At 41.4% G+C, this 72,089-nt stretch overlaps 1 long non-coding RNA gene across 2 annotated transcripts; it reads left to right on the forward strand.

Moving 5' to 3' along the window:
* Nucleotides 1–42,990: 42,990 nt before the first annotated feature.
* LOC110881871 lies at nucleotides 42,991–51,175 on the forward strand. Of its 2 annotated transcripts, XR_002559917.1 has the most exons (4): nucleotides 42,991–43,123; nucleotides 43,628–43,693; nucleotides 50,246–50,311; nucleotides 50,965–51,175. It is a non-coding gene; the product is annotated as an uncharacterized LOC110881871 (long non-coding RNA). The 2 variants fall into 2 exon arrangements; XR_002559918.1 differs by lacking the exons at nucleotides 42,991–43,123; nucleotides 43,628–43,693 and adding an exon at nucleotides 49,660–49,741.
* The last annotated feature ends 20,914 nt before the right edge of the window (nucleotides 51,176–72,089 follow it).

Below are 72,089 nucleotides of genomic sequence, written 5' to 3' on the forward strand. Positions count from 1 at the left end.
TTTCAATCGTTCAAAATCGTTCAATCGTTCTCGTTTAAATTGTTCTCGTTTTAATTGTGAAAACTACTTTTGGTCGTCTCGTGGAATACATTCAAACCTTCGTAACTCGTCCATCGTTCAACTCGTATTAACAAACCACCAAAGGGCAAGTTAACGGGATTTGTCAAATCCTATGGTACCATAACCCCCATACATAACCATGGGTGCAATCCGATAACGGGATTTGTCAAATCCTATGGTACCATAACCTAATGCTGGTCGGCTTGATCAATGTTAATGAATGTTATTCGTTATGTAAATACGTCCAACAAGTTCGTTCACATTATCGAAATCGTTATTGTTTAATATAAACCATAGTATTCGTTTTTGAAATCATCGTTAAAAATATCGAAATCTTTTAACACATATGAATCACCACAAACAATTGAAAACAGTAAAATAGGGGAACTACGTACTCACATCGAAGTGCAAAGTATCCTTGATCAAAGTGAACTAACAAAGCTCGAGTAAACCAAGGAAATCAAATAGTACCTAGTAATCGAATCGCTAGTTAATAAATAAACATCTAAATCGGAAGATCAGGTAGAATGAGGTTTCGTAAAGCAAATGAGTATTGGGACTCATGTGATATGGTTTAACAAAGCCTACATTCTAAATCGGAACCTATCCTAAGTGCTTACGACCCGTTACGACCCATTAAGGTAGCTTATACTACTTTAACGCGTCGTTCGCGCAAAAGCGCGTTCAAGACGCATAACTAGTCCTATGACAAGGATTATATGCCTTAATATGTTGCATAACTAGTTTAAGTGACAAAATTTAAGTTACATATGCTTAAATACCAATTATGCATGAAAAGGGTATTTTGGTCCTTTTACCTGAGGCATATAAACTACCTATCATACAACTAATTAAACTAAGTGACTGTGACAACTCGAATTTCCAAGATTTCTATTTCGCATTTATTGCACGTTCATTGTTTGTGTAGTTAATTATTTGTGCGATTAGTTGCTATGAAATTGTATACGTTTTAATACAATGCAGTGTATTGTGTGATTTGTGTATGGTTGTTTGTTAATTTAGAAAGACTTGTCAAATAGGTGAACTTGGTGGTGGAACTGTGAAATTGATGTGAGATGGTGTACTATTGTAAAATATAACAATTAAGGGTGTGTAGAGTTATTAGTGAAACTTATATGATACTTAACCCTAATTCTTCACTAAACCTCACACAAGAAACAAGGCACGTACTTTCATTCTTTGGTTTTCTCTGGCAACCATCACATCATCATTGACAAGCTATTCATCACTTTCGATTCTACATTTTTCTCTAGAATCGACACAAGGTAAATGCTTATTGTTTAATTGATTGTTGATTGTATCAATTCTTGATTATGTGTTCATGAAAACCCAAGTATTCATATGATGTTCTGTAATTGTTAATGTAATCCTGATTATTGAGATTTTGATGAATGATTAGTGATATGACGATAAGATTGTTCACATAATGATTGCTTGTAATCATCGATTGAATGTTTATGAATTCTGCATATATGTAATTAGGGTTTTAATCTTAGAAACGTAACTGTTCAAATGCACGATGATGTTAACTAGTCCAACTTTTGTGAAGTTATCATGTCCGAATTTCATGAATGTAGTATAGTCCGACCTCTTTATGCATAATATAGTCCGAGGATTGTGATGATTATCTAGTCCGAGGTTCCCTTACATTATGTGGTCCGAACTTTAAGTCCACATAAGGTCCGAATTCTTTATGAATGAATGTGGTCCGATCTTTAATCACTTGAAGGGGTCCGAGTATTATATGAGAAGGTGAGGTCCGACTTTTACTAGTGGGGTGTGTCCGAGTTTTTGGCCCCAAACCCCCTGTCCGAATTCTTAACCCCTCTCACTTTAGTCCGAGTTTCATGGGGGTGTGTTAAGGTCCGAATTTTGGTGCATTGCCACCCCCATGTCCGAGTTCTTGTTATAGAAGTTGGGAGGTCCGACTTTTATGGATAAAAGGGGTGGTCCGACCTTTATAGCATTGTCCGAGTTTATAAGAGGGCAAGCTTACTTGTCCGAGTTTCTCATGGCATGAAGCTTGTCCGACTTTTAAGTCCACACTTATTATGGTTATGTCTTTTGTCCGAGTTTTGTGACTAGATAAAGGGATCCGACTTTATTGTAGTTGATGTCCGACCTCTATATGATGTTTCAAGGTCCGAAGTTGATTATCATGCTTAGCCGACCTTTTTACTTGTGATAGTGTCCGAGCTCTCATGCCTTGATGCTTTGTTTAAGTGTTATGCTTTGATGATAGTCAGAATTGCATATGTTATGTATAATCAGAGCCTTACAAAGTGATGTATGAAGCAAATTACTTGTAAACACCAGTATATAGAACCTACTGTATGCTCTGTATGTTCTGTGCATTACAATATGCTACCGTATGTTACCGTATATGATTGTGTGATGCTGTAGATAGGAGCAATATTTATCATATCATCTTGTACACAGTGAACACACATAGCACAATTGCTTGAGTATCGAAGACTAGCAAACCCTAATTGAATTTATATACTTACGTCAAGTATGTGCAATGTATCCTAGGTCGTGTGTAACGGACTTAGACATTTAGTTAACTCTAGAAGCAATAACATACCGAGCAAACCAAGGTGAGTTCACACTCTTACTAAGGCATGGGATTCCCAAGGGCTTGGGAATGGGATTGAAGGAATGAAATTGACTAGATACGTGCGTACACTGTTACTAGACTACCATACCATCGTCCTCGGTTGTGCAGGACACATACGTAAAACCTACGTATACCTATGCTACTCACTGTCCTCAGGTTGCGAAGGACACTCACGTAAAACCTACGTGAACTTATACTCACTACTGCCTCGGTTGTGTCAGGCAATTACGTAAAATGTGACAACCCGACTTCTTGAGGTTAGTATTATCCTATTTTCCAACTCCCGTGTTGTATTTACATATCCTAGATCCTTGTGTTAGTGGGTATATGTGCAAACTTGTACTTGTTAATGAGTAACGTATTGGAATACTTAAGTTAGACTAAGACATCTTTGAACCCAAGATCCTTCGACCGAAGGATCCTGGAACCGAAAGATCCAACCTTCGAAGGATCCAACCTTCGAGGGATCACGAAGCATAGGACCTAACTTTCGATAACTTTCGATCCGAAACTCTATCTTTCGGAGATCTTTCGATGTAAGAAAGATCCTTCGATACGAGACTTCATCTTTCGAAGATCCTTCGAGCCAAGGCCCAGTCTTTCGACTAAAGGCCTTAACCTTCGGCCCAGGCCCAAAACCTTACGTATATTAAACGGCAGTTACGTAGTAATGCACAGAACCAATCGAAATCCCAAACCCTAGAAACCTATGGGCGACGGCAGAAGTCAGGAACTCTCTGTGTGATCATCATCATCGTATCATCTGTCATTCGGTTAGTGTTTTATGTTACTTTTGAGATTGTGCGTCTATGTGAAACCCTTGTGTTGTATGTCGTGATAATTGTGTAATTAGATTCAATGATTCGAAACTATTAACCTCTGTGATACCAATACAAGTATGTGTTAACCGATTGTTAGTGGCGTTTGTGCGTTCCGTAACATGGTTGGGGTTATCTGAATGGGTTAGAAGTCGTATAGCGATCACATGATAAAGGCGGTTAACTGTTATTTCTTAATTGTTTGTTTGGTTATGCATGAATTGGGGAAATCCTTGTGAAATCGTATGAACTGAATGTTAGCAGTTAGATCGCATGATTAGGGTTCTGTAACCGAAAAATGTTGAAACCGTTTTGTTAATTGATAATTGTAACCGAAGGATAACTGTAGTAGTCGAAGGATAACAGGCATAGTCGAAAGATGAACCGTGAGTTCGAAACATATCTGTTGTGCTCGAAAGATAGCTGTGTTTGTCGAAACATAACTGTGTTTGTTGAAAGATAACCGTGGTTGTCGAAAGATAGTTCATGTGTCGAATGATATCTGATATGTCGAATGATGATATGTCGAATGATAATCTGTGTGTCGAAAGATAGCTAGGTGAATCGAAACATAACTGTGAATGGTTAGACCGAAAGATGACTTATGTGTATTGTGAATCGAAAGATGATTAAATGTGAAAGAATATGTGATGTGCTTGTATGCAACTGACTGCTAAATGTGAATATCATAGGGTTTGGTAAATCACCGTGGTTAAACGAATAATTAATTCTACCGAGCAATCCCAGGTGAGTTCACTACATTCGAGCATGCGTCCCAGTGGTTGGGGACAGTCAGGGGGTATCCCATGGGAGGGGATGAGTCTTTGGGTAAAAACGGGTATATTGGTTAATGATCTCACCTATCATCTTTTGTAAGTCCCTCATCGGGTATTAGTTAGTAGCGCTACTTAGGTTTGGCACCCTCACCCCGTGCCTGTAGAGGACGGAGGTGAACTAATGACCCAGTCTGGCCCAGTACTAGATAGGAGTACGTGGGAAGGGCAGTCCGTGAGCCGTCCGTGTTTGGAAATGAGATATTAACAATATTACTTGCATTGGGTATTAAACTGTTTTACATACACCGGGTAACAAACGTTTTCTAAAACTGTGAACTCGCCAGCTTTGTCTGATACGTGTGTTACATGCTCGCAGGTCCATAGGTACTATGAAAGCAGGAACTTGCTGGCTGGAGGGCGTGAGTGGTCATGGTTGCTTGCTGGATTTATTATCAGACTTTTTATACTATGTTCGTTTGGGATAACACTTATATTACGTTACATTAATGCTTCCGCTAAACTTATGGTTTTTGAATAATGTATGTTGGGATTTTACTATCTCTAAACAACGAAGTTTTATTTCAAACTTGTGATTCAATGTAATTGGTGGCTCATTGCTAGTCGGCACACGCCTAACAGGGACACTCCCTAGGTGGTAATTTTGGGGGTGTGACAGTTTGGTATCAGAGCCACTGGTTATAGTGAATTGGTTTTAAAAATGTTTTATAAAACCAGACTATAACTGAACTGATACGACATACTGATACGACATGGACCATGACACTCAACTCCAGGCAGCGAGGTTCGTCTCTTGTTTACTATTGTATAGCATAGTTAGTACATACTCATGATTGGTATCACACTCGAACGCACATATGATGTTACAATACGAATTACTATGCTACCTGTCTATACTACGTGTTTTAAAGAGTAGGACTCTTCTTGTGTTTACATGCTCTATGTTGTGATATCGACGGTCGTACTATATGAATTAGGGGAAACCTTCTAACATGAGTAGGGAGGAACTGAGACAAGCATGCAAATCAGGTTATTATTATGGGTGCACACATAATAACAACGTGAGGTGCATGTGAGTCCCAGTAAATCTCGACTAGTGTGAAAAAGGGATCCCGCGTTGTTAGTCAATGTTGTAATAGAACCTCTAAAACTGTGAATACTATAGCAATACTTGACATCCGCCTGCGATGGTCTGTTAATTTGTCACTTCTTTCCATACTTATAGAATCATGAACGGACGTGGTGGAGGTCGTCGTGGTGGACGCGGTGGACGTGGTGGAGGCCGCGGTGGTGAACAAGGTGAAATCCATATGACTCAAGCTGAGCTACAGGCGTTACTCAACGCCCAGGTGGCTGCAGCCTTGGCAGCTTATCAGGCTGGTATGACATGTACCAGACATTCCTTCCTTTGAATCGTGAACTTGAGTCTTACTTGTTGGTTTATTTTCTCTCATTAATAGGTCAGCCGGCGCCACAAAACCAGCCTCACCCACCGGTCTGCACCTTTAAAACTTTCATGGATTGCAAGCCACAGACCTTCAGTGGCACTGAAGGGGCTGTGGGACTTATACGCTGGTTCGAAAAGGCGGAGTCAGTGTTTGCGATATGTAACTGCCCAGCTGGGGATAGGGTAAAGTTTGCTGCAGGTACGCTTCTGGATGGTGCCTTGACCTGGTGGAATGCCCAGGTCCAACTGCTAGGTATTGAGGCGGCGAACGCCACTACGTGGGATGATTTTAAAGAACTGATGAGAGAGGAATACTGTCCTCGAGATGAAATAGCGAAGTTAGAGAATGAGTACTATCATCTGACAATGGTGGGGTCTGAAATCGAGGCGTATGTGAAGCGGTCGTATGAGTTAGCTGATTTGTGTCCGAACTTGTCCCGACCCATGCCCCGAAGAATCGAGTTGTTTATTAAGGGGTTACCTCCACGGGTGAAGGGTTTAGTTACAGCAGCGAACCTCAATAACCTAACCCAGATTGTTAGATTGGCACATAAAATCGTTGACCAGGAGGTGGAGAGTGACTCATTGCCACCTCGTATTTCTAGCACTACCACAGCTGCCACTACTTCCACTGCATCTGCTGCAGATGGCAAACGTAAGTGGAACGATACGGACAAGGGGTCCAACTCTACACTGTCACACCCCCAAAATCCACACGCGGAGTATCACCGCTTGGGAGCGTGACTGACCAGGATCAAGCCACCAATCATATTGAACATGTAAATAATATTAAGTAAAATAAATGTAATCCATTCATCCAATACGATAGGTGTTCAAAACATAACCGTAGTTTCAAAGTGTAGCGGAAGCATAGTAAATAAACCAACAATAGTTAATAGTTTTAAATGTCATAATAGTTCAACGTAGAAACCACGATCCTTGCCCACAACGACCCGCTTCTCCAGTGCAAGCTCCCAGTACCTAACGATCTGCAAGGCATGTAACAGAATGATCAACAAACTAGTTGAGCGAGTTCACAGTAAGTAAATGCGTAACAGTAAGTAACGGGTGGCTCTACAGGGCCAATAGTAAGTTATACAAGTGGGGGCTTCCCATGTTATGTGACCACTAGACTATTCGAATTATCCCTGTTCTTCGTCCGAGAACAGAAGCGCGTATAGCGTAATTGAAAATATGACCACGTAGGTGTTATCCCAACCTACGGAAGAAGTAAGTAATGCGTACACGTAGGTTTTACGTGCGTATCCTTTGTATCGAGGATAGTAATGGCATATGACCACGTAGGTGTTATCCAACCTACGGAAGAAGTATGTAATGCGTACACGTAGGTTTTACGTGCGTATCCTTTGTATCGAGGATAGTAATGGCATATGACCACGTAGGTGTTATCCAACCTACGGAAGAAGTATGTAATGCGTACACGTAGGTTTTACGTGCGTATCCTTTGTATCGAGGATAGTAATGGCATATGACCACGTAGGTGTTATCCAACCTACGGAACCACGTAGGTGTTATCCCAACCTACGGAACCGTCCTGACATCCGAGGACTATGATAGGTGATAGTCTAGGAAAAGCTTTTGTACGTTATTAGTCAATTGAAACCTTTAACCCATTCCCACAACCCGGGAATCCCATGCCTTAGTAGGAGTGTGAACTCACCTTGGTTTGCTCGGTATGTTATTGCTTCTAGGGTTTATAAATCTCTAAGTCCGTTACACACGACCTAGGATATATTGCACATAATTCGTTCCATTAGGGTTTACAAATCCTCGATATTCAAACAACGGTGCTTTGTGTGTTTATTGTGTACACAACGATATTTCATATACTGTTCACACATGCAGAATCATACTGTTGCACGCAATTGTTCACATAGAATCATACGTCATACAGGCAGGACATAATATATCATGCAGTTACTCGTTTCAATTGAACAATTATACAGCATCAAACAATTACACAATATCAGACAAGTGTGTGTGTGGGGGGGGGTTCCCCTGTTTGAAACTCGGATATCACATGACATAGCATACAACCTTGAACATAAAATCAACATACAAATTCGGACATGTGTGATCATATTAAACTCGGACATGGATGATCATGTTAAACTCGGCCCATAGATAGTCCATTAAACTCGGACAACTTATAATTCATTAAACTCGGACAATATATAGTCCATTAACTCATTGTATTGCTTAAACTCGGACTCAATACACCATATAAGAAACTCGGACACCCAATCATCATTTAAAGTCGGACATACTTGATTATTTATAAACTCGGTCCATCAAACAACCTAATAAACTCGGCCCAACCACTTTAAACTCGGGCCAATTGTCTTACCATTAAACTCGGACCCCCTTTACACAAGATTAAACTCGGACCCCCTTTACATGTGATTAAACTCGGACCAAATGGTCCAATTATACTCGGACATTACATAAGATTATACTCAGACTTTAAATCAACAATTAAACTCGGACAAGTGATTAACATTTAAACTCGGGCAACAATCATTTCATTATACTCGGCCCAAGTAAACTCATTATATTCGGACAAGGGTTGAGATTAAACTCAGGCATTACATTAAACTCAGGCAACATATTAACATAAACTCAGAACAAACTATCAGTAATTCATACGAGACATTCACGTTCCATACGATTTCATCAGTTACGTATATCATTCAAGCAAACCCTAAATCAAATCATATGACGGCAAACAAGTTTATTCGATCGATTGTTAAACCACAACAATTATCACCATGATACCTATCAAGCATGCATCTAATCATCATTGTAATTTCAACTATCCATGATTAAATCACAGAATATTACATGAGAAGCTAGGGTTTTTCCATGAACACAAGAATCAAGAAATCAATAAACAATCAACAATTAATCACAACAATGATTAAACAATTACCTTGTGATGATCCTAAAGAGAGTAATCAAGAGTGATGATTTTCTTGTGCCAAATGATTTGGTGATGATTGCTAGAGAGCCAAAGAAATGAGAGTACGTGCTTTGGTTTTGGTGAAAGTGATTAGAGAAAAGGGGATTAGGGTTAAGTATAATCAACTTCACTAATGGCTCTCTACACCCCTAACTAATATAATTTACAAATGCACACCATCTCATATTTGACAAGTTTACTGTTTCATAGTTCCACCACCAAGTTTACACATTTGACAAGTTTCACAAATAACCAACAACTATACACAATCAAACAACCAAAACATATATAATTTCATGGCAATCAATACATGATCGTGCAATAAATACGAAATAGAAATCTTGGAAATTTGAGTTGTCACATTATCCCCAACTTAAAAGAAATTTCGTCCCGAAATTTGGTACGCACTCACTGAGGAAGCTAGGTAAGTTACATCGTTCACTGGTTTTCCTGGGGTGTCACATCATCCCCCCGTTGATTTGGAATTTCGTCCCGAAATTCAGTAGTAGTAGCTTCAGCCTCAGTAGTGGTTGCATTGGTTTCGAATAACTGGGGTACTTTTCTGTCATCTGGTCTTCGCGTTCCCAGGTGTACTCTGGGCCACGTTTGGAGTTCCAACGAACTCGGACAAGAGGGATTCTCTTGTGTTTGAGGACCTTAACATCCCGGTCCGTGATTTCAACTGGTTCCTCGACGAACTGCAACCGCTCGTCGATAGTGAGTTCCTTAAAAGGAATTATGAGGGTCTCATCTGACAGGCACTTCTTCAGATTCGACACGTGGAATACGTTGTGAACTGCACCGAGTTCAGCTGGTAGGTTTAGTCTGTAGGCTACTTGGCCTATTCTTTCAGTGATTTCGAACGGTCCAACCTACCGTGGATTGAGTTTGCCTCGTTTACCAAAACGAACCACACCCTTCCAGGGTGAGACTTTGAGTAGCACTCGATCCCCAACTGGGAATTCGAGCGGTTTTCTGCGTTTGTTTGCGTAAGCTTTCTGACGGTCACGAGCCGCCGCCATGCATTGTCGTATCTGTGCAATCTTTTCCGTAGCGTCGACTACCATTTCTGGTTCTGTAATCTGACTATCCCCCACCTCTGCCCAACAGAGAGGTGACCGGCATTTACGTCCGCACAATGCCTCGAATGGAGCGGCTTGGATGCAGATGTGGTAACTGTTATTGTACGAAAACTCCACCAATGGGAGGTGCTTTTCCCAGCCGTTGCCGAAATCGATAACGCATGCCCTAAGCATGTCTTCAAGTGTTTGAATCGTTCGCTCAGACTGCCCATCCGTCTGAGGGTGATATGCTGTGCTCATGTCTAACCGTGAGCCGAAGGATTTGTGCATCGCTTGCCAAAGCTCTGACGTGAATCGTGCATCGCGATCCGAAATGATAGAGGTTGGCACTCCGTGCCTCGAAACAACTTCTTTCAAGTAAATGTCTGCTAAGGTAGAAAACTTATCCGTTTCTTTGATAGCCAAGAAATGAGCAGACTTTGTGAGTCGATCAACGATCACCCAAATAGTGTCATTCCCACGCTGGGATCTAGGTAAGCCCGTAACGAAATCCATGGAAATTTCTTCCCATTTCCACTGCGGTATCTTGGGCTGCTGAAGTAGACCAGCTGGTTTCTGATATTCAACCTTGACTCTCGCACAGGTTAAGCATTTTCCAACATAGGTGGCGATGTGGGCTTTCATACTTGGCCACCAGTATGTTGTGCTGATGTCGTGGTACATTTTATCCGACCCTGGATGTACCGAATAGCGAGACTTGTGAGCTTCATCCATTACAAGTTCGCGTAAACCGCCATAAAGTGGGACCCAAATACGCCCCGTTACATAGTAGGCGCCGTCTTCCCTTTGTTCCATGCGTTGCCTTGAGCCGCGTAAGGCTTCAGCTTTAACGTTTTCGGGTTTCAGTGCTTCTAACTGAGCAGCTCGTATCTGTGCAGGAAGACTGGACTGAATAGTAAGCTGTAGCGCTCGCACGCGCTTAGGTAGAGTGTCTTTCCGACTGAGGGCATCAGCCACAACATTGGCCTTGCCTGGATGATACTTGATGGCGCATTCATAGTCGTTTAGAAGTTCAACCCATCTCCGTTGACGCATATTCAAATCCTTTTGCTTAAGAATATGCTCGAGACTCCTGTGATCGGTGTAAATCGTGCACCTGGTACCGTACAGGTAGTGTCGCCATATCTTAAGCGCGAAAACAACAGCTCCCAGCTCTAAATCGTGCGTCGTATAATTCCGTTCATGAACCTTGAGTTGCCGAGAGGCGTATGCAATAACTTTATCCCGCTGCATCAATACGCAACCAAGCCCCTGTATCGATGCGTCACAATAAACCACGAAGTCATCCGTGCCCTCTGGCAATGAGAGAATAGGTGCGCTGCAAAGCCTATCCTTTAAGTACTGAAAAGCGGTCTCTTGCGTATTACCCCATCTGTAAACGACACCTTTCTGTGTTAGCATAGTAAGTGGTTGCGCGATCTTTGAGAAGTCTTTAATAAATCGCCTGTAGTAACCCGCCAAACCCAAGAATTGGCGTATTTCTGTCGGTGTACGTGGTGCTGGCCAGTTTCTGATCGAATCAACCTTGGATGGATCGACATGAATCCCATCCTTGTTTACCACATGGCCTAAGAAGTGGACTTCACGAAGCCAGAAGTCGCATTTTGAAAACTTTGCGTACAGTTGCTCCTTTCGAAGAAGTTCCAAGATAAGACGTAAGTGCTGCTCGTGCTCCTCCTGACTCTTGGAGTAAATCAAAATGTCGTCGATGAAGACGATAACAAACTTATCAAGATACGGTTTGCACACCCTGTTCATAAGATCCATGAAGACTGCAGGCGCGTTCGTAAGCCCGAATGGCATGACAAGAAACTCGTAATGACCGTAGCGAGTTCTGAAAGCGGTTTTGGAGACGTCCTCATCCCGGACTCTCAGCTGATGATATCCTGACCTTAAATCAATCTTGGAATAGTAACACGACCCTTGCAACTGGTCGAATAGGTCATCTATGCGCGGAAGAGGATAACGGTTCTTCACCGTCACCTTATTGAGTTCGCGGTAGTCGATGCACATCCTGAACGTACCGTCTTTCTTCTTCACAAATAACACTGGAGCTCCCCAAGGCGAAGAGCTTGGACGAATAAAGCCCTTTTCCAAGAGCTCTTGTAGCTGCTTCGACAGTTCTTCCAGTTCGGTTGGAGCTAAACGATACGGTGCGCGGGCTATAGGTGCTGCTCCAGGAGCTAACTCAATCTGAAACTCGACTTGACGATGAGGCGGTAAACCGGGTAAGTCTTCAGGAAACACTTGAGGAAAATCACGCACAACTGGTATATCCTCCAGCTTCTTTTCCTTTGCTGATGCGTCAGTGACAAGTGCCAGAATGGCAGTATGTCCCTTTCGTAAACATTTCTGCGCCTTTAAGAATGAGATGATGCCAACCACAGCACCACTCTTGTCACCTTGTACTTCGAGAGGTTCTTGACTGGAGCGAGGAATACGAATAACTTTTTCTTTGCATAAGATCTCCGCGTGATGTTGGGATAACCAATCCATACCGATGACGACGTCGAAACTACCCAAAACTATGGGTATGAGATCAATCGAGAAAGTCTGACCCGCTAGAACAATACTACAACCCTTGACTACATGCGCGGCCTCTACACTCTTACCATTTGCTAGTTCTACGACGTGTTTGGTGTCTAGGGGTGTTGGTGTACGTTTTAATAATTTACTCATTTTCAATGACATATAGCTTGTATCAGCACCCGAATCAAATAAGACAGTAACATAAATATCGTCGAGAAGAAACTTACCCATAACCACATTGGGATCATTCACTGCATCTCCTCGACCCAACACAAAAGCACGACCACGAGCTTCATTGCCGTTGTTGTTGTTATTGTTCCCGTTGCCCTGATTGTTGTTGTGATTGTTGTTGTTCTGGTTCCTGTTCAACTGAGGGCAATGCCTTTTGAAGTGACCCTCTGCACCGCACTGAAAACACCCTTTGTTACCCTGCTGCTGATTCTACTGTGCCTGGGGTTGCTGCTGATTCTGGTTTGCAGGACGAGCGCTTCTACAATCTTTAGCCTCGTGACCCATCTTGAGGCATCTTTGACAACGAACCTTATTACACTGGCCACTGTGATGTTTGTTGCAGGTGTTACACTTTGGAAGGTTTCCTCGATACCCTCCCTGTCTGTGGCTGCCTGAGGAGTGCTGGCTTGGACTCTGGTAACTGTCTGTCTTTCGCTGTTGAGCTTGCGACTGCACTGAAGCTGATCCCTTGCTAGAATCCCCATCCCATTTTCTCTTACTTTCACTGGGAGTAGCAAGTGTAGTAGAAGCAGTAGCGGTAGCAGTAGCACTGATGCGCTTAGGCAGTTTATTCTGATCCACTGCCTGATCGGTGATGCGATGAGCGAGACGCTGGATTTCCTGGATGTTGTTGAGGTTAGCCGAGGTAACGTGGCTCTGTATTTCTGGTGCCAAACCTTTGAGATACAACTCAATACGCTTGTATGGAGGGTCCACCATAGTTGGACATAACACAGCCAACTCATTTGATCTCTTGGTGTAAGCTTCAATTTCCGAACCAACCATTTTCAAGTTATACAACTCGTCCTCCAACTTGTGAATGTCTTCTCTAGTGCAGTATTCCCTCTTGATCAGTTCTTTGAAATCATTCCAGGGTGTGGCGTTAGCAGCTGCCAACCCTAAGATCTGCACTTGTGCGTTCCACCAAGTGAGCGCAATCCCTTCAAGTGTGCCAGTGGCGAACTTCACCCTGCGAGCCTCAGGGCATTCACACATTTCGAAAACCGACTCGAGCTTTTCAAACCAGTGGAGGAGTCCAACTGCTCCCTCCGTGCCACTGAACGAACTAGGACGACATTCCATGAAATTCTTGAAGGTGCACCCAGGTTGTGGCTGAGCGGGTTGACCTATTGTGTACGAATAGGACAAAGTTAAGTACGAGAATTAATGTAGGATCTAAAGATCCTAGTGTCTATACTGCAGGGTACACTACCTGCTTGTGCAGCTGCAACTGCCGCAGCAACGAGAGCCTCTAGCTGGGCTTGAGTCATGGTAATTCGTGCGGCCATTGATCTTCACATCAAAGGCAACATAAGTGAGAAAGGTTCGCGAATAGTGCGATGACAGAAGAGTGTAAGCACATAAGTATTCTCATGCAATGTCAAGTTGTGAGCAAGGTAATGTAAGCATACTACGAGCAAAGTTCTATGCAAATTCTAGCATGTAGGCAATAAACATAAACCTTATTACCTAAGAAGTTGAGTCTTGCACGTGGAGCGAAGCGTCGTTGTGGATCGTGAGAGCACTGTTCTGGTTATAGTCTGGTTTTAATAAAAACGTTTTCCCCATATTAAAACCAAGTTCTCTATAACCAATGGCTCTGATACCAATCTGTCACACCCCCAAAATCCACACGCGGAGTATCACCGCTTGGGAGCGTGACTGACCAGGATCAAGCCACCAATCATATTGAACATGTAAATAATATTAAGTAAAATAAATGTAATCCATTCATCCAATACGATAGGTGTTCAAAACATAACCGTAGTTTCAAAGTGTAGCGGAAGCATAGTAAATAAACCAACAATAGTTAATAGTTTTAAATGTCATAATAGTTCAACGTAGAAACCACGATCCTTGCCCACAACGACCCGCTTCTCCAGTGCAAGCTCCCAGTACCTAACGATCTGCAAGGCATGTAACAGAATGATCAACAAACTAGTTGAGCGAGTTCACAGTAAGTAAATGCGTAACAGTAAGTAACGGGTGGCTCTACAGGGCCAATAGTAAGTTATACAAGTGGGGGCTTCCCATGTTATGTGACCACTAGACTATTCGAATTATCCCTGTTCTTCGTCCGAGAACAGAAGCGCGTATAGCGTAATTGAAAATATGACCACGTAGGTGTTATCCCAACCTACGGAAGAAGTAAGTAATGCGTACACGTAGGTTTTACGTGCGTATCCTTTGTATCGAGGATAGTAATGGCATATGACCACGTAGGTGTTATCCAACCTACGGAAGAAGTATGTAATGCGTACACGTAGGTTTTACGTGCGTATCCTTTGTATCGAGGATAGTAATGGCATATGACCACGTAGGTGTTATCCAACCTACGGAAGAAGTATGTAATGCGTACACGTAGGTTTTACGTGCGTATCCTTTGTATCGAGGATAGTAATGGCATATGACCACGTAGGTGTTATCCAACCTACGGAACCACGTAGGTGTTATCCCAACCTACGGAACCGTCCTGACATCCGAGGACTATGATAGGTGATAGTCTAGGAAAAGCTTTTGTACGTTATTAGTCAATTGAAACCTTTAACCCATTCCCACAACCCGGGAATCCCATGCCTTAGTAGGAGTGTGAACTCACCTTGGTTTGCTCGGTATGTTATTGCTTCTAGGGTTTATAAATCTCTAAGTCCGTTACACACGACCTAGGATATATTGCACATAATTCGTTCCATTAGGGTTTACAAATCCTCGATATTCAAACAACGGTGCTTTGTGTGTTTATTGTGTACACAACGATATTTCATATACTGTTCACACATGCAGAATCATACTGTTGCACGCAATTGTTCACATAGAATCATACGTCATACAGGCAGGACATAATATATCATGCAGTTACTCGTTTCAATTGAACAATTATACAGCATCAAACAATTACACAATATCAGACAAGTGTGTGTGTGGGGGGGGGGGTTCCCCTGTTTGAAACTCGGATATCACATGACATAGCATACAACCTTGAACATAAAATCAACATACAAATTCGGACATGTGTGATCATATTAAACTCGGACATGGATGATCATGTTAAACTCGGCCCATAGATAGTCCATTAAACTCGGACAACTTATAATTCATTAAACTCGGACAATATATAGTCCATTAACTCATTGTATTGCTTAAACTCGGACTCAATACACCATATAAGAAACTCGGACACCCAATCATCATTTAAAGTCGGACATACTTGATTATTTATAAACTCGGTCCATCAAACAACCTAATAAACTCGGCCCAACCACTTTAAACTCGGGCCAATTGTCTTACCATTAAACTCGGACCCCCTTTACACAAGATTAAACTCGGACCCCCTTTACATGTGATTAAACTCGGACCAAATGGTCCAATTATACTCGGACATTACATAAGATTATACTCAGACTTTAAATCAACAATTAAACTCGGACAAGTGATTAACATTTAAACTCGGGCAACAATCATTTCATTATACTCGGCCCAAGTAAACTCATTATATTCGGACAAGGGTTGAGATTAAACTCAGGCATTACATTAAACTCAGGCAACATATTAACATAAACTCAGAACAAACTATCAGTAATTCATACGAGACATTCACGTTCCATACGATTTCATCAGTTACGTATATCATTCAAGCAAACCCTAAATCAAATCATATGACGGCAAACAAGTTTATTCGATCGATTGTTAAACCACAACAATTATCACCATGATACCTATCAAGCATGCATCTAATCATCATTGTAATTTCAACTATCCATGATTAAATCACAGAATATTACATGAGAAGCTAGGGTTTTTCCATGAACACAAGAATCAAGAAATCAATAAACAATCAACAATTAATCACAACAATGATTAAACAATTACCTTGTGATGATCCTAAAGAGAGTAATCAAGAGTGATGATTTTCTTGTGCCAAATGATTTGGTGATGATTGCTAGAGAGCCAAAGAAATGAGAGTACGTGCTTTGGTTTTGGTGAAAGTGATTAGAGAAAAGGGGATTAGGGTTAAGTATAATCAACTTCACTAATGGCTCTCTACACCCCTAACTAATATAATTTACAAATGCACACCATCTCATATTTGACAAGTTTACTGTTTCATAGTTCCACCACCAAGTTTACACATTTGACAAGTTTCACAAATAACCAACAACTATACACAATCAAACAACCAAAACATATATAATTTCATGGCAATCAATACATGATCGTGCAATAAATACGAAATAGAAATCTTGGAAATTTGAGTTGTCACATACACAGCCTCAGAAGAAGACGGATACTGGCAGCACCCGCAGTTTCAGCCAGACAGCATCAGTAAATCAGAACTCGAGTAACAGATCAGGGCAGGGATCATATGCGGGGAAGCTACCCTTGTGCAGCAAGTGTGATCTTCATCACAAGGGGCAGTGTACTCGAGTTTGTTATCGGTGTAATCGACCGGGGCACAAGGCCAGGGATTGTAGGACCACACTTCCAGCTCAGCAGCAGCCAGCGCAGCAGGCGGGTAGGCAACAGCCTCAGCAAACTCAAGGTAATCAGAAAGGGTGTTATCAGTGTGGGGCCGAGGGGCACTTCAAGCGAGACTGCCCTCAGCTGAGACAGAACACAGGGGGTGGTAACGGGAATAACAATGCAGGGAACAACGGGGGTAATGTTGCGCGTGGGCGCGGGTTTGTGCTGGGAGCTGGGGAAGCGCGGAACGACGGCAACGTGGTTACTGGTACGTTTTCGGTAAACGGTGTTATTGCTTCTATTTTATTTGATTCTGGTGCCGACTGGAGTTACGTGTCTTTAGAGTTTAGCTCCCAATTAGGGTTAAGTCCTACACTTCTTGTAATGAAACACTTAGTAGAAATCGCAAATGGTAAAACAATCGAAGCTACACATGTTCTATTTGGGTGTAAAATCGATCTCCTGGGTCAAGTCTTCGACATTGACTTGATTCCTATTACTCTTGGAAGCTTCGACGTGATTGTTGGTATGGACTGGTTGTCCAAGTATCAAGCGGAGATTCTCTGTAAGGAGAAGATCATACGTGTTCCCCTTCCCAGTGGGGAATTTTTATCAGTTCAGGGTCATCGCAGCGGGACCCCAGTTAGTATTGTTTCGGCAATGAAGGCTCAGAAGTATTTGCGTAAGGGCTATCCTGCTATATTAGCTCTTGTTACCGATTCATCGTCTGATGAAAGGAAGATCGAGGATCTTCCAGTTGTTCGGGAATATCCTGATGTATTTCCTGAGGAACTCCCTGGGTTACCTCCACATCGTCAGGTGGAATTCCAGATTGATCTTGCCCCAGCGGCAGCCCCAGTTGCTCGTGCTCCTTATCGTCTAGCGCCGGGAGAACTGCAGGAACTATCGAACCAACTCCAAGAGCTGTTGGATAGGGGTTTCATCCGACCTAGCTCTTCCCCCTGGGGAGCCCCAGTCTTGTTTGTGAAAAAGAAGGACGGGTCCTTACGAATGTGTATAGATTATCGCGAGCTCAACAAAATGACGATCAAAAACCGATATCCTTTGCCTCGTATTGACGACCTGTTTGACCAATTACAAGGGTCGAGCTTTTACTCTAAGATCGACTTAAGGTCTGGTTACCATCAAGTGCGAGTCAGAGAGGAAGACGTTCCCAAAACCGCGTTTCGGACTCGATACGGTCACTATGAGTTCTTGGTTATGCCATTCGGGTTAACCAACGCACCAGCAGTTTTATGGACCTCATGAACCGCGTGTGCAAGCCATACCTTGATGACTTCGTTATCGTTTTTATTGACGATATTCTAATTTACTCCAAGAACAAGGAGGATCATGAGCGGCACCTACGCCTTATTCTAGAACTCCTGAGGAGGGAGCAGTTGTACGCAAAGTTTTCTAAGTGTGATTTTTGGATACGGGAGGTACATTTTCTGGGGCATATAGTCAATGAGGTAGGCATACATGTGGATCCTGCCAAGATTGATGCCATTAGAAATTGGGCGGCACCAAAGAATCCTTCGGAGGTGCGGCAATTTCTCGGCCTAGCAGGGTATTATCGTCGTTTCATTCAGAACTTCTCAAAGATTGCACAGCCACTAACCTCGTTAACACAGAAGAAAGTAGTTTACTCTTGGGGGACGAAACAGGAGGAGGCTTTTCAGCTTTTGAAACAAAGGTTATGCAGCGCACCCATCTTATCTCTACCGGAAGGTACTGAGGATTTTGTAGTTTATTGTGATGCTTCGATTCAGGGTCTCGGTTGCGTGTTGATGCAACGCGAGAAAGTGATAGCTTACGCTTCTCGACAGTTGAAGGTTCACGAGAGGAACTACACGACACATGACTTGGAGTTAGGAGCAGTAGTGTTTGCGCTAAAGATCTGGAGGCACTATCTATACGGTACTAAATGCACTATCTACACTGGCCACAAGAGCCTTCAGCATATTTTCGACCAAAGAGAATTGAATATGCGACAGCGTCGTTGGGTGGAATTGTTCAATGATTACGAGTGTGCCATCAAATATCACCCAGGTAAAGCTAACGTTGTGGCGGATGCACTTAGCCGCAAGGAAGCAAAACCTAAACGCGTTCACGCATTGCAGCTCACTATCCATTCCAGCCTTCCTGATAGGATTCGTACGGCCCAGGCTGAGGCGTTGAAGGAAGAGAACATTAAAACTGAGGGTTTGCGCGGTATGGAAAAACAGCTTGAACAGGGGTCTGACGGCATCTACTACATCATGGGAAGAGTATGGGTTCCTCTGTTTGGTGAACTTAGAGAACTTGTAATGGATGAAGCACACAAGTCACGATATTCTATTCACCCGGGATCGGACAAGATGTATCACGATCTTAAGGTTATGTATTGGTGGCCGAATATGAAAGCTCTCATCGCCACGTACGTGAGTAAATGCTTAACTTGTGCTAGAGTTAAAGCGGAACACCAGAAGCCTTCGGGTCTACTACAGCAGCCAGAAATACCTAAGTGGAAGTGGGAACAGATCGCTATGGATTTCGTTACTGGATTACCAAGAACTCAGGCTGGAAACGACACCATATGGGTGATTGTTGATCGACTCACGAAATCGGCACATTTTCTAGCAATCAAGGAAACAGATAAGTTTTCGCAGCTTGCAGCAGTGTATCTTAAGGAGGTCGTTGCTCGGCACGGAGTGCCAACTTCTATCATCTCGGATCGAGATCCGCGCTTTACTTCTGAATTATGGCAGTCTATGCACAAACTGTTCGGTTCAAAACTTGATATGAGCACCGCTTACCACCCACAGACGGATGGTCAGAGTGAGCGCACTATTCAGACACTTGAAGACATGCTGCGGGCATGTGTGATCGATTTTGGGAAGGGATGGGAGAGACACCTGCCGTTAATAGAATTCTCCTACAACAACAGCTACCACACAAGTATTCAGGCAGCTCCGTTCGAAGCATTGTATGGGCGGAAATGTCGTTCTCCTCTCTGTTGGACAGAAGTAGGTGACAGTCAACTCACAGGTCCTGAACTCATTCTGGAAACTTCGCAAAATATAGCTCGGATAAGGGATCGTATGGCAGCAGCGCGTGATCGTCAGAAAAGTTATGCTAACAAGCGCAGAAAGCCTTTAGAGTTCGAAGCTAATGATCGGGTTATGTTGAAAGTTTCACCGTGGAAGGGCGTTGTACGCTTTGGGAAGCGTGGCAAGCTTAATCCACGTTACATTGGGCCATTCAAAATTATTGAGCGGATCGGTAAAGTCGCTTACAGACTCGAGTTACCTGCGGAATTGGGTAATGTTCACAACGTCTTTCACGTTTCGCAACTAAAGAAGTGTCTGGTTGATGAGACACTGGTTGTGCCATTTCAAGAGCTCAAGTTGGATGACAAGCTGCAGTTTGTTGAAGAGCCTATTGAAATCATGGATCGGGAGGTCAAGGTGCGTAAACACAGTCGAATTCCGATTGTTAGAGTTCGTTGGAATTCAAGGCGTGGACCGGAGTTCACGCGGGAACGCGAGGATCAGATGAAACTAAAGTACCCTCACCTCTTTCCCAAAGACAAGGCAGAGTCAAGCAAAACTAGTGAATCTCGGGACGAGATTCCCCTTCAAGTTGGGGATGATGTAACACCTGGGGAAAATCCGCATCAATCCTGACAACAATCTTGAATTGTCACTTCACCCTCTCGTACCTACTTGCTAAATTTCGGGACGAAATTTCTTTCAAGTTGGGGATGATGTGACAACCCGACTTCTTGAGGTTAGTATTATCCTATTTTCCAACTCCCGTGTTGTATTTACATATCCTAGATCCTTGTGTTAGTGGGTATATGTGCAAACTTGTACTTGTTAATGAGTAACGTATTGGAATACTTAAGTTAGACTAAGACATCTTTCAACCCAAGATCCTTCGACCGAAGGATCCTGGAACCGAAAGATCCAACCTTCGAAGGATCCAACCTTCGAGGGATCACGAAGCATAGGACCTAACTTTCGATAACTTTCGATCCGAAACTCTATCTTTCGGAGATCTTTCGATGTAAGAAAGATCCTTCGATACGAGACTTCATCTTTCGAAGATCCTTCGAGCCAAGGCCCAGTCTTTCGACTAAAGGCCTTAACCTTCGGCCCAGGCCCAAAACCTTACGTATATTAAACGGCAGTTACGTAGTAATGCACAGAACCAATCGAAATCCCAAACCCTAGAAACCTGTGGGCGACGGCAGAAGTCAGGAACTCTCTGTGTGATCATCATCATCGTATCATCTGTCATTCGGTTAGTGTTTTATGTTACTTTTGAGATTGTGCGTCTATGTGAAACCCTTGTGTTGTACGTCGTGATAATTGTGTAATTAGATTCAATGATTCGAAACTATTAACCTCTGTGATACCAATACAAGTATGTGTTAACCGATTGTTAGTGGCGTTTGTGTGTTCCGTAACATGGTTGGGGTTATCTGAATGGGTTAGAAGTCGTATAGCGATCACATGATAAAGGCGGTTAACTGTTATTTCTTAATTGTTTGTTTGGTTATGCATGAATTGGGGAAATCCTTGTGAAATCGTATGAACTGAATGTTAGCAGTTAGATCGCATGATTAGGGTTCTGTAACCGAAAAATGTTGAAACCGTTTTGTTAATTGATAATTGTAACCGAAGGATAACTGTAGTAGTCGAAGGATAACAGGCATAGTCGAAAGATGAACCGTGAGTTCGAAACATATCTGTTGTGCTCGAAAGATAGCTGTGTTTGTCGAAACATAACTGTGTTTGTTGAAAGATAACCGTGGTTGTCGAAAGATAGTTCATGTGTCGAATGATATCTGATATGTCGAATGATGATATGTCGAATGATAATCTGTGTGTCGAAAGATAGCTAGGTGAATCGAAACATAACTGTGAATGGTTAGACCGAAAGATGACTTATGTGTATTGTGAATCGAAAGATGATTAAATGTGAAAGAATATGTGATGTGCTTGTATGCAACTGACTGCTAAATGTGAATATCATAGGGTTTGGTAAATCACCGTGGTTAAACGAATAATTAATTCTACCGAGCAATCCCAGGTGAGTTCACTACATTCGAGCATGCGTCCCAGTGGTTGGGGACAGTCAGGGGGTATCCCATGGGAGGGGATGAGTCTTTGGGTAAAAACGGGTATATTGGTTAATGATCTCACCTATCATCTTTTGTAAGTCCCTCATCGGGTATTAGTTAGTAGCGCTACTTAGGTTTGGCACCCTCACCCCGTGCCTGTAGAGGACGGAGGTGAACTAATGACCCAGTCTGGCCCAGTACTAGATAGGAGTACGTGGGAAGGGCAGTCCGTGAGCCGTCCGTGTTTGGAAATGAGATATTAACAATATTACTTGCATTGGGTATTAAACTGTTTTACATACACCGGGTAACAAACGTTTTCTAAAACTGTGAACTCGCCAGCTTTGTCTGATACGTGTGTTACATGCTCGCAGGTCCATAGGTACTATGAAAGCAGGAACTTGCTGGCTGGAGGGCGTGAGTGGTCATGGTTGCTTGCTGGATTTATTATCAGACTTTTTATACTATGTTCGTTTGGGATAACACTTATATTACGTTACATTAATGCTTCCGCTAAACTTATGGTTTTTGAATAATGTATGTTGGGATTTTACTATCTCTAAACAACGAAGTTTTATTTCAAACTTGTGATTCAATGTAATTGGTGGCTCATTGCTAGTCGGCACACGCCTAACAGGGACACTCCCTAGGTGGTAATTTTGGGGGTGTGACATAAAACCTACGTAAACCCCCGCGTACCCCTATCCTCGGTTGTGAAGGATTACTTACGTAAAACCTACGTAAACCCCCGCGTACCCCTATCCTCGGTTGTGAAGGATTACTTACGTAAAACCTACGTAAACTAGTACGTATTACTGTTCTCGGGATATGTAGAACACTTATGGTTACGAATAGTCTAGTGGATATACAACATGGGAAGCCCCCACCAGTAGAACGTACTATCGGCCCAGTAGAGCTACATGTTACATACGAACTTACTATTACGCATTTATTTTCTGTGAACTCGCTCAACTAGTTGTTGATCCTCTGTTACATGCCTCGCAGGTCGTTAGATACATTGAGTTTGCACAGGGAGGAGCTGGTCGTTGTGGGATTGGATCATGATTGTCTTGATAAACACTTTATGACATTTGATACTTTATTATGATGGGTTTTATTTACACGCTTCCGCTAAACAATGATAACTTACTTATGTTTTGGAACACCTTTCATATGGATTTGGTTTGGTTTAATGGCAATTACTTTTACTATATATATATTGTTCTATATGATTGATGGCTTGATCCTGGTCAGTCACGCTCCCAAGCGGTGATACTCCGCAGGTGGATTTTGGGGGTGTGACAGATTGGTATCAGAGCCATTGGTTATAGAGAACTTGGTTTTAATATGGGGAAAACGTTTTTATTAAAACCAGACTATAACCAGAACAGTGCTCTCAATGATCCACAACGACGCTTCGCTCCACGTGCAAGACTCAACACCCTAGGTAATAAGGTTTATGTTTATGTTTATTGCCTACATGCTAGAATTGCATAGAACTTTGCTCGTAGTATGCTTAGATTACACTGCTCATTACTTGTTATTGCTTGAGAACAACTATGTGCTTACACTCTTCTGTCATCGCACTATTCGCGAACCTCTCTCACCTATGTTGCCTTTGATGTGAAGATCAATGGCCGGACGTATCAACATGACTCAAGCCCAGTTGACGGCTCTTATCAACGAACAAGTTGTTGCGGCACTTGCAGCTGCAAACGCAGGAGGTATACCCTACAGTCGTAACTCATACTAGGATCTTTAGATCCTACATTAACTCTCGTGTTTAACTTTGTCCTATTCGTACACAATAGGTCAACACGCTCAGCAGCCCGTCTGCACTTTCAAGAACTTCATGGACTGTCGTCCAGGCACATTCAGTGGCACCGAGGGGGCAGTGTGACTCCTCCATTGGTTTGAGAAGTTAGAGTCGGTATTCGAAATGTGTGAATGCCCTGAGGATCGCAGGGTGAAGTACGCCACTGGCACGTTGGAAGGAATCGCGTTAACTTGGTGGAAAGCGCAAGTGCAGATCTTAGGGTTGGCAGCTGCTAACGCCACCCCTTGGAATGACTTCAAGGAACTGATTAAACGTGAATACTGCACTCGAGAAGATATCTACAAGCTGGAAGATGAGTTCTATCATTTGAAAATGGTTGGGTCAGAGATCGAAGCTTATACTAAACGGTCGAATGAGCTGGCCGTGCTGTGCCCAACTATGGTGGACCCTCCAGTTAAGCGTATTGAGTTGTATCTCAAGGGTTTGGCGCCAGAAATTCAGAGCCATGTGACATCGGCTAATCTTGACAACATCCAGGCTATTCAGCGCCTCGCTCATCGCATCACAGATCAGGCAGTGGATCAGAACAAACTGCCTAAACGTATCAGCGCTACTGCTACCGCTACTACTTCTGCTACACTTGCTACTCCCAGTGACAACAAGAGAAAATGGGATGGGGATTCTAGCAAGGGATCAGCTTCAGTTCAGTCACAGGTTCAGCAGCGAAAGACTGACAGTTATCAGAGTCCCAGTCAGCACTCCTCAGGCAGCCACAGGCAGGGTGGATATCGGGGGAACCTCCCAAAGTGTAACAACTGCAACAGACACCACAGTGGCCAGTGTAACATGGGTCGCTGTCAAAGATGCCTCAAGATGGGTCATGAGGCCAAAGATTGTAGAAGCCCTCGGCCTGCGAACCAGAATCAGCAGCAGCCACAAGCACAGCAGAATCAGCAACAGGGCAACAAGGGGTGTTTTCATTGCGGCGCAGAAGGGCACTTCAAAAGGCACTGCCCTCAGCTAAACAGGAACCAGAACAACAACCATAACAACAATCAGGGAAATGGCAACAACAACAACAATGGTGGGAACAACAACGACAATGAAGCAAGGGGTCGTGCGTTTGTGTTGGGGCAGGGTGATGCCAGAAATGATCCCAACGTAGTTATGGGTAAGTTTCTCCTCGACGATATTTATGTTACTGTTTTGTTTGATTCGGGTGCGGATACGAGTTATATGTCTTTGAAAATGAGTAAATTGTTAAAACGTACACCAACACCCCTAAACACCAAACATGTCGTAGAACTAGCAAATGGTAAAAGTGTAGAAGCCACGCATGTAGTCAAGGGTTGTAACATCGTTCTAGCAGGTCAGACCTTCTCGATTGATCTTATTCCTATAGTTCTGGGTAGTTTCGACATCGTCATCGGCATGGATTGGTTATCCAAGCAGCAGGCGGAGATCCTATGCAAGGAGAAGATCATTCGTATTCCTCGTGCGGGTAAGGAATCTCTCGAAGTTCAAGGCGACAAGAGTGGTGCTGTGGTTGGCATCATCTCTTTCTTGAAGGCTCAGAAATGTTTACGAAAGGGGCACACTGCCATTTTGGCACTTGTTACTGATGCATCTACGAAAGAGAAAAGAATAGAGGATATTCCAGTTGTACGCGAAATTCCTCAAGTGTTTCCTGAAGATTTACCTGGTCTACCACCTCATCGCCAGGTCGAGTTTCAAGTCGAGCTAGCTCCAGGAGCAGCACCTATAGCTCGAGCACCGTATCGTCTAGCCCCAACTGAACTGGAAGAACTGTCTAAGCAACTACAAGAGCTCTTGGATAAGGGCTTCATTCGTCCAAGCTCTTCGCCTTGGGGAGCTCCAGTATTATTCGTGAAAAAGAAGGATGGCACTTTCAGGATGTGCATCGATTACCGCGAACTGAACAAGGTCACAGTGAAGAACCGTTATCCTCTTCCTCGTATTGACGACTTATTCGACCGGTTGCAAGGGTCGAGTTACTATTCCAAGATTGATCTAAGGTCAGGGTATCATCAGCTTAGAGTCCGGGATGAGGACGTCTCCAAGACAGCATTCAGAACTCGCTACGGTCACTACGAGTTTCTGGTCATGCCATTTGAGCTTACGAACGCGCCTGCAGTTTTCATGGATCTTATGAACGGGGTGTGCAAACCTTATCTTGACAAGTTCGTCATTGTCTTCATCGACGACATTCTGATCTACTCCAAGAGTCAGGAGGAACACGAGCAGCATTTACGACTCATCTTGGAACTTCTTCGAAAGGAACAACTGTACGCCAAATTTTCAAAATGCGACTTCTGGCTTCGTGAAGTCCACTTTCTAGGCCATGTGGTGAACAGGGATGGGATCCATGTCGATCCATCCAAGGTAGATTCGATCAGGAACTGGCCTGCACCGCGTACACCAACGGAAATACGCCAATTCTTGGGTTTGGCGGGGTATTACAGACGATTTATTAAAGACTTCTCTAAGATCGCGCAGCCGCTCACAATGTTGACACAGAAAGGTGTTACCTATCGTTGGGGTAATACACAAGAAACGGCTTTTCAGTATCTGAAGGATAGACTATGCAGCGCATCTATTCTCTCATTGCCAGAGGGCACAGATGATTTTGTGGTCTATTGTGACGCATCGATACAGGGGCTTGGTTGTGTATTGATGCAGCGGGATAAAGTTATTGCCTACGCCTCTCGTCAACTCAAGTTTCATGAACGGAACTACACGACGCACGATTTAGAGCTGGGAGCTGTTGTTTTCGCGCTTAAGATATGGCGACACTACCTATACGGTACCAAGTGCACTATTTACACCGATCACAGGAGTCTTGAGCATATCTTCAAGCAGAAGGAACTGAACATGCGTCAACGACGATGGGTCGAGTTACTTAATGATTACGAATGCGCCATCAAGTACCATCCAGGCAAGGCCAATGTTGTGGCTGACGCTCTCAGTCGGAAAGACACTCTACCTAGGCGTGTACGAGCTTTGCAGCTCACTATTCAGTCTGATCTTCCCGCACAGATACAAACTGCTCAGATAGAAGCATTGAAACCCGAAAACGTCAAAGCTGAAGCCTTACACGGCTCAAGGCAATGAATGGAACAAAAGGAAGACGGCGCATACTATGTAACGGGGCGTATTTGGGTCCCACTTTATGGCGGTTTACGAGAGCTTGTGATGGATGAAGCTCATAAGTCTCGCTACTCGATACATCCAGGTTCGGATAAAATGTATCACGACATTAGAACTACATACTGGTGGCCCGGCATGAAAGGCCACATAGCGACTTACGTTGGCAATTGTTTGACATGTGCAAAAGTCAAAGTGGAGTATCAGAAACCAGCGGGCCTACTTCAGCAGCCCAAGATACCGCAATGGAAATGGGAAGAAATTTCCATGGATTTTGTTACAGGCCTACCCAGATCCCAGCGTGGGAATGATACTATATGGGTGATCGTGGATCGACTCACCAAGTCTGCACACTTCCTGGCTATTAAGGAAACGGATAAGTTCTCCACTCTCGCAGACGTTTATCTTAAAGAAGTTGTTTCGAGGCACGGGGTGCCCACCTCCATCATTTCGGATCGGGATGCATGATTCACGTCAGAGCTATGGCAAGCGATGCACAAATCTTTCGGCTCACGATTAGACATGAGCACAGCATATCATCCTCAGACGGATGGGCAGTCTGAGCGAACGATCCAGACTCTTGAAGACATGCTTCGGGCATGTGTTATTGATTTCGGCAACGGCTGGGAAAGGCATCTCCCTTTGGTGGAGTTTTCGTATAATAACAGTTATCACACCAGCATACAAGCCGCTCCATTTGAGGCATTGTACGGACGTAAATGCCGGTCACCTCTCTGTTGGGCAGAGGTGGGGGATAGTCAGATCACGGGTCCAGAGATTGTAGTGGATGCCACGGAAAAGATTGCACAGATACGACAACGCATGGCGGCAGCACGCGACCGTCAGAAAGCCTACGCGGACAAGCGTAGGAAGCCTTTGGAATTTCAGGTTGGGGACCGAGTTTTACTTAAAGTCTCACCCTGGAAGGGTGTGGTTCGTTTTGGCAAACGGGGCAAACTAAATCCGCGGTATGTCGGACCGTTTGAGATCATTGAGAAAATAGGCAAAGTGGCCTACAAGCTAAACCTACCAGCTGAACTCGGTGCAGTTCACAATGTATTTCACGTGTCGAATCTGAAGAAGTGCCTGTCAGATGAGACCCTCATAGTTCCTTTTAAGGAACTCACTATCGACGAGCGGTTGCAGTTCGTCGAGGAGCCAGTTGAAATCACGGACCGGGATGTTAAGGTCCTCAAAAGCAAGAGAATCCCTCTTGTTCGAGTTCGTTGGAACTCCCGACGTGGCCCAGAGTACACCTGGGAACGCGAAGACCAAATGAAAGAAAAGTACCCCCAGTTATTCGAAAACCGTGCAACCACTACTGAGACTGAAGCTACTACTGCGGAATTTCGGGACGAAATTCCAAATCAACGGGGGGATGATGTGACACCCCAGGAAAATCAGTAAACGATACAACTTACCTAGCTTCCTCAGTAACCGCATGCTAAATTTCGGGACGAAATTTCTTTCAAGTTGGGGATAATGTGACAACTCGAATTTCCAAGATTTCTATTTCGCATTTATTGCACGTTCATTGTTTGTGTAGTTAATTATTTGTGCGATTAGTTGCTATGAAATTGTATACGTTTTAATACAATGAAGTGTATTGTGTGATTTGTGTATGGTTGTTTGTTAATTTAGAAAGACTTGTCAAATAGGTGAACTTGGTGGTGGAACTGTGAAATTGATGTGAGATGGTGTACTATTGTAAAATATAATAATTAAGGGTGTGTAGAGTTATTAGTGAAACTTATATGATACTTAACCCTAATTCTTCACTAAACCTCACACAAGAAACAAGGCATGTACTTTCATTCTTTGGTTTTCTCTGGCAACCATCACATCATCATTGACAAGCTATTCATCACTTTCGATTCTACATTTTTCTCTAGAATCGACACAAGGTAAATGCTTATTGTTTAATTGATTGTTGATTGTATCAATTCTTGATTATGTGTTCATGAAAACCCTAGTATTCATATGATGTTCTGTAATTGTTAATGTGATCCTGATTATTGAGTTTTTGATGAATGATTAGTGATATGACGATAAGATTGTTCACATAATGATTGCTTGTAATCATCGATTGAATGTTTATGAATTCTGCATATATGTAATTAGGTTTTTAATCGTAGAAACGTAACTGTTCAAATGCACGATGATGTTAACTAGTCCAACTTTTGTGAAGTTATCATGTCCGAATTTCATGAATGTAGTATAGTCCGACCTCTTTATGCATAACATAGTCCGAGGATTGTGATGATTATCTAGTCCGAGGTTCCCTTACATTATGTGGTCCGAACTTTAAGTCCACATAAGGTCCGAATTCTTTATGAATGAATGTGGTCCGATCTTTAATCACTTGAAGGGGTCCGTGTATTATATGAGAAGGTGAGGTCCGACTTTTACTAGTGGGGTGTGTCCTAGTTTTTGGCCCCAAACCCCCCTGTCCGAATTCTTAACCCCTCTCACTTTAGTCCGAGTTTCATGGGGGTGTGTTAAGGTCCGAATTTTGGTGCATTGCCACCCCCATGTCCGAGTTCTTGTTATAGAAGTTGGGAGGTCCGACTTTTATGGATAAAAGGGGTGGTCCGACCTTTATAGCATTGTCCGAGTTTATAAGAGGGCAAGCTTACTTGTCCGAGTTTCTCATGGAATGAAGCTTGTCCGACTTTTAAGTCCACACTTATTATGGTTATGTCTTTTGTCCGAGTTTTGTGACTAGATAAAGGGATCCGACTTTTATTGTAGTTGATGTCCGACCTCCATATGATGTTTCAAGGTCCGAAGTTGATTATCATGCTTAGCCGACCTTTTTACTTGTGATAGTGTCCGAGCTCTCATGCCTTGATGCTTTGTTTAAGTGTTATGCTTTGATAATAGTCAGAATTGCATATGTTATGTATAATCAGAGCCTTACAAAGTGATGTATGAAGCAAATTACTTGTAAACACCAGTATATAGAACCTACTGTATGCTCTGTATGTTCTGTGCATTACAATATGCTACCGTATGTTACCGTATATGATTGTGTGATGCTGTAGATAGGAGCAATATTTATCATATCATCTTGTACACAGTGAACACACATAGCACAATTGCTTGAGTATCGAAGACTAGCAAACCCTAATTGAATTTATATACTTACGTCAAGTATGTGCAATGTATCCTAGGTCGTGTGTAACGGACTTAGACATTTAATTAACTCTAGAAGCAATAACATACCGAGCAAACCAAAGTGAGTTCACACTCTTACTAAGGCATGGGATTCCCAAGGGCTTGGGAATGGGATTGAAGGAATAAAATTGACTAGATACGTGCATACACTGTTACTAGACTACCATACCATCGTCCTCGGTTATGCAGGACACATACGTAAAACCTACGTATACCTATGCTACTCACTGTCCTCAGGTTGCGAAGGACACTCACGTAAAACCTACGTGAACTTATACTCACTACTGCCTCGGTTGTGTCAGGCACTTACGTAAAACCTACGTAAACCCCCGCGTACCCCTATCCTCGGTTGTGAAGGATTACTTACGTAAAACCTACGTAAACCCCCGCGTACCCCTATCCTCGGTTGTGAAGGATTACTTACGTAAAACCTACGTAAACTAGTACGTATTACTGTTCTCGGGATATGTAGAACACTTATGGTTACGAATAGTCTAGTGGATATACAACATGGGAAGCCCCCACCAATAGAACGTACTATCGGCCCAGTAGAGCCACATGTTACATACGAACTTACTACTACGCATTTATTTTCTGTGAACTCGCTTAACTAGTTGTTGATCCTCTGTTACATGCCTTGCAGGTCATTAGATACATGGAGTTTGCACAGGGAGGAGCTGGTTTATGACATTTGATACTTTATTATGATGGGTTTTATTTACACGCTTCCGCTAAACAATGATAACTTACTTATGTTTTGGAACACCTTTCATATGGATTTGGTTTGGTTTAATGGCAATTACTTTTACTATATATATATTGTTCTATATGATTGGCGGCTTGATCCTGGTCAGTCACGCTCCCAAGCGGTGATACTCCGCAGGTGGATTTTGGGGGTGTGACAGTGACCATAAGGTATAACCTCGGAAGGTTATTCCCTATACAACTATGGTCACAATACATGCTTGGTCGGATCCAAATGATCGACCAAACGGGTCGAGTTCGAAAGTCTAAGCGGTGGTTTAGACTGCTTGACTTACGACTCTATACAAGCACTAGACTAAAAGTGACGAGCTAAACATGTTAAAACATGTTTAACTAAGTTAGAAAATAGGTTTTGATATCAAAACAAAGTGTTTTGATACCCAAGAATAGTTTGTTTGCAAAATACGCATGAATACGCATTTTGACTGAAACTATGACTCGTCACTACACCTAATCAACGTGGTAATCAGTAGGTATAGTCACACGGGACTATAACCATCGTGATTACGCTCACGTTGCAAAGTTCAAACGAACTTTGTGTTGACCAAAGACTGGTCAAAGCAGAAAGTCAAACACTGTTTGACTTTCATGCTTGAAAAACATAAACAAGCATGAAAGAGACTTACAAAGGGTCCAAGCTAGGATCGAGATCAAGAAAACTCAAGTGTGAAGCTTCAACAAGTGAAAACCCCAACTTAGAGCTGATCTTGAATGAAATGAGCAAAGAACCCAAATGAAGACCCATGCTATTAATAGTAATCTTGACCCTACACTTGTGCACATGGCTTTTGAATACAATGGGGACCAAAAACCCGCTCCAGGTATTGAGAAAATTACGCAAAAGACCCTAGAAATCAAGCCTGTTGCTGAAACTGGCTGCTGAAAATGTGTTCCTCAGGCGTGTCATGACAGATTACTCTGATTCTGTCGCGTGTCGCCTAGCAGGTCAGGCAGTAGTTTCAGATTTTGACAGTTTTGGCTCCTGCATGCTTAAAACTTGATTTTCGGCACGTTTAAGCCCAGTTAACCCCATTTCAAGGCTCTAAAATGAAGTTAAAGTATAGGGATCCTAAAATATGCTCAAAAACGTCTTGGATGTCGGTTCGTTTGGTCGTACGGTTACGTCATTCAGTTAATTACGAAGAAAACTCGAACGGACGCAAAAATGATCCAAATTTCACGACGGATGGTATTTTTGCATTCTTATCACTAAAATAAAATATTTTAATGATTACAAAAATTTTTGGATGTCCGGATATGTTCAGAAGTGTGGATATCTCGCTTTCATTTGGTCCTCACGCTCCCAAGTAAACTCTGGGCCACGTTTGGACTCCCAGCGAACTTTGACCAATCGAATCTGTTTGTTCTTCAACTGATTGACCATACGGTCCATTATCTCCTCAGGTTTCTCGACAAAGTGCATTGTTTCATCAACTTGAATTTCGTAGAGTGGAATGTGAAGATCAATATCGGCTAAACACTTTCGCAAATTGGACACGTGGAATGTTGGGTGAATATTCCCAAGATCTGGAGGTAGCTCTAGTCGATAGGCAACCTTTCCAATTCTTTCAACAATCATAAATTGTCCAACGTATCGTGGTGCAAGTTTTTCTTTTTTTTCTAAATCTCACCACTCCTTTCCAAGGGGATACCTTGAGTAGGACACGGTCTCCGACTTGAAATTCCAAGGGCTTGCGTTGCATATCCGCATAACTCTTTTGATGGCTTCTAGCTGTCACAAGATTATCGCGAATTTTCTTGATTTTGTCTGTTGTTTCCAGAATGAGCTCAGGTCTAGTAAGCTGAGCTTTACCGATCTCATTCCAACAGACAGGTGAACGACATTTTCGACCATAGAGAGCTTCGAATGGTGCCATATTAATGCTAGCATGATAACTGTTGTTGTAAGAGAACTCGATCAACGGAAGATGAGAATCCCAATTACCACCAAAGTCTATCACGCATGCTCTAAGCATATCCTCCAAAGTTTGAATCGTCCTCTTAGATTGTCCATCTGTTTGGGGATGATAAGAAGTGCTTAGATTTAGTTGAGTTCCCAAAGCAGATTGCATGGTCTTCCAAAAGTGAGATGAAATCGAGCATCACGATCGGAAATGATATCCAAAGGAACACCATGTCGAGATACAATCTCGTCAACATAAATCTTGGCAAGTTTATCAGCAGGTAGATCCTCGCGAATCGGTATAAAATGAGCTGACTTCGTTAATCGATCAATAACAACCTAAATAGAATCATGACGTTTAGATGTATGCGGTAACTTAGTGATGAGGTCTATCGCAATGTTCTCCCACTTCCATACCGGTATCTCTAGTTGTACAAGCAAACCAGATGGTCATTGATATTCAGCCTTGAATTTGAGACAAGTTAGGCATTTCGATACATACAGAGCAATATCCTTCTTCATACCAGGCCACCAGTACAGAGTACGAAGATTCTTGTACATTTTGTGAGCACCAGGATGGATAGAATATCAAGACTTATGAGATTTGTCCATCACTAAAATGCAGAGATCATCTTGTTTCGGAACCCACAAACGATCCTTGAAGTAGAGTAACCCATCGTCTTTCGTTTCGAGTTTAAGCTCAAGTTGAAGAGGTAGCTCATATTTCAATAAGCCTTTGGTTACACATGATTGTTGAGCTTGAAGGACACGTGATTGGATATCAGATAGAGTTCGAACAGAATGAAGCTTGATTCGTTCCTTTCGGCTTAGCGCATCGGCTACGACATTCGCCTTACCAGGATGGTAGCGAATTTCGCAATCGTAGTCGTTCAAGAGTTCAACCCAGCGTCGTTGCCTCATGTTCAGCTCCTTCTGATTAAGAATGTGTTGGAGACTTTTATGGTCTGTGAAAACCACACATTTTGTACCATACAGATAGTGTCTCCAGATTTTGAGTGCAAAAACCACAGCACCCAACTCAAGATCATGAGTGGTGTAGTTCTTCTCGTGTATTTTCATCTGTCTTAACGCATATGCAATGACTTTACCTCGCTGCATAAGAACACAACCAAGGCCTAGGTTCGACGCATCACAATAGACAGTGAAATCATCATTTCCTTCAGGCAAAGATAGAACAGGAGCATCACAGAGTTTTCGTTTCAGCGTTTGGAACGCTTCTTCTTGTTTAGGTCCCCACTCAAAAGGCTTATTCTTCTGAGTCAAAGCAGTGAGTGGAACCGCGATCTTCGAGAAGTTCGAAATAAACCGTCGATAATACCCAACAAGACCAAGAAAAGATCGAATTTCTGTTGGCATCATAGGCGTATTCCAATCCTTAATTGCAGCAATTTTGGAGGGATCTACATGAATACCCTGCTCGTTGACAATATGACCCAAAAACTGAACTTCTTTAAGCCAAAATTCACACTTGGAGAATTTAGCAAAAAGTTGTTCCTTCTTTAGGAGTTCCAGTGTTAAACGAAGGTGTTGTTCGTGTTCGGCTCGAGACTTCGAATAAGTGAGAATGTCATCAATGAACACAATGATGAACTTGTCTAAATAAGGTTTACAAACCCTATTCATTAAGTCCATAAAAATAGCTGGAGCATTCGTCAAACCAAAAGGCATGACAGTGAACTCGTAGTGTCCATATCTCGTGCGGAAAGCAGTTTTGGGAATATCTTCTTTGAGTACACGAAGCTGATGATACCCAGAACGCAGATCGATCTTGGAGAAACATGTAGCACCATGCAGCTGATCGAAGAGATCATCGATTCATGGTAGGGGATATCGATGCTTGATGGTAAGCTTATTAAGCTCACGATAATCGATACACATTCGAAAAGACCCATCTTTCTTTTTCAAAAACAGGACTGGAGCGCCCCAAGGTGAATAACTCGGTCGGACGAATCCTTTATCAGATAACTCTTGAAGCTGTCTCGATAACTCTTTCATCTCAGACGGTGCAAGACGATAAGGTGCTTTTGCAATCGGGTTAGCATTGGGTACAAGATCAATATAAAACTCGACTAGACAAACTGGAGGCAAACTAGGCAGTTCATCAGGAAACACCTCTGGATAATAGCGGACAATCGGAATATCTTGAATACACTTGCTCTTGCCTTTCTCTTCGGTGACATGTGCCAGAAATGCAACATATCCTTTTCGTAAATAACTTTGGGCTTTCGTACACGACATGAGTTTCAAACCAGCAGACGGTTTCTCGCCACGAACTTCTAGAACTTCTCCAGACGAAAGAGGAATACGAACGATTTTATCGAAACAAACAACCTCAGCATGATGCTTAGTTAACCAATCCATCCCCACGATAATGTCGAAACTTCCAAGTTGCATCGGTGTGAGTTCAATAGGAAAAAGATGGTTATCGAGGTTCAATTGATAATCGCGAATAACAGAATCGAGTACAAGGGGTTTACCATTAGCAACTTTGACAGATAAGGGTTTCCTCAGTTTAGTTCTAGGTATCGCAAGCAAAGGCTCAAAAGATAACGAAACAAAACTTCTATCGGCACCAGAATCGAAAAGAACAAATGCAGGTCGATGGTTAACAAGGAACGTACCATTAACAACCTCGTTGTCAGCCCTCGCCTCATTTGCATTCAAGTTGTACGCTCGTCCACAAGCGGGATTCACATTCGCGTTCACATTGACATTCACGTTCGGATTTGCAAGCCTCGGACAATTGTTATGGAAATGACCCATTTCACCGCAATTGAAACGCGAGCCAGGTGGGAATCTAGCAGCATTCCCTTGAACTGGAGCTTGATTCTGAACAGCTTGATTTTGGCCCAAATGACAAATGTTGGCCAAGTGCCCAAGTTTACCACAAGTAGTACACTGCTTACAAGCCTGTTGGGCAGCATGATGACCATTGCACCTTGTGCAGTGAGGTGCGGTACTAGCATACTGTTTCTTCGCAGGAGGTTGTGCTGGTGGGTTCTAAGCATTATGTGCAGTGACTGCAAAGTTCTGGGAAGCCTTGCGCTTCCTCGACCTCTTTGATGACTCGCAATTCTTACCCTTACCTTTACCCTTGTCTTGTGTGGAATCAACTGACTTCTTCTTATCACCCTTACGGGTCAATTTACCTTTTCTGACCTGAGACTCGGTCAGAGTAGCAGCTAACTCGATCGCTTGACGAACAGTGGTAGGATTACTACCAGTCACAATATCTTACACAGAATCGGGCAACCCATCGATATACCTCTCAATTGCTTTCTCCAACGGGGTAACCATAGTAGGACACAATAAACTGAGCTCCTCATAACGATCTGTATAAGCCCGGTGTTCTCCCCCATCTAGTTTCAAATCGTCAAATTCTCGTTCCAAAGCTCGAATCTCGTGACGGGGACATAACTCTTTCATCATGAGAGCTCGAAGCTCTTCCCACGTTTGTGCCATCGCCACATTGGCACCCTTATCACGCATCACACCGTTCCACCATGTAAGAGCACGTTTCTCAAACACACTTGACGCAAACTCAACCTTATGCTCATTCGGACACTGAACATGTCTAAATGTACTTTCCAAACTTTCGAACCATTGTAGGAACGCAGTTGCTCCCTGAGACCCAGAAAACTTTAATGGCTTAGCAGAATTGAAATTCTTGAAACTACATTGAGCATTATTGTTGTTATTGTTGTTATTGTTGTTGTATAATTGATGAATCTAGGTTACTATGTTCGGAAGCACAACAGCCATTTGCTGAGCGACAAGGGCTGCGATTTCTTCGTTGGTTTGAGGTTGTGCATCTCGTCGAGGAGGCATTTTCTAAAAGGAATAAGGAAACGTGAGAAACGAGTGAGATCGACAATTGGATAAACGAAAGAGGTATTGAAAACATCGATAAAACACAAGGAAGGTGATCATTCGTTTGTTGCCTCGAACAAACAAATGATGCACAGTGACAAATCAAAGTAAATGGGTCAAAATAATGTATCACGAAGACCTGCTTTAGCCTATATGTGACCACTCATCCCAAGAGTTCCCAGGTAAGAGTGACTGGTCCGATTATGTGGATTTGTACGAACACTCTAGCCTTAGACAGAAAACTCAGGATACAAGCATCCACCCTTCCAGATTGCACGTGTTCACATTATAAGATCCAAACCTTGACGAGATTTTGAAAACATAGAGGGTTCAAAACCTTATAACAAATCATTTACGAAGAAATGATTGGTTTTTAAAGCAGATTTGTTATTGTGTTCTCGTTGTGGTTATCACCTAAAGATAGGTGACGGTATTGTTTTTAAAAATCTAAACGCAAATTTCTTGCGTTAGGGTCCTAGAAAAGTTATAGTCTAGGTCAAAGCATTACTAATAACCTAATTCCCTATAACCATTGGCTCTGATACCAACTCTTCTGTCACACCCCGACCGCGTAAAAACAACGAAACCGCGGCGGAAACGTCGGGGAGTGGAGCAACAGAATCATTGTTTCACAACCCTGGATTCAAAATTTCGTTTTATTAAGATATTAATATTAGACATTGTCTTTGAAACCAAACAAATAAGATTATATATCGTCTATCATTGTTATTAAGTCACTAAGGCTCCGTCCAGTCCTAAGTGAGCATGCATCCTACTTGTTATCAACATCATTAGACACCACCTGAAACATATGTAAAAAGAAAGTCAGCAAAGAAATGCCAGCGAGCACATAGGTTTTGTGTGAGTGTGAGATTCATGGCTCATTTACTTGTTTAAATAACTCGTACCACTTTGTTAATCGATATTAGAAAACTTGTTTTGTAAAACATTTGTATTGTAAAATGAATAACCAAGTCAAAACAGATTGGTTATAGTTTATAAAACCTCGATACCATGAATCTTAACTCAAAACATTTGTATATCGTAACCCAAATCGTAATTCGATCTCAAAATAAAACTCGTATGGTTTATATCATTTAGTAAACATCGTTGTGTGACATCGTTTCAAATCATTCGCCCAAGTGAACTAAATAATGCTACGGAATGTAATATGATAAAAGCACTTATATATAAGAAGTACCAGCGGCGTATCTACCATGCTTTTATCATATTAAACCCGTCTCATTATCTAATCACAAGCCAAAACCAAATCGTTCGTTCAATTCGTTTTAACTTGTTTAAATCGTTTTAATCGTCCAAATCTTTCATTCGTTTCAATCGTTCAAAATCGTTCAATCGTTCTCGTTAAAATCATTCTCGTTTTAATTGTGAAAACTACTTTTGGTCATCTCATGGAATATTTGACATCTGTGCTTGTAATCATTGTAAACAGTTCAGTTATCAATGAAATAAAGTTATTTGATCCCAATATTTGTTTGTTTATGTTTACAGTTTTCATGTTTTGATTTTCATTCAATTTCGAACTCTATATCGCTTTTTGGAGAGTTATACGCGAACTGGTGCATAAACCTAATCAGTTTAACGCGAAAAATACTCCGGAACATCAATTTATGCTTAAAATACCTTAAATAATCTTTACATAACTTAGAAATAAGTTTTGAAGGCTTTGGTATGGCAAAATCAAGTTTATTCGCTTACAGGGACTAAATTCGACAAATTGCGAAAGTATGCCGATTTGAACTGTAACATCCTTATTATTATTTAATGATTTTCGTATAATTTACGAAAATAAACGGGTAATTAGAATTTCAAATACATTGAAAATACGGGTTTCATTAAACTTTATTTACAGAATTAAAACTATACAACATAACATGTGTGAGTTGGTTATTTAACATCACAACGTTATATAGTGCGGAAGCTTATTTCTTGATCGTGTTCGGTTCTTCGTTGTGCTTGATCATCCTCCGGTGCTAAAATTATACCTGAAACTCATAAAACATGAGTTTGATTAGTCATACGTAACTTAGAACGTATCTAAACAAGTCCGGGAAGCAAAACTGATTGAAATAATAATTTTTCGCTAAAACAGTGCCCTTTCGCGCCACACGTAGGCACCCAGTTGCTCCCTCGCGCCACGTGAGGGAGACTGTTTTCCAGCAGCTCTGGAGCTGGGTCCCGCATTTTTCAGCAATACCAGTTTTTACGGAAACGACCATAACTTCTTCGTTATTGATCCGTTTTACGCGATTCTTTTTCCTACGCGTCCGGAATTTAATTCTCCATCATATGGAGTTAAAAATCCAACATCCAACATAATAAATTTTGAGACTTCTAGCCTTCGACTCGTTACCTTTTTACCGAATTTTAACCCGTTTATGCATTTTATCAAACAAACGTATTTGTTTGATCCTTATATCACATACACTTCTTCAAATTAATGTTATCTACCATTTTAGGTTCTAATCACAGGTTTATTACACAATTTAAACCCGTTTTCGCTCGTATGCTTATTTTGACCCGTTAAGGGTATTTAAGCACTTTAAAGCTTGAAATCGCTTTCATTCATTTCTAGCATCTTATTCCTACATTTCTTATCAAGTAATCTTCAACTACAACTCTATGTGTATTGGATTTAATGTGGATATCTATATGTTCCGAGTTTTACCCTTCGGATTATTATTTTACGACAAGACTCAAATAGAGCCACTTGACTAACGTATTACATCTTTCAACTTCTACACTTATTCTAAGTATTTATCTAATTATGAAACTCGTTTCCAAATAACCTCTAAGGGTTGTTTGTTCAATTTAGCCAACAAGGGCGTTTTGGTCCTTTTTAGTCTTTCAATTACGACAAGGTCTTTTGAGAGCATGTTTGACCCATAATTCTTCTTTTGAGTTATGATCTTGCTCAAAAAGTCATTATGCTTTTCGGAACGCCACGACCCTCTTTTAAAACGTTCGGTTTACCCATTTAAGTAACCCATTGTCTATCTAAGACTTCATTTAATGCTCATTGAACCTTACGTTCTAAATGAATAATTACTCTATTACACATACCTGGCTCAGGTCAATGTATTGACCTGTTTTAATGCCTTGCTATAATAATCGCTAAGTAATAGCGATGCAAATATCATTTCAACATTTATTCCTGAAATCATATAACTCGGCAAGAACCATTAGTCGCTATTATCAAAAGGTGGTATCTTCACCCTTTGACTCGTTCGGTCTAAATGACCGATTATATTAGCGAGACGACATATATTTTCATCTCGACTATATGACTCGCTCCAATTTACATCATGCGGTCATTTTACCTAAAATTCATTTCTTAACACTTTTTGGCCTATTAAGGCTTACTTCATAAGTGTCTTTTAAAACCAATAGTTATGGTCAACGCGTGACCAATTTACCGTTTTACCCTTATTGTTTGTTTTGGTTTACCCTATTAGGTAACCATTTAAAAGTTCATTTTCCATTTGTCATAAAATGATCGAATTACCGATTTAACACCTTTTAAACCATCAACATGGTTTCTTGTCATGCTCGACTATCTTGTTCCGTACGTCTACACGCAGGAACATCATACCTCAACTATGTATTTATCTTCTTCGTAACTAAAACGATAAGAGAATATTCTAAAATATAAGACTAGTGTAAGCCATACTTACCTTACTTCCAAATTATGCTTTTCCGTCATTCTTGCTTCGTTTGACCCGCTTCGTTCCCAAGCTTTCACCTAGCTTGTTAATCATCAAACTAATATTGTAAATTGTAAGATGGTTAGATTAGTCATAATTATTCACGAGTATTCCATCTCACTTATTTCATATGTCGAAAATACTATTCGACTTCATGATTAGTTAACTTAGCTTATTAAAGTTAACTACTTTAAATCACAAGGTTTACCACATTAAGTCTAAATCAACATAATATTTAGAACCTTTATCACTTCATATGACGCGTAATCGCCATATCATTCAGATACGCGTTTTCGCTCTAATTTCAACACTTTAGTTCTCGCTTAGGCATTTTAACAAAGACCTAATGTGCATAATTTGTATTCTTCTTTTATCAAGTTCATGGTTATTGTTTTAACCAAGTTTTAACATCAATTAACATGTTCACATCCATTATTCGCATCTACAACATCATAATTCACTTACGAAAATTCAAATTACACTAGAACTACTTATCAATTTCTAGTGTTTAACATGTTCATACAAAACCGACTTATCACCTTCAATGGTGATCATGAATCTACAAGAATTAGGACTAATTTCATCATATACTTGTCTAGGGTTTACTCCTAGACACTACAATGTTCCTATTTCATCATATAACACGCATGCAATCATCTAATTCGAATCCTCTAGGTTTGCTCAGAATTTCAACTAGAGATTTCACAAGAAATTTACATACCTCGTGACTCCTTTTTTAATGGAGATCGCTAATTTGTACTCGGATTTTGATTTGGACTTGATTTGCCCCTTCAATTTGATGAAATTGTGTTGATTAGGGTTTGACCTCAAGAACCCCTTGTGCTCCTGTGGAAAACCTCGACCAGAACACACACTAAAGTGTGTGTTTTGGTGTTTTGTTTTAATTAAATAAAACTATTTTCAATTTTGTCAAGTTTAGTACCCTCACTTGTTCAACTTTTTATAAAGAGTGTTATTAATCAAGTTTCATTGGCATTTTAACAACATTCAATTAACTAGGTTGATATTCCTAGTTACTTGGCGGGTTCGGGGAAATCACATCCCGTTTCTACTTTAAGTCCCGTTAACTCGGGCCTTTTATATACTTTGTTTTCTCAAAGTATTTATCCTCCTTTTAATTAATATTAGATTTATTTATTTAAATCCTAATATTTACCGGGTAAATTTTTACCACTAACGGTATTTTACCCGTCAGTAATATTAACGGAGTTTGATTTCCAAACCCGTTTTTGGGGTGTTACAGTAACGAACATTCCGGAACATGACCATAAGTTAAACACACCCTAAATATCCTTTACATAGCTTAGAAATAGGCTTTGAGGGGTTCGGTGTGCTAAAATAAACTTTATGCTCATTCAGGGACTAAAAGCGTCAAAAAGTGCATAAGTTTCCATTTTCGCGCATATCATACGTTCTGAATACATCCGGACATCCAAAAATTTATGTAAGCATTAAAATATTTTATTTTATTGTTTGGCATAAGAAAAATCCATTTGTGGCGCAATTTGGATCATTTTTCGCGTTCGTGCGCATTTCGTCGTAATTAAGCGAATATCACGTCCGTACGACCAAACGAACCAACATCCGACATATTTTTGAGCATGTTTCATGTCCGCTATGTTTAAGCATCATTGTAGGCCCTTAAAGTTGGCTTAACGGGCCTTTAATGGGTTAAAATGTGGCTTAAACATGTGTAGGGACCAAAACAACAATTTCTGAAACATATGTGCAGATCAGGGAGTCCAGGCGGGCCGCGTAAGCCCCCTAAGACTCTTACGCGGGCCGCGAGCTACCATCAGACTTGCAAAACAGCCTGTTTGATTCAACAGCTGGGTTTTTGTGAGTTGCACATGGTTTTGAGCAATACTATGGGCTATTTTGGGCTCCCATGGTTTTGTAAATCAGTGGGTACGAGGTGTACGGCTGAGATTGAAGCTCGTTTTTGTAACACCCCGAAAATATTAATGTTATATTTTAAACTAAATATCAGTAATAAGTTAAGATAACAGACTAGGAAAAGATAACCTAGTTAGTTGGTATCTTAACACAATAGGACAAGTATGATTAAAATGCCCTATATATAGTTTATGTAAAATTGAGGGGGGGCCAAACTTGTCAAAATCTGAAACTTAAGGGGCTGTTTGGTAGCATCTGAATGGTCATTAAGAGGCTATCTCTTAATGGAACCATTAAGAATTTTACCAATGAGAAGGTAGAAGAATGTGACATGTGATGATTTACCATTCAGTGGTTACCTCTTAACCATTCAGACTTGATGTTACCTCTTATTCATTCAGAGGTTTTTAACCATTAAGAGGTAGCATCTGAATGGTCATTAAGAGGCTACCAAACAGCCCCTAAGTAATATTAGTGGAACAATACACCAAACACACACACAAAATCAGTGTGTGCGTGAGGGAGAACGACCAGGAGAAAGGAAGAACACCCAAACCCTTATATCATCTAACTTGATCAATTGAAGGGTGAATTGGGCATGTAACCACTGCATGAATCAAAAATCTTGATCACCAACACTTGTCTAACACTAGGTAAGTTACAATTTCAGTTTTGGTGATATTTGATTTTTGGGTATAGTTTGATTAGTAGAGATATTTGAATGAATGAGTAAAGTTATGATTCTAGGACATGTGATTAGAGTGTAGGATCAGAAACTAAACTGAAATCAGGAGAATTGATGGATAAATTTTGTGTTAAGAATTGTTTTGTGTCATGTATTGAAGTGGGTTTTCACCTAGAATGAAAAGCCCCAAAATTTGTGTCTGAATTTTGTGAATGATGATGTTTCAAACAAGTTACAATCAGAAATTAAATGTAAAAATGACATAGTAAACATTCTACTTGTTAATTAGGGGTTTTGTGGTTACAAAACTTCAATGACAAGAATAACATGACTAATTGTAAAGTATGCACACAAGATGCTTGATAAAATGCCTAAAAGAAGTTGATAAACCCTAATTGTGGTGTTTGGCTAAGTTAACAAGCTTGGGTCATGAGCCGAAAGGTTCTAATGATAATTGGCTTGTGTATCTTAGGCAACACGAGTGAGGCGTCGGGAAGTCAAGCCGGTGCGGACACTCGCTTAAAAGGGAAGCTTTGAGGTACGTGGCTAACGCTTCGACAATATTGTTAATTTAGTCTTCATTGTTAATGTTTGCTAGTTATGAACAATATAAGGTTGTAATGGTTTGGTTGCTTGAATGAGGGACTTCATGATGGCAAACCAAACGGGTTATCAATGGTGGGTACAAACCGGGTAACGGGAGTACCTTATCCGTAGACCATAAACCCGGGTGTCGGGTAATGGGAAGAATAGTATTAAGCACACAAACCGGTAATGGGAGCGTGGGTGTTGAAACAAAGAACCCAAGACAGGTCACACTTGTTGCAAAGAAATGTCCCGTATTGTGCCTTGATGTCTTAAAAGTGCAAAAACTGGAATAAACGGGTCCCAACAGCAAAACAGGAAAATATGCAGAAAAATGTCCCGTATTGTAACTTACGGTAGAGGATGAACTGTTACGGTGGTTCTTTACTGATTTACGGCAGGCCATAGTTGCCCAGTGGCCACCGTAACTTACGGTGGACACCGTAAGTTACGGTGGAGCCCAGCCAATTTTGTTAAACTTTGTATATCATCATAGATTGAATCCGTTTTTAAGCGTACTTTCGATTATGCGTAATTTCTAAGGATTCTCACACTAATATTTGTTAAATTTTCCAGCTTCAAGTATGTCAAGCAAGCGGATGATGATCAATTCAAGGCTCACGAACCAAACACATTCAAGAATTAGTTCCGCAACTTTTGTCTTGGTTAGTCATTAGTGAAACCTTTGTAATAGAAGGAATACTTATGTATCCTAATATTGTTTTTGGAAGGTTGATAAACTCGTATGTACTAAGTTAGGAACAATATTAATGTTTTATTTTAAACTGATCATGAACATTCTTATCTAGTTGGTAAGAATTAGTATAATTAAAATTAGAGTGTTACAAGTTGGTATTCAGAGCTAAGGTTAAGGAGAATTGTGTTCGGTTCAAGGCTTGATCAACATCCGGTAAGAATTTATTTAAAGAAAAATTTAATTTTAAAAGGGTAATGATTTATTGTGTATGGGAGGAGTATAGTAATATACTCGAACCCGGGAAGTACACTTAGTATAAATGGGTAAGGCAAAGTTATATACTTGGCCGAATAACGAGTATGAAGTCTCATATAAAGGCATGAGAGTGATTGAACAAGATTATTTATCGAATTATTTTAACATTTCAGTAAGAAGATGTCTGGAGGTGCTAGTGACAATGTCCTATCCCTCACTACCGACGAGTTGAAAGAGAAGATTGCCGAGGAAGTCGGAAGGGCAATCGAAGTTAGCCTACCAAGATTTATAGAAAGGATGCAAAACACCCTACTTTCGACTATGGAGGAAAAGATTGGTGAATTAAGAGAAGACCTTACCAATGATAGAGGCAAGGCTAAAGAAAAGAAAGGTTGTTCTTACAACAAGTTTATGGCGTGTAAACCCCCGATCTTCAATGGAGAGGTGGATCCAATTGCTTGTCAAAGGTGGATAAGCGATATCGAGGGTGTTTTCGAACGAACGCATTGTGATGAAAGTGATTTCGTGGCTTATGGAACTGGCCAACTTAGAGGCCAAGCCAAGGATTGGTGGGACAACCTCAGAAACGAAAGGGGTGTTGAAGCAATAAGGGCAATGACTTGGGAAGATTTCAAAACACCATTCCTCAAATATCATAGCCCCAAGGCAGTAATAAATAAGATAAAGGAGGAATTCATGCAATTGAGGCAAAAGGGTGAAACCGTTGATAAAATTACGGGGATGTTCATGGATAAGCTCAAGTTTTGTGATGACTTGGTCAAAACTGAAGAACAGAAAATCTATTACTATCACACCATGCTTAGGGCTGAATATAGGGAGTTCATGACTCCCTCACATTATGAAAGCCTCACCGATATAATCAATGCGGCGCGGGAACGCGAGATTGAACTAAAAAGGCAAGTTGAAAGAGGTGAGAGAAGGGCCTTGGATGAAAACCCGAGTCCCGCAAAGAAGCCAAAAGTAGCTGAATCTTCGAAGAAAGGAAGTGCAAAAGGAGGTTCTCCGAGTTGCAAAACATGTGGACGCACTCATAAAGGTGAATGTTACTTCAAGAATAAACCTTGCGTTGCATGTGGCAAGATAGGGCATGGGGTTGCAAATTGCCCAGACAAAGTAACGGTGTGCTATAAATGTTACCAACCGGGTCATAAAAAGTTAGAATGTCCGGAATTGATGGGAAAGGAAGAGAGTGCCGACTCTAGGGATGAAACCCCAAAAGCTAAGGCAAGGTCGTTCCAAATCACTGCTGCTGAAGCAAAAAATGAAACCCGACGTGGTTACAGGTATATTTACTGTAAATTCGATCCTTGCACGTGTTTTATTTGATACGGGTGCGAATAAGTCTTTTGTTTCACATAGATTCATTCAAAACCCCTTGTTTACATTAACAAAATTACCTATGCCAATGGAAGTAGAAGTAGGTAATAACAAAAGTTTTATTGTTTGTGATCTATGTCGGGAATGCAAATTGAATATCGATGACGAGGAATACTCCATTGATTTAATACCCATGTCCATGGGTGAATTTCAAGTGGTCGTCGGAATGGATTGGCTATCCCGCTACCATGCTAAGGTGATATGCTTACGTAAGGAGATACACCTAACATCTCCGAGCGGAAGGCGTGTCATAATCTATGGGGAGAAGGCTTGTAATCCCATGATATGCTCGATGGTAGAAGCCCGCAAGTTTATACTACATGGGTGTAAGGCATATTTAACTTACGTACGTGATGTGGAAAAAGAAACGCCAAGGATTGAAGACGTACCTGTGGTGCGTGAATTCGAAGACGTCTTTCCCGAGGATCTTCCGGGAATGCCACCAGAGCGCGAAATAGAGTTCGGGATTGAACTGACTCCGGGTGCTAAACCAGTTGCTAAGGCACCTTATAGATTGGCATCGTCAGAACTGGAAGAATTAATGTCCCAGTTACAAGATTTACTTGAAAAGGGATTCATCCGGCCTAGCGTGTCTCCTTGGGGAGCCCCAGTGCTATTTGTAAAGAAGAAGGACGGGAGCATGCGGATGTGTATTGATTACCGGGAGTTAAATAAACTCACGGTAAAGAATCGATACCCACTCCCGAGAATCGACGATTTGTTCGATCAATTACAAGGCGCTAGCTGGTTTTCAAAAATCGATTTGAGATCGGGTTACCACCAATTAAGGGTAAAGGAAAACAATGTACCAAAAACGGCATTCCGAACATGACACGGACATTTCGAATTCCTCGTGATGTCTTTCGGATTAACGAATGCGCCTGCGACTTTCATGGACCTCATGAACCGGGTTTGCAAGCCGATGCTCGATAGATCGGTGATTATCTTTATAGACGACATCCTCATTTATTCAAGAAACAAGGCGGAGCACGCTAACCATTTACGAGAAGTATTGGAGGTATTAAGGCGGGAAAGATTATATGCTAAATTCTCAAAATGCGCCTTCTGGTTACGAGAGATGCAATTCTTAGGGCACGTCATAAGTGCCGAGGGAATATTGGTGGATCCGTCGAAGGTGGAAGCGGTGTCAAAATGGAACCCTCCAAAGAATCCATCCGAAATTAGAAGTTTCTTGGGGTTAGCAGGTTACTATCGGAGATTCATTTAGGATTTCTCCAAAATTGCAGCGCCATTGACCAAATTGACCCGCAAGAATGAGAAGTTCGTCTGGGGGAGCGATCAAGAAAAGGCATTTCAGACATTAAAAGAAAAGTTAACCTGTGCACCGGTGTTGTCTTTACCGGATGGTACGGAGGATATGGTAGTGTATTCGGATGCATCACACCTAGGCCTTGGGTGCGTGCTAATGCAAAGGGGAAGGGTGATCGCATATGCCTCTAGGCAACTTAAGCCGCATGAAACAAAGTACCCGACTCATGATCTTGAGTTGGCGGCCGTGATCTTTGCCTTGAAAATCTGGAGGCATTACTTGTATGGTGTGAAAAGTACTATTTTCACTGACCATAAGAGTTTGAAGTACTTCTTCAATCTGAAGGAGTTAAATATGAGGCAGAGACGTTGGTTAGAAGTGGTGAAAGACTATGACTGCGAGATCCACTATCACCCCGGAAAGGCTAATGTGGTGTTGGATGCCCTTAGCCGAAAGGACGAATGCGCTCCAATTCGAGTGCGGTCTATGCAGTTGGTAGTAACTTCAGGCTTGCTTGAGCGAATCCGAGAAGCCCAAACCGAAGCGGTAAGGGAAGAAAACTGGAAGAAAGAACATATAAAAGGGATGATAAAAGACCTTACGGAAGGAAGTAATGGGATGAAATACCGGAATGGTAGGATTTGGGTCCCAAACACATGTGGTGCCAAGGGTCTTCTGCTTAACGAGGCTCACAAGTCTCGCTATTCAATCCATCCCGGAGCAACTAAGATGTATAGAGATTTGAAGCAAAATTATTGGTGGCCAGGGATGAAAAGAGATGTGGTTAAATATGTAGAGTGCATGACCTGTTTACAGGTCAAGGCGGAACATCAAAAGCCATATGGCAAGCTTCAGCCTTTGGATATTCCGGTTTGGAAATGGGAACAGATTACTATGGACCTATTAACCAAACTGCCGAGGATGACGCGGGGATTTGATGCCATTTGGGTAATTGTCGATAGACTAACCAAAAGTGCCCATTTCATCCCTATCCGGGAAACCTATACGTCAGAAAAGATGTCGGAGGTGTACACTAATGAGATAATAGCACGCCATGGAGTGCCGGTATCCATCGTGTCCGATAGGGATACCCGGTTCACTTCAAGTTTTTGGTGCGATTTCCAAAAGCAAATGGGAACTAAATTGTTCATTAGCACCGCGTACCATCCTCAAACGGATGGTCAAAGTGAAAGAACAATACAAACATTGGAAGATATGTTACGGGCGTGCATTATTGACTTCGGGGGTAGTTGGGATATTCACCTGCCGTTGGTTGAATTTTCATATAATAAAAGTTACCACGCAAGCATCGGTATGGCTCTGTATGAGATGCTATACGGTAGGAAGTGCCGAACTCCGGTATGTTGGGGTGAAGTTGGTCCGCGTGAACTTGCACATAAGGATGTAGTCGGAATCACGAATAAAAAGATTGACATGGTCCGAGCTCACCTGAAAGCGGCTCAAGATCGACAAAAGTCGTTTGCAGACAAACGAAGAAGACCAATTGAGTTTCAAGTTGGTGATAAGGTGATGCTGAAGGTATCACCATGGAAAGGAATAATCCGGTTTAGAAAAAAAGGGAAAGTTAAGCCCAAGGTTTATTGGGCCTTTCAGAATCATCGAGCGGGTCGGTAGGGTGGCATACCGTCTCGAACTGCCTGCGGAGTTGAGTGGGATACATAGCACGTTCCATGTATCACATCTCCGGAAATGTCTAGCTGATGAAACCGCGTATATCCACTACGACGACATCGAGGTGGATAATAGTCTCAACTACGCGGTGAGACCCATTGCGATTCTTGACCGTAAGGTGAAAAGCTTGAGAAACAAGGTGATTAATCAAGTAAGGATCAAATGGGAACACCGAAAAGGATCAGACACCACTTGGGAGTCTGAAGAGGAAATGAGACGACTCTACCCTACACTTTTCGGTACGTGTATAAATTTTTGTCTTATACATAAACAGGTTTCGGGGACGAAACCCTCTTTAAGGAGGGTGGACTTGTAACACCCCGAAAATATTAATGTTATCTTTTAAACTAAATATCAGTAATAAGTTAAGATAAAAGACTAGGAAAAGATAACCTAGTTAGTTGGTATCTTAACACAATAGGACAAGTATGATTAAAATGCCCTATATATAGTTTATGTAAAATTGAGGGGGGGCCAAACTTGTCAAAATCTGAAACTTAAGTAATATTAGTGGAACAATACACCAAACACACACACAAAATCAGTGTGTGCGTGAGGGAGAACGACCAGGAGAAAGGAAGAACACCCAAACCCTTATATCATCTAGCTTGATCAATTGAAGGGTGAATTGGGCATGTAACCACTGCATGAATCAAAAATCTTGATCACCAACACTTGTCTAACACTAGGTAAGTTACAATTTCAGTTTTGGTGATATTTGATTTTTGGGTATAGTTTGATTAGTAGAGATATTTGAATGAATGAGTAAAGTTATGATTCTAGGACATGTGATTAGAGTGTAGGATCAGAAACTAAACTGAAATCAGGAGAATTGATGGATAAATTTTGTGTTAAGATTTGTTTTGTGTCATGTATTGAAGTGGGTTTTCACCTAGAATGAAAAGCCCCAAAATTTGTGTATGAATTTTGTGAATGATGATGTTTCAAACAAGTTACAATCAGAAATTAAATGTAAAAATGACATAGTAAACATTCTACTTGTTAATTAGGGGTTTTGTGGTTACAAAACTTCAATGACAAGAATAACATGACTAATTGTAAAGTATGCACACAAGATGCTTGATAAAATGCCTAAAAGAAGTTGATAAACCCTAATTGTGGTGTTTGGCTAAGTTAACAAGCTTGGGTCATGAGCCGAAAGGTTCTAATGATAATTGGCTTGTGTATTTTAGGCAACACGAGTGAGGCGTCGGGAAGTCAAGCCGGTGCGGACACTCGCTTAAAAGGGAAGCTTTGAGGTACGTGGCTAACGCTTCGACAATATTGTTAATTTAGTCTTCATTGTTAATGTTTGCTAGTTATGAACAACATAAGGTTGTAATGGTTTGGTTGCTTGAATGAGGGACTTCATGATGGCAAACCAAACGGGTTATCAATGGTGGGTACAAACCGGGTAACGGGAGTACCTTATCCGTAGACCATAAACCCGGGTGTCGGGTAATGGGAAGAATAGTATTAAACACGCAAACCGGTAATGGGAGCGTGGGTGTTGAAACAAAGAACCCAAGACGGGTCACACTTGTTGCAAAGAAATGTCCCGTATTGTGCCTTGATGTCTTAAAAGTGCAAAAACTGGAATAAACGGGTCCCAACAGCAAAACAGGAAAATATGCAGAAGCTACCGTAAGTTACGGTAGCTACCGTAACTTACGGTAGAGGATGAACTGTTACGGTGGTTCTTTGCTGATTTACGGCAGGCCATAGTTGCCCAGTGGCCACCGTAACTTACGGTGGCCACCGTAACTTACGGTGTCCACCGTAAGTTACGGTGGAGCCCAACCAATTTTGTTAAACTTTGTATATCATCATAGATTGAATCCGTTTTTAAGCGTACTTTCGATTATGCATAATTTCTAAGGATTCTCACACTAATATTTGTTAAATTTTCCAGCTTCAAGTATGTCAAGCAAGCGGATGATGATCAATTCAAGGCTCACGAACCGAACACATTCAAGAATTAGTTCCGCAACTTTGTCTTGGTTAATCATTAGTGAAACCTTTGTAATAGAAGGAATACTTATGTATCCTAATATTGTTTTTGGAAGGTTGATAAACTCGTATGTACTAAGTTAGGAACAATATTAATGTTTTGTTTTAAACTGATCATGAATATTCTTATTTAGTTGGTAAGAATTAGTATAATTAAAATTAGAGTGTTACAGTTTTACGAGGAATGATCTTAACGGCTCTACCAAATCTATAAATACCCCCACCATTTCATTCTCAAACTCACATTTGATCTGAGATTTCTCTAAGGTGTTGTGATTATTCACTACATACCTGAGAATACTTGGAATCAAATCTCTTTGGACCCTTTGTAAGTCCTCCTTCGTTCTTTTATGCGTTTTTTAGCTTAAAAGTCAAACTGCGTTTGACTTTCTGCATTGACCAGTTTATAATCAACGTGAAGTTCGTTTGAACTTCATAACGTGAGCGTAATGATGGTTATAGTCCCTAGGGACTACACCTACTGATTACCACGTTATCTAGGCTTAGTGACGAGTCGTAGTTTCGGCCAAAATGCGTCTTTTGCGTATTTTGTAACCAAACTACTCTTGGGTATCAGAACCATTTGTTTTGATACCAAACTTGTTTTCTAACCTCGTTAAACATGTTTTAACATGTTTAGCTCGTCACTTTTAGATTTGTGCTTTTGTAGGGTCGTAAGGTAAGCGATCTAATCAATCGCTTATTCTTTCGAACCCGACCCGTTTGGTCGATCATTAGGATCCGACCAAACACATTAGGTGACCATAGTTGCATATGGAATAACCTTCCGAGGTTATACCTTATGGTCACTTCGTTTGAGTAGTTGTATGATAGGTAGTTTATATGCCTTAGGAAAATTACCAAAATACCCTTTTCACGCATAAATTCATTTTAGGCATATGTAACATAATTTTTGACATCTAAACTGATTAGGCAACAATAGTAGACATGTTAAGGGATGTTTTACTTGTCATAGGACTAGTTAGGCGGTCCGAACGCGTTTTATGCGAACGACGCGTTAAAGTAGCGTAAGCTACCTAAACGAGTCATAATGGGTCGTAAGCACTTAGGATAAGTTCCGTTTTAGAATATAGGCTTTGTTAAACCATATTACATGAGTTTGTACACTCATTTGGTTTACAAACCCTCATTCTACCCGATCCTCCGATTAGGTCCGTTTATTAACGTAGTTACCTATATTAGGTGCCGTTTAATTCCGCGATCTTTCTAGCTTTGCTTGGTGGTTATCTAAAGACTATTGAGCAATCTCAAGTGAGTACATAGTCCCCTCTTTTACTATTTTTCAAACGTTTTGTGGTGAAATACATGTGCCTACTTGTTACTTTCGTGCTTTCTATGTTTTCATATTATATGCTTGTTATGTTCATTAGTACACCTATAGTACATGATTTCATTATGTTTTTGCTATGTATGTCCTTTGTTGCATACTTAGTACATTTGATTTACATTTCACGCTATGTATGTCCATTTAGTGCATACCTAGTGCATTGTTTTACATTACCTTTTCATGCTATGTATGTTCATCATACTTAGTACATTTGTTTTACATCACATGCTATGTATGTCCATTTGTTGCATACTTAGTACATTTTCATTTCATTTCATCACATGCTTACATTTTGGTATGACATTTGGTTTGTTTAATGGGACAAAAATACATTCATTAACATTGATCACGCCGTTCGTTAGTAGGTAGTGGTACCATAGGAATTGACAACTCCCGTTCCTGACATCCTAGGTATGTTCGGATGGAAGGAATAACCGAATTCGATATACATAACTCAGATAGACCTTTAATTTGTTTAAGGGTTTATCGCCACAGTCACAAGGCTTGAATGTATACATTTTCACAATACCGCATAGATGTTTGTATCAGTATAGCATGCATTTATTCCACAAAACATAACTTTGATTTAAATTGTGTTTTACTTCAATACCTTGTTTTGTGCATTTCTACATGTGGTTTAGTCGATATATTTCACTTGCCATACATTATATTTGTTTACACATTACATTTGACATATACACTTTTATATTGGTTTACACATTACATGATTGACATTTTGATAATAGACATTTATTCACACATAAACATTTGACAATTGGTTTTAACATGGATAATTTACATTGGTGGTTTATTTGGGTAAGTGATTTAAGTAACGAGACGTGTGTAATATGGTACAAGCATGGTGGATACGCCGCTGGTACTTCCTATATATAAGTGCTTGTATGATATTACATATCGTAGCGTTATTTAAAATATTTCAATTTAGACATATAACATATTTTTCACAAGTCATTGATTTACAAATAGTTAATTTTATACAACTCATTTTAATTGGACATTTTATTAACCATACATCTTTCTTTTATATAATTTGATTTTCTTATCGAATTTTCATATGATTTATAAAAGAAAACACTTAACAAGATTTATGACTAATTTTCATTAAACATTTCTTTAAACTCAAGTCATGAATCCTATTTTCATAAAACCTATGTGTCTCATAGACATTTTTATGCTGACGTACCTATTTTCACATGTGTTTTCAGGAGCTGTTGCATAGGATGTTCGTGACACACTAGGGCGGACCTGTGCCTTAGTGACTTAAAAATGATGCTAGAACTAGTTTAATTCTGTTATGTACTCTTGTTTTCTTTCGTTTAAGACAATGAAACTTTCATGTTTGATAAATAAAACATAACTTTAAATGCCATGGTTGTGAAACAATAATTCTGTTACAACACTCCCCGACATTTCTGCCATGATTTGATGTTTTACGTGGTCTGGGTGTGACAGAATACATTCAAACCTTCGTAACTCCTCTATCATTCAACTCGTATTAACAAACCGCCAAAGGGAAGTTAACAATTAACAGGTTCAGTCGTCACCCACATAACCCCCATACATAACCATGGGTGCAGTCCGATAACGAGATTTGTCAGATCCTATGATACCATAACCTAATACTGGTCGGCTTGATCAATGTTAATGAATGTTATTCGTTATGTAAATACGTCCAACAAGTTCGTTCACATTATCGAAATCGTTATTGTTTAATATAAACCAAAGTATTCGTTTTTGAAATCATCGTTAAAAATATCGAAAGTTTAACACATATAAATCACCCCAAACAATTGAAACAGTAAAATAGGGGAACTATGTACTCACATCGAAGTGCAAAGTATCCTTGATCAAAGTGAACTAACAAAGCTCGAGTAAACCAAGGAAATCAAATAGCACCTAGTAATCGAATCGCTAGTTAATAAATAAACACCTAAATCGGAAGATCGGGTAGAATGAGGTTTCGTAAACCAAATGAGTATTGGAACACATGTGATATGGTTTAACAAAGCCTGCATTCTAAATCGGAACCTATCCTAAGTGCTTACGACCGGTTACGACCCATTAAGGTAGCTTATACTACTTTAACGTGTCGTTCGCGCAAAATCGGACGCCTAACCAGTCCTATGACAAGTATTATATGCCTTAATATGTTGCATAACTAGTTTAAGTGAAAAAATTTAAGTACATATGCTTAAATACCAATTATGCATGAAAAGGGCATTTTGGTCACTTTACCTAAGGCATATAAACTACCTATCATACAACTAATTAAACTAAGTAACCATAAGGTATAACCTCGAAAGGTTATTCCCTATACAACTATGGTCACAATACATGCTTGGTCGGATCCTAATGATCGACCAAACAGGTCGAGTTTGAAAGTCAAAGCGGTGGTTTAGACTGCTTGACTTACGACTATATACAAGCACTAGACTAAAAGTGACGAGCTAAACTTGTTAAAACATGTTTAACTAAGTTAGAAAACAGGTTTTGATATCAAAACAAAGTGTTTTGATACCCAAGAATAGTCTGGTTGCAAAATACGCATTTTGACCGAAACTATGACTCGTCACTACACCTAATCAACTTGGTAATCAGTAGGTATAGTCACACGGGACTATAACCATCGTGATTAAGCTCACGTTGCAAAGTTCAAACGAACTTTGTGTTGACCAAAGACTGGTAAAAGCAGAAAGTCAAACACTGTTTGACTTTCATGCTTGAAAAACATAAACAAGCATGAAAGAGACTTACAAAGGGTCCAAGCTAGGATCAAGATCAAGAAAACTCAGGTATGAAGCTTCAACAAGTGAAAACCCCAACTTAGAGTTGATCTTGAATGAAATGAGTAAAGAACCCAAATGAAGACCCATGCTATTTATAGTAAGTTAGGATCAACTGGATCATTACAAGTGTTATGAAGATGTAATCTTGACCCTACACTTGTGCACATGGCTTTTGAATATAATGGGGACCAAAAACCAGCTCCAGGTGTTGAGAAAATTGCACAAACGACCCTGGAAATCAAGCCTGTTGCTGAAACTGGGCTGCTGAAAATGTGTTCCTCAGGCGTGTCGCGACAGATGACATAGATTCTGTCACGTGTCGCCTGGCAGGTCAGGCAGTAGTTTCAGATTTTGACAGTTTTGGCCCCTACGTGCTTAAAACTTGATTTTCGGCACGTTTAAGCCCCGTTAACCTCATTTCAAGGCTCTAAAATGAAGTTAAAGTATAGGGAACTTAAAATATGCTCAAAAACATCTCGGATGTCGGTTCGTTTGGTAGTACGGTTGCGTCATTCGGTTAATTACGACGAAAACTCGAACGGACGAAAAAACGACCCAAATTTCACGACGAATGGTATTTTTGCATTCCAATCACTAAAATAAAATATTTTAATGATTACAAAAATTTTTGGATGTCCGGATATGTTCAGAACGTAAGATATGCGCGAAAATGCAAACTTATGCGATTTTTGACGCTTTTAGTCCCTGAATGACCAATAAGTTTATTTTAGCATACCGAACCCCTCAAAGCCAATTTCTAAGCTACATAAAAGATATTTAAGGAATGTTTAACTTAAGATCAAGTTCCGGAATGTTCATTACCATACAAATCTGCATAGTTTCGCAGTTTGACACAATTATTCCCTACGATCGAATAAACTTGCTTTCAGCACACCAAACGATCCAAAACTTATTTCTAAGTTATGTTTAGGTTATTTAAGGTATGTTAAGCCTATTTCTCTATTCCGGAGTGTTTGTCGTGTCAAACTGATTACGTTTACGCATCAGTTCGCGTATAACTTTCAAGAAAGCGATTTAAAGCTTGCAATCAAACTCGAATCAAATCGTAAAATCATCAAACATAAATGAACACATAATAACACCAAAACACATTGTTTAATTGATAATTGATATTGCTTTACATTGTATATCGATTACACGACACAGTTGTCACATTCTTTAAGGGTTTCTTGGAGATTATCTATAAATTACACAAATGCACACGTGTTAGTATAATAACCCAATATTTATATTAATGATACCCTCCCCGAGACGGCATTCCAACAACTACGTCGGGCAGAACCACGACAGCCGTTACGAAACCCTGGATCAATCGGGCAGCGTATCTAATACGTAACCGGGGTTATGATACTTACAACGGAGCAGAACTTCGTTAATTAGGGGGGTATTATGCCCGGAGATTATGTTATCTATGCAGAAATTAGAGAGGGAAAGCGAAAATGAACGATCGGAACTGAAGGCCGAAGCCATCTATTTATAGGTGACCTTTCACCTTCCCTCGCGACCCGCGTAAGAGAAAGGAGAGGCCTACGCGGCCCGCGTAGTAGGGTAAGTAGGCCCTAGCTATGACTGGTCATCGAACTAGCTTCAACACGCGTTTGACACATGGCGGCACCGGGTGCAGCCCTGACTCCGAGCTGTCGCGCCCCGCGTATGAGGCCCTAAGGGTCTATGCAACCCGCAAGCGACACATAAAACTTGATTTTTTTTTTATTTTTTTTAATTATGTATTGTATTTTGGGCTCGGTTTTCGCATATGGGGTGAATTTTAAGACATATTGGGATATTTTAATATATATATTAGGGTGTTGGAATATATTTTGAAGGGTTGTTATAATTTGATAAACAGTGAACTTCTTGTAGGACGCATAAGCCAAGAATATCCTTATCGCCTCAAGACGTGCCACTGGTACTAAAATTCATTATAATCAATACCTTCTACCTGATTAAAGCCCTGGACAGCCAATCTCACTTTATTTCTCACAAAAACACCTCGGTCATCCTTCTTGCACTTGTAAACCCATCGAGTACCAATTTTCTTGTAGTTCAAGGGCCTGTCAACCAATTTCTACACGCCCAATTTCTGAAACTGCTGACGTTCCTCTTGCATTGCTTCAACCCATGGTCGCCTCCTTCCAAGATTTTGGCTCAACTTGGCAAACATAACAGGCGAAAGACCAATCATTTTGTTCCCCGGATTCTCTAATTGCCGAATACAAACCAGTATTCTGGTTGTTTCCTAGCTGATGACGTGTCTGCACACCACTTTGGACATCTCCTATAATATTCTGCCGAGGATGAGTATCATGAATTCGAGTTTCAGGAACATCAGGAACTCGAGCATTAATACCCAAATTGTTGATATTCAAATCAACAACCAAATCAATGCCTGGAGTCGCCGTAGATGTGGATGCATTACCTTCAGCGTTGCCTTGATCTTGCACATGAGAAGTTGCTTCAGAAACACCTTGAACAGGAGCTGAAGTGGCTTCATTAGCATCATGAAACTCCTCATCTTCCGACGAAACATTATAATCAGCTGCATCTTCAAACTCCTCATTTCGAACAACATTATTAACCGAAGTAGACTCTGTCACACCCTGGCTTTGCGGAAGCGTGGTTAATTTGGTGTGACTTCTTAATACCATAGCTTAATCATAACAGGCTATATGAATTAAAAATATGCAAGATCATCCATTGATAATAAAAATATTAAACATTGTCTTAACGGGTTAACACCCAACAACCATAACCTGTCTAAACATTACAAATGCAAACTTAAAGTAAACATGGTTCAGGGACTGTGACTTGTCCAGGAAAGAGTCACAAGCCTCGAACCCTGGATGACCTCGGGCCTAATGCAGCGGAAAACAAGCCATACCGCGCCAGATCGTTAATTTCCTGAAATACATGTAAGTTGAAAAATCAACAATAATGTTGAGCGAGTTCATGCGAAAGTGCGTAAACAAACCTTTATCTTTATCAAAAACCTGGTATGTAGCAAATAAGGAAAAAGAGATCACCAATGGTTTGCAAGGCCATTGATATGTGTGAAGTGCAAGTAGGGATGACTCAAACCTAGCGAATTTATGCGTCGGGCACTAAGTCACCCCGAGGTCCGTTATGCTGGACCTGGGGCTAGGCTCGCTATACCCAGATAGATCTACCGCTCCTGTCCCTCGGTCCTACTACGAGGATTAATGGCCTCAAGTTGTGCCTACCCACTCACATGATCTGAGTAACAAACCTCCTTACGCTAACCATACCATGTATCAAGTATTCATAATCATAGTAACATGTATTTCACCCCCGCAGTTTATAAAACTGAAAACAGTTAAGAGAAAAGGGGGACATGAACTCACAGTGAGTGCGTCACAATACCAAGTAATCCAAATATCCAACTGCTGCGCAACGACCTACATGTGCTAATTCTATTAGACGGATGGCCGTGCCTTAGCTTTATAGTTTAATTTTTCGGGAAACGGTTAGGCAACCGTTCCGTGTATATACTTGGTAGTAAATCTCCTTCCCAAGGATGGGGGAATTAATACATGCGTGTTTATAATATTAAGTCTCACTTAATATATTTTATTTCTCATTCCAAAATATAATTATTTTTCTCAAAAATAATATATTTTCTTTTTACATAATACTTTCCAAAATAATACGTTGACAACATATGCGTTTATGAATATTTCCGTATAAAGCGTAAGTTACGTTTTGGCGATTAAGTGGTAATAGTAATTACCATTGTAACTTATATGTTTGTCGTATAAGCGTTTGTATTATTTTGGGTTCGACAAAGTTAGTAAATATTATTTTTACTCTAAAAAATAATATTTATACATTTTCACAAAATAATCATAAACAGTGTTGTGAAAAATATATTTATCGAATAAATATTTATCATGTTTAGTTTTTGTGAAAACCCCACCTCCGAATATTTGTAAATAAAGTCATGGCGAAATATATTTGAAAGTATGTCAAAAGTAGTCTAACACTTGTAAATAATTCTAAGTGTTAGATTTTAGAAAATTTCGCCAGAGTTTCCCCTGTAACTGGAGGTGGCCACGCTTTTAAGCGTATCATTTTCTTTTACAAAATCATTTCAACACTTCTTTTAAATCAACCAATCAATTTCCAACACATTACACAAGTTTCAACACTTCAAACTTGTAGACTAGTATGTAAAATCGCATTATTACATGAACTTGTAATTTTTCCAAAAGTCATAGTGTAGATCACCTCATATTTAGTGGATCTATGTATAAAATAGTTTAGTCTTGCAAAAACCCCGTTTTTGGAACAAATCACTCTTTACAACTTCCCGACAATTTTTATAAAAATTGTTATTTTGTCGGATCTTTCGTTTCACAAGTGTTTATACACTTGTAGTTTATAAAAATCATCTTTGTTAGCATGTTATCCAACTTATATAAAACTTGATTTTCTCGACACTTGGTTCTACGAATGTACCACTTAAACATACGTAGATCGGCTCGTTTTAAATACTATTTTTCATGTCAAAACACTTTTACACAAGTTCATGCTTCTCGTGTGGTGGAGTTTCACCTTTTAACCCTTGTACCAAAAGAAACAAGTGTATGTCAAGATTCGGGATCTTAACAAAGTCGGGTTAAACGATGATAAGAGCCACCACATCGTAGATCGGGCCTCAATAACCAACATATTCAAGTACTACGACTTTTACACGCGTTATATGCTTTTAACCAATGATATTCGAGTTTTAGTAGACTTTTTAGATTCAAAAGATGGGTTACCGACTTTTAACCGTTAAAAATCCTTTTAACCACTTTAGATACGATCAAGAACAAGTTTTAAATGTTATACCTCTAGCTCGGGGCTAGGGAAGATCTTTGGCGAAAATGGCGTGGATAAAAGCAAATGAACGTGGTCCTTCAACTTCCGTTTGCTTCAAGCTTCCTCGTACGTGATCCCCGACACTTGTATGAGCTTGGAACTTGCAAGACGAAAACCGAAACGGATGGATGGCTTGGGGGTGCTCTCGGCCGAGAAGAGAGGAGCAAGAGAGAGTGAGAGTGGGTGTTGGAAAGTGTGAGAGTCTTGTGTGTGGTGGTGGGTTTATATAGAAAAATCAAGCGCTATCGTCCATCGGTTTCATGCTCTAGATATCCACGTAATCTATTAAAATAATAAAAAGGTGTACCCTCTAGTTCCATTAGAATGGAACCGGCCTAAAGGGGGTGGGGTCACCCGGTTGGATCTCGATCGTTTAGTTAGAGTTCAGTTTAGTTAAGTCGGTTAACTTTAGGGATTAATCCCGTTAGTTGTTTAACGCGTTATAATGCGGATGTTAGGGTAATCAGGGACCCTAACTGGCTCAGAAAAAGACCAATAATATTCCTGGCAATATTTTTATGTTCCGGGTATAGTCCGGTTGTTCGGTTGGATAGTAATCCGTTAAAGTGCTTAAGTAATCCTTTAAGCGTCGTAAATAATATTTTTAGCGACACAATTTATTCTACAAAGTGTCAGGAATAATTCCTCGTATTTTGGCACTTTATTAGTTAGCTAGAAGCTAGTGTGTTGCTAAAAGTGCTGTGTTTTGTGCTTAGAGTACGTTTTAGGCACATCCAATCTCTAAATCTTATTCCTAGAGACGCAATTATACAACCCTTGTATTCCTACACACACTATGGGTGTAGTAAAATATTTCTGGCTCATTCAGGCCTTTAGAGGCAGTGTCTGCCTGATGCTGGCTATATCAGCATGTCAAATAGGTTATCCGTTCAAATGCTACTGTGCTTTTGTGCATCATGTTTGTCACTAAAGTTCAGTAAGTAAGTAATGTAGTGACGGAAAAATCAAAGTATGATGCAGATATGTACAAGTATCAACAATCAAGTAGCAGTTTATCAGAAATCTCAGTTAAGCACAGTAATTAGGCAACAATTAATAGTTAATTAAGTCGTACGGATACCTGGTTTTGTGAGGGTTGTCACATTCTCCCCCCGTTAAATAAATTTCGTCCCGAAATTTTAAATTCTGCTTGTAGAAGCAGGGTTCTCAGGAAATAAGTGGGGGTATTTCTCTTTCATCCGATCTTCACGCTCCCAGGTGAACTCAGGACCATGTCTAGCATTCCAGCGAACCTTGACGAGCTTGACACTGCTCCGGCGGGTCTTATTTACTTTCCAATCCGTGACCTCGACAGGTTCTTCAACGAAGTGGAGTGTGTCATCAATATGAATTTCGTCGGTAGGAATGGCAACGTTAACTTGAGTTGGACTCCTCTTCAGATTGGATACATGAAATGTATCGTGAACATTATTCAGCTCGGCAGGTAGATCCAACTTGTATGCTACGGTCCCAATTCTTTCCAAAACCTTGAAAGGACCAATGTAGCGCGGATTCAACTTCCCACGTTTCCCAAATCGTGCCACACCCTTCCAGGGTGATACCTTCAACAACACCATATCCCCAACCTCAAACTCCTGAGGTTTCCTTTTCAGATCTGCGTAGGTCTTCTGACGGTCACGAGCCGCACTAATGCGATCTCGGATTTGCGCAATCTTATCTGTAGTTTCCTAAACTACATCGGGACCTACCAATTGTCTATCGCCTGCGTCAGACCAACAGAGCGGCGACCTGCACTTGCGCCCATATAAAGCTTCGAATGGCGCGGCACCAATACTGGTGTGGTAGCTGTTGTTGTATGAAAACTCAACCAGGGGTAAATGCTTATCCCAGCTACCGCCTAAATCCATCACACATGCTCTCAGCATGTCCTCCAACGTCTGAATTGTCCGCTCACTTTGGCCGTCGGTCTGCGGGTGAAAAGCAGTGCTCATATTCAGCTTTGAGCCAAAAGCTTCCTGGAAGGATTGCCATATCCTAGATACGAACCTCTCGTCTCTATCAGAGATAATCGAGAGAGGTACTCCATGGCGTGTAACAATCTCTCTCATGTAGATTTCGGCCAGTTTGCTTGTATTATCCTTCTCGCGGATAGGTAAGAAGTGTGCTGACTTCGTTAAGCGATCCACTATCACCCAGATAGTGTCATGGCCTTTTGGCGTTCTTGGCAACTTCGTAATAAAATCCATGGAGATTTCTTCCCACTTCCACTGGGGAATTTTTGGTTGCTGCAGAAATCCCGAAGGCTTCTGGTATTCCGCCTTAACTTTGGCGCAAGTTAAACATTTGCTCACGTAAATAGCAACATCGCCTTTCATCCTAGGCCACCAGTAATAATCTTTATGATCCTGATACATCTTATCCGCTCCAGGGTGGATAGAGTACCGCGACTTGTGAGCTTCATCAAAGATAATCTCTCTTAAACCACCAAACAGAGGAACCCAAATCCTTTTCCCAAAACACAATGTTCCTTCCCTGTTTGGCACCAACATCTTCTCCATCCCACGGAGATACTCTGCCTCAAGGTTTCCCTCCTTGAGAGCTTCCTTCTGTGCTGCACGAACGCGCGAGGAAAGGTCGGTCTGAATTATCATCTCCATAGCCCTAACCCTTATGGGCTTGATTCTCTCTTTACGACTTAGGGCATCAGCGACCACATTCGCCTTCCCTGGATGATATTTGATCTTGCAGTCGTAATCGTTCAACAACTCGACCCATCGTCTTTGCCTCATGTTCAACTCCTTCTGGTTGAATATATGCTGGAGGCTCTTGTGATCTGTGAAGATTGTACACTTTGTACCGTAAAGGTAGTGTCTCCAGATCTTCAAGGCAAAAACCATTGCGCCTAGCTCCAAATCATGTGTGGTATAGTTCTTTTCGTGCACCTTCAGTTGGCGTGATGCGTAGGCGATAACCTTTTGACGTTGCATCAACACACAACCCAAACCTTGACGCGATGCGTCGCAGTATACCACAAAATCGTCAGTGCCTTCTGGTAGAGCTAAGATTGGCGCGTTGCAAAGCTTATCTTTCAATATCTGAAACGCTTCATCCTGTTTGATTCCCCAATCAAACTTCTTATCTTTCTGCGTGAGGAGTGTTAACGGTTGAGCGATCTTAGAAAAGTTCTCGATGAACCTTCGATAATAGCCAGCCAAACCCATGAATTGCCGAATTTCGGTTGGCGTCTTTGGCGTTTCCCAATCTTTGATCGCCTCGATTTTGGTTGGATCCACGTGGATTCCATTTCCATTCACCACGTGCCCAAGGAATTGCACCTCACGTAGCCAAAACTCACACTTAGAGAACTTGGCGTACAATTGTTCCTTCTTCAGCAACTCTAGAATAGTTCTAAGATGTCGCTCGTGCTCAGCCTTTGTCTTCGAATAAATCAGGATGTCATCGATGAATACAATCACGAACTTATCCAAGTACGGCTTACAAACTCGATTCATCAAATCCATGAACACTGCAGGTGCGTTTGTCAAACCAAACGGCATAACGAGAAACTCGTAGTGTCCATATCGAGTTCTGAAGGCTGTCTTCGGGATACTCTCCTCCTGTATCCGTAGTTGATGGTATCCAGATCGAAGATCGATCTTTGAATAGAAGCTTGAACCTTGAAGCTGGTCGAACAGATCATCGATTCTTGGCAGGGGATACCTATTCTTGATTGTCAGCTTGTTCAACTCTCTGTAGTCGATGCACATACGGAAACTACCGTCCTTCTTCTTCACAAACAAAACTGGAGCTCCCCAAGGCGAGAAGCTTGGTCGGATAAATCCCTTGTCTAACAACTCTTGAAGTTGTGTCGACAGTTCTTGCATCTCAGACGGAGCAAGTCTGTAGGGTGCCTTAGCCACAGGCGCAGCGCCTGGAACTAAGTCGATGCCAAACTCCACTTGCCTTTGAGGCGGCAAGCCAGGCAAGTCTTCTGGAAAGACTTCTGGGTATTCCCTCACGACAGGGATGTCTTCGATCTTTGGCTCAGCAGCCTTCTTATCCATAATGTGTGCTAGAAAAGCAACACATCCTTTCTTCAAACACTTCCTTGCCTTCAGGCAGCTAATCATCCTTAACGGCGTCTCACGCTTCTCCCCATGAACAACAATGGTCTCACCATCATCGGTCGGGATTCGAATAATCTTCTCGTGGCAAACTATCTCTGCCTTGTTACTCGATAGCCAATCCATCCCTACTACCACGTCGAAGCTTCCCAACTGGACTGGTAATAGATCGAGAGCAAACTCACGCTCTCCCAGCTCGATTACACAACCTCGAATCACCTCGTTAGCTTCTACTAACTTCCCATTCGCTAATTCGATCGAGTATGGAATATCTAACTTACTGGCGGCTAAACCAAGCATGTTCTTAAATTCTAACGATACGAAGCTATAATCGGCACCAATATCAAACAAAACGGATGCATAGCGTTGGTTTATAGGGAACGTACCAGTGACAACGTTGGGATCCTGGCGCGCTTCCCTGGCTTCCATGTTAAAAACTCTTCCACGTGCCTGGGTTAATTCTGGGCAATTCCTCTTGTAATGCCCTTGATCTCCACAGTTGAAACATCCGGGCCTCTGCCCGTTTCCACCATTGTTTCCAGCTTGATGGTTTCCCTGGTTCCGATTCATGGCGCCTGCTTGGTTAGCATTGTTGGCACGGTTTCCATCACCTCCCAGGTTTCCTTGTGGGCGGTTCCCAGCACCACCACGGTTGTTCCTATTCCCATTTCCTCCTTGGCCTCCCCGGCCAGCATTAGCCCAACAGAAATCCTTCGTATGACCAGTCTTCCCACATGATTCACAAACTCTCAGGCTGCAACGACCAGAGTGATGTTTTTGGCATGAGTTGCACTTGGGGTGTGCACCCATGTATCCCTTCCCTTTCTTTCTACCACCAGCTGAATCCTGAGCTGGCGCACTCGATTCTCCCTTCTTAACCACCATCCCGGTGCTCTGCTTGAAACTCGAAAACTTTCGCTTATTACCACCAGATGACTCCACATGAGTCTCCTTTTTCTTGGGCTCAACCCCATCAAACTTGTTCAACCGAATCGCCTCTTCGGTGAGAGCCACACTCAGATCAATGGCTTCTGTGATGGTTGCAGGTTTGGAAGAAGTCACCATGCTGATTATCTGAGGAGCCAATCCCCAGATGAAGCGTTCAATCCTTTTGAACTCAGGCGTAACCATGTAGGGTACCACGTGCGACAAATCGTGGAATCTCTGGACATACTCAGCTATCTTGGAACCTTCCATCTTTAGGTGCCAGAATTCGGTCTCTAACCTCTGAATTTCAGCACGAGAACAGTACTTCTTGCGCATGAGCTCTTTCAACTCTGTCCAGGTCAGTGCGTAAGCTGCAGCTTCGCCAAGGGTCTGGACCTGTAGATTCCACCATGATAGGGCTCCATCCACAAATAGCCCTGAGATGTAAGTGACTTGCTGATCCACAGCGCACTTGCTCATGCGAAGTACGGACTCGGTCTTCTCTGCCCAGCGGACGAAAGCAACAGCACCGCCTGTGCCGTCGAAGTTTATGGGCTTACAGTCCAAGAATTGTTTGTAGGTGCACCCTGCACATACATTACATCATAGGAACGGCATTAGCATCTGCTAAGGGAATCCATTTAGGCCATGGTATGTCTTAATGACTTAGGGTTACCATGAGGAGGATTTTGGTTGCCGTTGATGTTCGAGCTACTTCCGCTTGGTCCTCCTTGCGAGGCAGCATATTGAGCAATGGCGGCAGCAATAACTTGCTGTAATTCGTCCTGAGTAGTAGGCATCGGCTGAGGTTGTCGTCGTGGCGCCATCTTCTAAAGATGTGTACGTTGGTCAGGCCATAATAAAGCTATATAGTAATAGTAATAGCATATAACATCTCATGTTATCTATATATCACACACAACATCCCATGTCCCAACATCCCATGTCACAATTATCATACACACAACATCTCATGTCCCAACATCCCATGTTGCAAATATCATACATACAACATCCCATGTCCCAACATCCCATGTTGCAAATATCATACATACAACATCCCATGTCCCAACATCCCATGTTGAAAATATCATACATACAACATCCCATGTCCCAACATCCCATGTTGCAAATATCATATATACAACATCCCATGTCCCAAAACATAAATAAGCAATCAAGTGAATCAGATATGGTGAGAATACGGCGATTGTTATATATATCGAGACCATAATGTGGTAAGGGTATCAGTACGTCACTGTATCATACAATCACAAATCAAATAGGGGCTACATCACCCCTGTCAAAAACAATATCACATCAGTGTCACATACATCCAGTACATCAACAAATATCAACAAAAATCAGTATTGTCAGATGGTCTCCAAAAGGCTGTGCAGTCACAATCGCGGTCGTCTCACCATCGCCTACCACTATGGCACCAATGAGCCCTATGCGGATGGGGGTGGAGGTGGGGGAAAGTGAGCGTAAAGTAAGCGGCGTAAATGAAGCCAATCCTCCTCCATCGCCTGCTGAGTGCGAATAACAGATGCAATCTGCTGCTCCAAGGTCGTAAGTCGGGCAGCATAGTCAGGAGGTAATGATCGAAAAGGCTGAAAAGATGAAGATGTCTGATCAAGATATGGACCAAAAGATAGCTGAGCTCTCTCGAGCTCCTGGAGTCGCTGTGTATGGGAATCATGCTGATGGACAAAGGACATCAAGACGTCCTCTATGGTATGCCCCATATGGAATGGATGATATGGATCAGTGGGTGGCATCGGTGAAGAAGATGACCAAAGCAGTGGCATGCTGGTGGGATCGAAGGGTGCTACATGAACAGAGGATGGAACAGGTGTCATCTGAGGCACGAAGGGCATAGGTATCGGTATGTGCCCAAAGGGGTGGGCTGAAGAGCCCTCTCCAGGCCCTGCTGGAGGTACAAACGGTGGGATCTGAAATGAAAACTCAGTATAATGTGCCTCAGTGTGATGTGGTGGAAGTGGTGGAACATCCTCGTCAGCCGGTATCCAACCGTGCTGAGCCTCCTCATCGGGTGGATCCATATGCTCTGCAAATAGAGCGTGCTCAGGCTCAATGGGTACAGGATTAAAAGGAGCAATGACAGGATCAACATGGTGGTCAACAGGGACGTCAACAATCAAAGGTGGGTCAACAAAAGGGTCAACAGCATGATCAGCAACTAACAATGGGACATCATCAACAGGAAGATCGCCAACAGGCGGGTCAGCCAAAACGGGCTCAACAGGAACGTCAGCATGTACCAAGTCATGCTCATGTACAGGATCGAGAGCAGCTGCCTGCTCTGGGGCTATGGCAGGCTCCGGGTCGTCAAAAGCCATGTCAAAATCAAACTCTGGATCAAAGGGATCGATAGGATCGACGGGATCAACAGGGTCCTCCATATGCTGGTCCATAGGAATATACTCAATATCGCGGCCAGGATCAAATCCTGGAGGAAAAACGGGATCGGAATCCCCAATATCGTCGTGCTAAAATACAAGGCTCGGAATGGGGGCGGCAGAAGACGCCTGATCGGGGTCCGAGTCATGAACAAAATGCTGAGTGCTCACCTCGTGAGACGGAGCAGATGCCACAGACTCAAAAGAGTCTGGGACTGGTGAGTGGACGGGCGAGTCTCCAGCTGGGGCACCAGCAATCATCAAGAGACCGCCAGCGGGTAAAGGGGCTGCATCAGGAACCTCGTCCTCAAAAGGCTCGTCCTCGTAGAGATCAATGTCACCGTCAGCCTCGGCGTCTAGTAATAGCTCGTGTGCTGGGTAAGAAGCAAGAGGAATCGGAGCTGGAATCACAACAAGGGGAAGATACTCAGCAGGATCGCCATCAATAGGCTCATAGGCACCCTCGGGTAAAGCGAAGGGCAAGGAGTCATCAGTATGCTCATCAACGTCGTCGGGTAGAGCAAACGGCTGGAAGTCATCATCATCCGTGCTCGTGTAGTCTGAGGTATGCACCTCATGCTCCGATGACACAATGTCATCCGACACTATGGGTAGAGGTCCAGTGGTATCTGAGTCTCCGGTGTCTGATGTATCCATGTGTCTGTAACACAATCACAAGTATGCACAAATAATCAGTAAATCGGGTAATCACACAAGTTACCAAGTAATAATCACATAATCCTCCTAGTCCCACTAGCCTCCCAGCCTCCCAGACTGTCCTTCCTAGTCCCACTAGCCAACTTTCCCAGCCTCCCAGACTGACTCCCTAGTCCCACTAGCAAATTTTCCCAGCCTCCCAGACTGACTCCCTAGTCCCACTAGACAACTACCTCGATCCATTAGATCGAGCCTCGGCCTCCCAGACCGAGCCTCAGTCTCCCAGACCGAGCCTAAAAATAATAAATAAAATATGCTCAACATTTGTTTATAAAAAGGTTTTGGATCTGGACTTAAGTGGTATGCAGTAAAAAAAATGTTTTCGTGAGAGCCCTAGTGATCATAGTCTAGACTCAAGAAAGAATCCTAGTTCGCTATGATCAGAGCTCTGATACCAAGCTGTCACACCCTGGCTTTGCGGAAGCGTGGTTAATTTGGTGTGACTTCTTAATACCATAGCTTAATCATAACAAGCTATATGAATTAAAAATATGCAAGATCATCCATTGATAATAAAAATATTAAACATTGTCTTAACGGGTTAACACCCAACAACCATAACCTGTCTAAACATTACAAATGCAAACTTAAAGTAAACATGGTTCAGGGACTGTGACTTGTCCAGGAAAGAGTCACAAGCCTCGAACCCTGGATGACCTCGGGCCTAATGCAGCGGAAAACAAGCCATACCGCGCCAGATCGTTAATTTCCTGAAATACATGTAAGTTGAAAAATCAACAATAATGTTGAGCGAGTTCATGCGAAAGTGCGTAAACAAACCTTTATCTTTATCAAAAACCTGGTATGTAGCAAATAAGGAAAAAGAGATCACCAATGGTTTGCAAGGCCATTGATATGTGTGAAGTGCAAGTAGGGATGACTCAAACCTAGCGAATTTATGCGTCGGGCACTAAGTCACCCCGAGGTCCGTTATGCTGGACCTGGGGCTGGGCTCGCTACACCCAGATAGATCTACCGCTCCTGTCCCTCGGTCCTACTACGAGGATTAATGGCCTCAAGTTGTGCCTACCCACTCACATGATCTGAGTAACAAACCTCCTTACGCTAACCATACCATGTATCAAGTATTCATAATCATAGTAACATGTATTTCACCCCCGCAGTTTATAAAACTGAAAACAGTTAAGAGAAAAGGGGGACATGAACTCACAGTGAGTGCGTCACAATACCAAGTAATCCAAATATCCAACTACTGCGCAACGACCTACATGTGCTAATTCTATTAGACGGATGGCCGTGCCTTAGCTTTATAGTTTAATTTTTCGGGAAACGGTTAGACAACCGTTCCGTGTATATACTTGGTAGTAAATCTCCTTCCCAAGGATGGGGGAATTAATACATGCGTGTTTATAATATTAAGTCTCACTTAATATATTTTATTTCTCATTCCAAAATATAATTATTTTTCTCAAAAATAATATATTTTCTTTTTACATAATACTTTCCAAAATAATACGTTGACAACATATGCGTTTATGAATATTTCCGTATAAAGCGTAAGTTACGTTTTGGCGATTAAGTGGTAATAGTAATTACCATTGTAACTTATATGTTTGTCGTATAAGCGTTTGTATTATTTTGGGTTCGACAAAGTTAGTAAATATTATTTTTACTCTAAAAAATAATATTTATACATTTTCACAAAATAATCATAAACAGTGTTGTGAAAAATATATTTATCGAATAAATATTTATCATGTTTAGTTTTTGTGAAAACCCCACCTCCGAATATTTGTAAATAAAGTCATGGCGAAATATATTTGAAAGTATGTCAAAAGTAGTCTAACACTTGTAAATAATTCTAAGTGTTAGATTTTAGAAAATTTCGCCAGAGTTTCCCCTGTAACTGGAGGTGGCCACGCTTTTAAGCGTATCATTTTCTTTTACAAAATCATTTCAACACTTCTTTTAAATCAACCAATCAATTTCCAACACATTACACAAGTTTCAACACTTCAAACTTGTAGACTAGTATGTAAAATCGCATTATTACATGAACTTGTAATTTTTCCGAAAGTCATAGTGTAGATCACCTCATATTTAGTGGATCTATGTATAAAATAGTTTAGTCTTGCAAAAACCCCGTTTTTGGAAAAAATCACTCTTTACAACTTCCCGACAATTTTTATAAAAATTGTTATTTTGTCGGATCTTTCGTTTCACAAGTGTTTATACACTTGTAGTTTATAAAAATCATCTTTGTTAGCATGTTATCCAACTTATATAAAACATGATTTTCTCGACACTTGGTTCTACGAATGTACCACTTATACATACGTAGATCGGCTCGTTTTAAATACTATTTTTCATGTCAAAACACTTTTACACAAGTTCATGCTTCTCGTGTGGTGGAGTTTCACCTTTTAACCCTTGTACCAAAAGAAACATGTGTATGTCAAGATTCGGGATCTTAACAAAGTCGGGTTAAACGATGATAAGAGCCACCACATCGTAGATCGGGCCTCAATAACCAACATATTCAAGTACTACGACTTTTACACGCGTTATATGCTTTTAACCAATGATATTCGAGTTTTAGTAGACTTTTTAGATTCAAAAGATGGGTTACCGACTTTTAACCGTTAAAAATCCTTTTAACCACTTTAGATACGATCAAGAACAAGTTTTAAATGTTATACCTCTAGCTCGGGGCTAGGGAAGATCTTTGGCGAAAATGGCGTGGATAAAAGCAAATGAACGTGGTCCTTCAACTTCCGTTTGCTTCAAGCTTCCTCGTACGTGATCCCCGACACTTGTATGAGCTTGGAACTTGCAAGACGAAAACCGAAACGGATGGATGGCTTGGGGGTGCTCTCGGCCGAGAAGAGAGGAGCAAGAGAGAGTGAGAGTGGGTGTTGGAAAGTGTGAGAGTCTTGTGTGTGGTGGTGGGTTTATATAGAAAAATCAAGCGCTATCGTCCATCGGTTTCATGCTCTAGATATCCACGTAATCTATTAAAATAATAAAAAGGTGTACCCTCTAGTTCCATTAGAATGGAACCGGCCTAAAGGGGGTGGGGTCACCCGGTTGGATCTCGATCGTTTAGTTAGAGTTCAGTTTAGTTAAGTCGGTTAACTTTAGGGATTAATCCCGTTAGTTGTTTAACGCGTTATAATGCGGGTGTTAGGGTAATCAGGGACCCTAACTGGCTCAGAAAAAGACCAATAATATTCCTGGCAATATTTTTATGTTCCGGGTATAGTCCGGTTGTTCGGTTGGATAGTAATCCGTTAAAGTGCTTAAGTAATCCTTTAAGCGTCGTAAATAATATTTTTAGCGACACAATTTATTCTACAATGTGTCAGGAATAATTCCTCGTATTTTGGCACTTTATTAGTTAGCTAGAAGCTAGTGTGTTGCTAAAAGTGCTGTGTTTTGTGCTTAGAGTACGTTTTAGGCACATCCAATCTCTAAATCTTATTCCTAGAGACGCAATTATACAACCCTTGTATTCCTACACACACTATGGGTGTAGTAAAATATTTCTGGCTCATTCAGGCCTTTAGAGGCAGTGTCTGCCTGATGCTGGCTATATCAGCATGTCAAATAGGTTATCCGTTCAAATGCTACTGTGCTTTTGTGCATCATGTTTGTCACTAAAGTTCAGTAAGTAAGTAATGTAGTGACGGAAAAATCAAAGTATGATGCAGATATGTACAAGTATCAACAATCAAGTAGCAGTTTATCAGAAATCTCAGTTAAGCACAGTAATTAGGCAACAATTAATAGTTAATTAAGTCGTACGGATACCTGGTTTTGTGAGGGTTGTCACAGACTCTTGTTGGTTAACAATAATT

Source organism: Helianthus annuus, chromosome 3 (genome assembly GCF_002127325.2).
Source record: "Helianthus annuus cultivar XRQ/B chromosome 3, HanXRQr2.0-SUNRISE, whole genome shotgun sequence".
NCBI lineage: Eukaryota > Viridiplantae > Streptophyta > Magnoliopsida > Asterales > Asteraceae > Helianthus > Helianthus annuus.